At 37.1% G+C, this 63002-nt stretch overlaps 5 protein-coding genes and 2 long non-coding RNA genes across 7 annotated transcripts in view; 1 reads left to right on the plus strand and 6 right to left on the minus strand.

Annotated features, from left to right (window-relative positions):
- Positions 1-2156: 2156 nt before the first annotated feature.
- LOC144554452 (uncharacterized) lies at positions 2157-4464 on the minus strand. The gene is made up of 4 exons (XM_078302770.1): positions 4206-4464; positions 2900-3807; positions 2600-2858; positions 2157-2479 (listed from the first exon to the last, which is right to left on the minus strand). Exons 1-4 carry the CDS (start codon positions 4462-4464, stop codon positions 2157-2159), a joined length of 1749 nt encoding a protein of 582 aa, XP_078158896.1.
- Positions 4465-15580: 11116 nt separating this feature from the next.
- Positions 15581-16503, minus strand: LOC144554454 (uncharacterized). The gene is made up of 2 exons (XM_078302772.1): positions 15751-16503; positions 15581-15697 (listed from the first exon to the last, which is right to left on the minus strand). Exons 1-2 carry the CDS (start codon positions 16501-16503, stop codon positions 15581-15583), a joined length of 870 nt encoding a protein of 289 aa, XP_078158898.1.
- A 5042-nt stretch (positions 16504-21545) lies between these two features.
- LOC144554700 (uncharacterized) lies at positions 21546-22836 on the minus strand. Its single transcript, XR_013511711.1, has 3 exons — positions 22772-22836; positions 22600-22665; positions 21546-22194 (listed from the first exon to the last, which is right to left on the minus strand). It is a non-coding gene; the product is annotated as an uncharacterized LOC144554700 (long non-coding RNA).
- Positions 22837-28262: 5426 nt separating this feature from the next.
- LOC144554456 (uncharacterized) lies at positions 28263-29081 on the minus strand. The gene has a single exon (XM_078302773.1). The coding sequence runs from the start codon at positions 29079-29081 to the stop codon at positions 28263-28265; it is 819 nt and encodes a 272-aa protein (XP_078158899.1).
- A 10146-nt stretch (positions 29082-39227) lies between these two features.
- LOC144554048 (uncharacterized) lies at positions 39228-39783 on the minus strand. Its single transcript, XR_013511523.1, has 3 exons — positions 39709-39783; positions 39522-39620; positions 39228-39350 (listed from the first exon to the last, which is right to left on the minus strand). It is a non-coding gene; the product is annotated as an uncharacterized LOC144554048 (long non-coding RNA).
- A 4950-nt stretch (positions 39784-44733) lies between these two features.
- LOC144554457 (protein ACCELERATED CELL DEATH 6-like) lies at positions 44734-48890 on the plus strand. Its single transcript, XM_078302775.1, has 3 exons — positions 44734-45226; positions 46650-47221; positions 48105-48890. Exons 1-3 carry the CDS (start codon positions 44734-44736, stop codon positions 48888-48890), a joined length of 1851 nt encoding a protein of 616 aa, XP_078158901.1.
- A 13334-nt stretch (positions 48891-62224) lies between these two features.
- Positions 62225-63002, minus strand: part of LOC144554458 (protein FAR1-RELATED SEQUENCE 5-like) — a 2164-nt gene continuing 1386 nt past the window's right edge. The window contains exons 2-5 of the mRNA XM_078302776.1: positions 62837-63002; positions 62482-62576; positions 62324-62399; positions 62225-62253 (exon numbers count right to left, since the gene is read on the minus strand). The exon at positions 62837-63002 is cut by the window's right edge and continues 677 nt beyond it. Of these exons, the coding sequence (XP_078158902.1) occupies positions 62225-62253; positions 62324-62399; positions 62482-62576; positions 62837-63002 (366 nt within the window). The remainder of the gene's footprint in view (positions 62254-62323; positions 62400-62481; positions 62577-62836) is intronic.

A 63002-nucleotide genomic window follows, 5' to 3' on the forward strand; every position in this document is an offset into this window, starting at 1 on the left:
AAACTGCTAGCTGACCTTGACGTCGCACCGGCACAGATCCTGGCCACGGCGTGGACCTCGAGATCTGTCAAGTGGAACAAATTCGATGACTGGAATCATGCTTAGGTTTACCTAGAGAACCCGGATGACTTCGACTGCTGGAGGGGAATCCGAAAGGAATGAAGGTGTTTAAAGAAACCCCCTCCACTTTCCAGGAAAGCGAAGAAGGATGCGATGGATTTGGTGTATTCCTTATCCTCTACTGACAGGATCCGAATGGACCTCGTCGTTGCCTTTGTCGAATGTTAGTGCTCCGACAACCATAACCCCTTGTCTTGTATTATGTGCCTATGTTTTTTGTAGTTTCGCGTCATTTACTACTATTTTTCTAATGTGTTTTAACCTTTTGTTTGTAGCATTTGGAAGCATGCGCCCAGCCTTTCAATTCACTTCAGCACGCCCTCTGCCCTTGGATCCAGCAAATAAGGTGTTTGCGGGAGCCGTAATGGATCCATGCCGGACGGCACCTAAGACCCCGTCGTTGCCTCTGAGTGCTATGACTTCAGGGTCCAAGGACAGGCAGGATCCAGTTTCCGGGGTTCCTACCCCAAGACCAAGCGCTGTGGACAAAAAGAAGGGGGCCGCCACAGTATCTTCCAATAAGAGGAAGTCCTCGGTCGTGTCCCAGACATACTCGGAGGACTCTGCCAACAAGAAGACCTTGTTGAACCCTTCTGCCCCCGTCATCCTCCCTTCCTCCCAGAAGATTATCTCATGGAACTGCCCGGGGAACTTGGGGAGGAATTTCGCAAGCAGCTTAAGGAGGTTATCCCTGATTCGGAGAAAGGAATAGGGACGGTGTGGAAAACTCACCTCCCAAAGGAATATCCTGACAGTCTAGGGGTCTATTTCCTGGGGGTATACCAACATGCAGAGGAACCTCACTCCCTCCGATGAGGAATGCATGAAGTATGCTCGGGAGGCTTTTCGCGTGACCTCGACTGTGGAGGAGCGGAAGTTGATCGAGGTTGATTCCTGTGATGCTTTGGGTCTGGCGATGCATTACCAACACCATTCTGGAGTTATCTTGGGGTCTTTATGGGATAAGTTTGAAAAGGAGGCTCTTCGGCTCGAGGCCCCTACCCCTGGCATTCCACAATCTACCTCTGCCATCATTGAGAGGGACTTTTATAAGGATCAAATTCTCAGCCGAAACCGCCTTGCCAACATCAGGTTGGAGGAAATTCGGGCTGTCAAAAAGGAGACCCTTTTGAGACAGTAAGCCGCGCTAACACAAAATGAGGATGAGTTAGCGAGGGCTTGCGCCAGGGTTGCCGAGATGGAGAGGGAGTTGGCTGTTCGTTACGAGGAGTTGAGCAAGATGAGGGAAGATGCCAAGTGTCAGGAGGAAGAGGTGTCCCATCAGACCTTGGATGAATTTTTGAATAGTATGGCTTTCACTGATGCCGCCAGAATAGCCACAGGCAATTTGACGAAGGTGGGCTATTTATAAAGAATTGAAGAAGTTGAGTAAGATTTATCCCTTCGATCCCCGGCGTTGTGGATTCGTTCACATCAAAAAGGAAGATAGATGTGCAGCGGTTCTTCCCGGGTTTACCTGGGACAGAAAAAAGGATAAGATGCGGAATGACAAAGGGCAGCTGGTGAGGCCTTGGGAACATTTCGCAAGTATTGAATCTGGGGATATTGCCTGTCCATGGAAAGACGTCTTTCAATGGCCCATGGATGTTAATGACTCTAGCGCCGGATGGATCACGGAGGAGAGGATGGAAGAGGGGGAGGATGCGGAATGCCAGGAGGGCCAACGAGACGAGGACCTTGGTGGGAAGGATCTTCGTGAACTCGTTGATTCCCCCAACCCACCAAATGAGGAGGACCCTATCCTACGAGAAGAGAATCCCGAGGTGCAGGTGGGGGGGTAATCTCGTTGTGCCTCCCGAAGGCATGACCACGGCGCCGATCATTGATGTCGTGGGGACTGCCGGGGGAGACACCTCTCCCAATCGTTCTCCCGTTCTTTGATTTAACTAGGTGAGATGTTTCTATGAATTTCATTTGTACCTGTGCAAAGTGTTGTCGTGTTCTAATCTCGTCTTGTTATGGTTATGCAGGATTGCTGGGGACTCTTTGCTAATCATGAGGTGGGAGCGGAAGCTTTATGTATTTGGTGCTTTTCTATCGAATGCACGTTTGATGCGCTTTTGGTATTCTTCCGTGCGAACCCTTGCTTGTTCCCGAGCTTCTGTCACAAATTCCAAGTCGGTGGCGCGAGCGTCCTCATTGTCATGTGATGTATAGGACGTGACTTGAAGGGATAGTTGAACGAGCTCTATCGGAGTGACAGACTCCATCCCGTATATCAGGGAGTAAGGGCTCTGCTGGGTCGCTTCTCTGGGTGTGGTGCAGTATATCCATAACACTTGGTCAAGCATGTCGGGCCAATTCTTCCAGTTGGCCGCCACCTTCTTTTTTAAGCCGTCTAATATCGTGCGATTGGTTACCTCAGTGAGCCCATTGCTAGCGGGGTGGCTGACACTCGCGAAGTTATTATGTATGCTGAGGTTGACGAGGAATTCCATGGTGATCGCCGCATTGAATTATGTCCCGTTGTCTGAGATAATGGCATAAGGGATGCCAAACCGGCAAATAATATTCCGCAAAATGAAGTTTTTTGCTACCACTGCCATGATCTCAGATAGGGCTTCGGTTTCTACCCATTTGGTAAAATACTCTACCGCCACTATTATACATCTCTTGTTTAACGTCGCCTTCGGAAAAGGTCCGACGATGTCAATCCCCCAAAGGTCGGAAAAGGCCATGCCCCCGAGATAGAGATCTGGTTGTATAGAGGGATGTTGCTAAGTTTACAATGGAATTGACATTTATCGCACTTTCTGACCAGATTCACTGCGTCTTGCTGCATCGTCGGCCAGTAAAATCCTGCTCGGATAGCGCGCTTGGCTAGGGTCTTGGCGCCTTGGTGGCTTCCGCAGAATCCCTCATGAATGTCCAGCAAGATCCGCTTTGCATCGTCTTCGGGTATGCACTTTAGCCATGGCCTGACATACCCTCGTTTGTATAGGTAATTGTTAAAAATGGAATATAGGGGCGCTATCTTCTTCATGCGTCTGGCTGCTAGTGGATCTTCAGGTAGCGTGCCCGAGGTAAGGAATGATAACATCGGAGTCATCCAGGTCTCCCTAATCTCGGCCACTAATATTTCGTGGCCACTATTCGTTATGCTTGAAGTGGGGATGTCCATCACGATTACCGGTCTATCTTTGTCTAGGTTTCTCGCGGCCCCTAGTTTGGATAAGGCATCCACCTGATTATTCTGGGTGCGTAGGACATGCTGTATCTTGATCTCGTCAAATTGGCCTTTCAAAGTTTGGAAGTGATCATAATACTTGCGCAGGTTCTCATCAATTGTCCGGCATTCTTCATTTAACTGTCTCACAGCCAGCTCGGAGTCGCTATGCAGGTGGACTTTGCGGGCCCCGACCTCCTTTGCTAACCGTAATCCCACGATTAGCGCTTCATATTCGGCAGTGTTGTTAGTGATCGGGAACTGAAAATGCAGCGTGTAGTTTAACATTTCTCCCTGTGGCCTGAGTAAGGATACTCCAGCCCCGGCACCTTGTAGCGAGGAAGCTCCATTTACATACACTTTCCATCTTCCTCCCAACTCCACGGGTGTGCCAGAATACTTGGCTATAAAATCGGTGAATATCTGTGACTTGAGCAAGTTCTGAGGGTGAAAAGTGATGTCGAACTTGGATAACTCCAGCGCCCAAGCCAACATGCGTCCTGAGGATTCAAAATTTGCAAATGCTTTTTTCAAGGGTACTCCCGTGTACACTTTGATCGGATGGAATTGAAAATATGGTCTTAATTTCCGAGCTGCCTTTACAAGGGCATAGACAGCTTTCTCGACTTGGGCATATCGTGTCTCCGCATCACGCAGGACATGGGAAACAAAGTAAATCGGTTTCTGCTCTCTACCCTCTTCTTGTACCAACGCGGCACTTACGCGTGGCCTGTTGTCGCGAGATAGAGTACCAGTGATTCTCCCAACGAGGGTCGACTGACGCACGGGGGGTTAGTGAGGTATTCCTTGATCTTCTAAAAGGCTGCTGCACATTCGTCCGTCCATTCGAACCTTGCTAACTTTCGCATTGCTTTGAAAAATGGGAAACATACATCACCTGATCTGGTTATAAACCTATTAAGTGCTGCTAACCTGCCAGTCAAGGTTTGAAGTTCTTTTAGGTTCTTGGGGGCTTTCATGTCCAGTATTGCTTGAGACTTGGAAGGGTGAATCTCGATACCTCGCATGGATACCATGAATCCCAAGAACTTTCCTCCTGTGAGGTCGAAGAAACTCTTCTTAGGATTGAGCATCATGTCGGCCCCATTTAATGTCTCGAACGCCTCCCGGAGGTCTTCAAATACCTTATTCACCATCCTCTGGAATGTAGGTCATCCACATAGGCCTCCATGTTGCGCCCAATCTGTTTATCAAATACCTTATTCACCATCCTCTGGAATGTAGCACCAGCATTGCGCAAGCCAAAGGGAACTATCATGTAGCAGTAGAGCCCTGAGTGCGTCGTGAACGTAGTTTTTCTTCATCTTCCTTACACATTCGGATCTGGTTGTATCCCGAGAAGGCATCCATGAAGCTTAGGAAAGCATGACCTGAGGTGGAATCCATCAATTGATCAATTTTGGGTAGCGGGAAAGGATCCATGGGGCATGCTTTGTTCAGGTCCGTGTAGTCGATGCACATCTGCCAATCGCCATTAGACTTCTTGACTAATACAAGGTTGGCCGTTCATTCCGGACAATCAACATTTTGGATAACTCCTGCCTCTAGTAGCTTCTTCACCTCTCTTTTAATCGCCATTTGTCTCTCCTCATCCATGTTACGCTTTTTCTGTCTTACTGGCTTTGCTCCTGGTTTTATATGAAGCCTATGCTCAGCTATATGTCGCGGAATTCCGGGCATGTTGGCAGTGGTCCAAGCGAAAACAGCTTGATTCTCTCGGAGGATTTAACCAATTCCTTTCTTGCTTCACCCTGGACTGCCTTTCCGATGTTCAACAATTTCCCCGCTTCTAATTCGAACTGTTCTATCTAGTCTATAGGCTCTATCTGAGTTTTGGACTCGGTGATGTTCGTGGGGTCTAGTGAAAGCTCTGTACCAGGTGGCATAAAATCCGCACTGGGTTTTACTCGTGGGTCGCACTGCGATGTTTTTACAGCTGACCTCTTATCTACCTGGTGCACTGACCCCTCATGTTTGGAAAGGGAGGTTAAGTAGCATTCTCGGGCTAGTTTCTACTGCCCACATTCTTCTTCGATTCCATGATTTGTGTGAAACTTAATCTTCAGATGGGGAGAAGATACAATTGCGCAAATATGGTTTAGAGTTCCGCGACCGAGTACCGCGTTATACGCTGAGGGAATGTCCACTACTAAGAAGTCTACCATTGCCTCCGCAACCTTAGGCGGGGTATCGAAAGCGACCTTGAGTTGCACCATGCCTTTCGGTCATAACGTATCTCCCGTGAACCCAATCAGTGGTGCCAAGACCTTCTGGAGCATTTCCGGTTTCAAATTCATTTCCTTGAAGGCGGGCATATATAGAATATCTATTGAACTTCCGGTGTCAATAATGACTCGCTTAACCTGGTGTGTTCCGATTTTCAAATTTAGGACGATCGGGTCGTCATGCGGGCCGATTATATCTCCTTGGTCTTTCTCTGAGAAAGAGATTACTGTTGGATTTTCGGCGGTGCTGTAACCAAAACCCGTTTAGGCTTAAGGTGCGGAATGACCGTAGAACAAAAATTTCTACAGCCAACTTAAGCTCAGGATTAAACGGGGTATGTCAGGAAACTTTCCAAGACGGTCCACCTTCAGTATTCCTTTGGCATCAAAACCCAATTTAATCCTTTTACAGATCTACTCCATGATTGATTTCTAAAACTTTAATCTACTTACCAATTAAATAGATTAATATAACATATTTATACCTTGTTTCCAAATCACAGTTGGAATGCAGACCGAGCGAGTAGAGCCTCACCAGGGAAGGAATCGACTCGGAGTATTACACGTGTGATACCTCTATCGGTTATCCACCAGGACTAACCAGAGAGCGGTTTATTTCTTTTGCCAGAAATACTATAAACCGCGGAATTTCTGCAAAAACACTATTCACGGGGAAAAAGACGAGAACCCGTAAACACGAATTTTCGGTTACTCAGTTTCATCAAATGAGCAAAACTGACATACCGCGAAATTTGGTAAAACACTATTCATCGATCCCGTAAATATTCTCCACAACAACCCGCAAGATTATACGTCAACTACGTATAACTTTCTTTTCTCAACCGAAACACTATTTGGGAGAGAAACCGAGAAAGAGAGAAAATACCGATTCGATTCTGCACGAAACGATACAAGTGAATTAGTGGTTTTTCTCTCTACATGCACCCCTCTATTTATAGGCTTTTGAGGAGGTTCGCAAAAGACCGAAATACCCCTCAACATATGCCTATTTACAAGATATGCCATCGAATGGATAAGGATGATGACATGTGGATAAGATCGATGACGTGTCATCTGGATAGGATCGATGACACATCATGCGGATAAGCATGAATCTGAAAACACCCGAATGCCCTCGGCCCGAACACAAATAATGTTTGTATAATTATTCTGAACAATTATATATATTTTTCTTGCGCTTGTTGTTTCGGTAATTTATACAACGTGTCCTGCACATTTATAAATTAACCGGTTAACTTTTATACAACGTGTCACACACGTTTATAAATTAACCAATGTTTTTGCTTGTTATTTTTACATAACATTTATAATTTAATTATAACCATCTTACTATTGATCATAACCAATTTATAATCAATCACAATAAGATTCTCCGATTAACTCCTATATGGTGTGACCCAATAGGATCTGTGTTATGTTGGTAAATAGAGTTAAAACTGTTTTAACTTCTATAATCATGAGCGGCATCTGGCAACACATTATGACCATCCAATTACACAGATGATGCTGTACAGTACAATATCACGATCCAGTAAACAATTTACTTGTGTCAGTTCTTTTGTCACATAGCTATCAGATTAGTTTCAAGGTAGGTGTGTGTCATCCTTGTAAACTTAATCTTTTCTTGATCTTGAGCAGATTATCAAATATGATTACTCTTGTAATCATACCGCGCGCTGATAATCTTACTCTATCAAGGGGCCCAATGATGCTATAGCTCGTATAGAGATACGAGGGACAATAGTACTTTTGGTAAACCATCATTACCTCAGCTAAGCCATGTATACCGAAGAGCTACCGTTATAACTGCATTTTACCGACAGTGTTTGATAACAATCACACATATACATTTCTTCGTAGGAAAGATGAATACCTCATACTTTAGAACTTAACACTGAATGAATGACACGAACACAATTCCGTATAATGTTTCATTCGGGGTCTGTCAGATATCATGTTCCTGGAACATATATCTATGTGATTAAAATGACAACTCTTTGTCTATGGTCTGTAAAACTTGACCATCATTTAATCCATATACTAACCTTACAGCGGTAATTAGTGTTCCTGCTAATTACCTTGGTCAGTGACCTTTTAAGAGTATATATCATCTATATTATGGAGTTTCACAATTTCAGTCATGAACTCGAAATGATCCATAAATACAATAATACTCAAGGCAACAAAATGATATTAATCATCCAATTCATGAACAAAGCTTTATGATAAATTATCGTATTATTGACTTCTAGATTATTACACTAACAATCTCCCACTTAAGCTAGGAGCCAATCATCGTAGGCCCTACTTATATACAAAACTCTATATTCTCTAAGATCTCGCAGATCCTGAGAAAATCACACAGCCAATCTTCTATGTGTTCCAGACTCATAGAAGCATTAAGCATCTCGTGCTTGGCTTGAGGAAGAGATTTTGTGAGTGGATCAGCTGTGTTGCTGTTTGTGTCAATTTTTTTTTTCAAACCTTTACATCACCTTTATATTAATTATATCTTTTATAATTAATTATAAACATCTTATTATGTTTACGATCTCTCGTATTAGGTGATAACGTTGTAGACGAGAAACATATCCTTAGTTCTCCTCAAGAACTTAAGGATATTCTTTACTGCATTCCAGTGCTTTATGCCTGGATCAGCCTGATATTTACTCATCACACTCAAAGCGTACGAGTCATCAGGGCGAGTGCACAACATGGCGTATATGATAGAGCCAATAACCGAAGCATATGGTACTCTACTCATAGTGCTTTGCTCATCAGTTGTCGAAAGACACTGAGTCTTGCTAAGCTGTGTACCATGATTCATTGGCAGGAATTCTCTCTTAGAATCCTGCATGCTGAACCGATTCAGCACTTTGTCAATGTATGTGCTTTGACTTAATCCTATAAGTCTCTTTGATCTACCTCGGTAGATCTTTATGCCTAGTATATAGACATCCTCGCCCAAGTCCTTCATTGAAAAGACTTTCTTCAATGAAGACTTGGCTTGTTGCAAAAGAGGAATATCATTTTCCATTAAGAGTATGTTATCTACATATAAGATTAAGAAAGGCGATGGCACTCCCACTAGTTTTTCTGTACACATAAGATTCTCCTTCACATCTGACGAAGTCAAGCTTTTGACTTCTTCGCCAAATCGAAGATTCCAACTCCGTGATGCATGCTTCAATCCATAAATGGATTCAAGAAGCTTGCATACCTTCCCAGCATTCTCTGGATCTTCAAAACCCGTAGGCTGTGTCATGTACACATCCTCTTCTTAAATTTCCATTTAAGAAGGTGGTTTTGACATCCATTTGCCATATTTCATCTTCATGAAATGCGGCAATTGCTAGGAGTATTCGAATTGACTTAAACATAGCCACGGGTGAAAGAGTTTCATCAATTCCCAGAATTTGTTTGAAACCTTTTCGCTACTAGCCGTGCTTTGTAAATAGTCATATTGTCATCCATGTCTGTTTCCTTTGAAAACCCACTTGTTAGCTATGGGCTTCACCCCATCAAGTGGTACAACTATGTTCCAAACCGTGTTGTCATACATGGACTGTATTTCGGATCTCATGGCCTCCAGCCATTTATCAGAGTCAGGCCTATCCATTGCTTCCGCATAGGTCAGAGGATCTTCAGTGTCAAAAACTGAGACCTCGTGCAGTCCTAAGTACCTCTCGGGTGCATGGACTGTTCTCATTGACCTACGTAGCACTTGTTCTTCAGGCTGTCGAACTTGATCCACAACTGTCTGCGGATCCAGTTCTACTTCAACTTGCGTTGAAGCACTTGAGCTCGAGACTAGAACCTCATCCACAACTTCTTGTGGACTTGGTACTTCCAGATGCTCATCAGCCAAAAAATCAAGAGGTGGGTTAATCTGATCTAGTTCAGATATTGTATTGTGTGATGTATCTTGAATTTCTTAATGTATTACATTACTCCCACTACTTCCTTTTGCAAGAAACTCGTTCTCCAAAAGTATACCATGACAAGCAACAACTAATTTGTTCTCGGACTGGTAATAGAAGTAATATCCTTTCGTTTCCTTAGGATACTCTACGAAAAAGCACTTGTCAGATTTGGGACCAAGTTTGTCAGACGTCAGGCGTTTGACAAATACTTCGCAACCCCATTTTTAAGATAAGACATATTTGGGATTTCCCAAACCATAACTCGTATGGAGTCTTTTCAACTGACTTGGATGGAACCATATTTATCGTTAGTGCAGCAGTATCTAGTGCGTGTCCCCAAAATGATTTTGGGAAGGGTGGCGTTACTCATCATGGAACGAATCATGTCCAGCATGGTTTGTTTCATTTTCTTGGCAACACCGTAACATTGCGGTGTCCCTAGAGGTGTGAGTTGTGAGACTATCTCACATTCCTTTAAGTACATTTTGAAAACCATAACTCAAGTATTCGCCTCCACGGTCCTACCGTAATGCCTTAATACTTTTGTTCAGTTGATTTTCTACTTTAGTCTTAAATTCCTTGAACTCGTCAAAGGATTCAGACTTATGTCTCATGTAAGTCAATACTTTCATGAAACGTTTTGAGTCTTTTGTTATTGATGTTAAACATGGGATTTTCCATTTCTAGCATATAAAGACCATTTAACAAGTAAGATGATCCATAATATGTCTCATTTTTATAAATAGAACATCTATTGTCCTTTATAACAAACGAGAAATCATTCATCTCTAAACACGAGATTGATATGATATTTCTAGAAATGGTAGGAACAAAATAGACATTTTCTAGTTCCAGAATAAAACCGCTAGGCAAGTACAATTCTATCCTACCGACTGTAACGGCTGCAACATGTGCTCCGTTTCCAACTCGGAGTTGTACTTCCTTATTGCGTAACTTCCTCTTAGTGGTTGCATATTCGCGCAAATATGAGCACATGATCCGGTATCCAGTACCCAATCATTAAGAGAGGTCGCAATATTAATTTCAATAACATAAATACTTGAGACTGAGACTTTTGAGACATTCTCAAACTTCATATCTCCAAGATACTCCGGGCAGTTTCTCTTTCAGTGACCTTTGCTATTGCTAAAATAGCAGTCAGAGTTAGCAGAAATATTTATCTTGGGAGAGTTCGTTCCCGGAACCAACTTCCCTTTGCCTTTGTACTTAATCGCCGTTTTTCCCTTTTGCTTTCTTGATCTTCCTCCCACCTTCTTGGATCATGAGGACATGAGAGCTATTTTCAATGTCTTTATCAGTGATCCTCAGCATCCCTTGGAGCTCCTGCAAGCTCTTATCCAACTCTTGCTTATGGGAGTTCACAATGAACTCCGAATAGCTGGGAGGAAATGAGTTTAGGATAACTTCCGTGGCCAACTCGTGGCTCAACGGACAGTTAAGCTTCTCCAGTTTGTCATCATCACTTGTCATATGAAGCGTGTGAGTACTGACAGAGCTGCTCTCTACTATTTAAGCAGGGACCGGTGTATTTAGGATATATTCCTTTTTCTCACGTATGTCTACCTTTTCGAGTAGGTAGCGTAAAGAGAAAAGACATTTCTTTAGTCATATTTCTACAACGTTTAAAGTAAAGATTTTTAGCTTTGTTCATGTAATGTTTTATTCAATAATAAAACTCCCACTGCAAATTTGTTCTATTCCCATTTGCAGTAGGACCAAGATCCATATTTTCACCAATAACCAAGGCAGTGTATGCATATCATGGCTATCAGTTATCTTAGGTAAGCAAACTTGCTAATCACAACTCTTTGTGATTCTTAGTTTCGTTAAAACATCACGTGTATTTAACGAAGACTTTGCCCCGAGCCTAAAACTCTTTTAGAAATCATCGGTAAGTAACCTCACTCTATTTTGTTTTGTTATGTCTCACATAACCCTCGACCACCAAAGGTAAAAGGCGATGCCTACTGAGTAGGTTTCAATCATACAACCAATGAACAATGATGTGAGGAGGATAGAGTGGGAAGGGCATACTACTTAATATTTAATGGGTTGGTGTTTATGCTTAACAGTGCTAGCAATATCCAAAGGGGTATGTCAGAAAGAACGACTAATGTGATTCTATTCGTATATTTATAGCGACCTCTTTCATATGCTTCATTAAGCAGTTGTGGAAAGGAAGTCTTGAATACCGAATGTGATCCCCATTTCTTTTCTTTAACTTATGTCAGAAAGAATGACTAATGTGATTCTATTCGTATTTTTATAGCGACCTCTTTCATATGCTTCATGAAGCAGTCGTGGAAAGGAAGTCAAAAATATCGAATGTGATCCTCATTACTTTCTTTTCACAGCATATGTTAGAAAGAATGACTAAATGTGATTCTATTCGTATCTTTATAGCGACCTCTTTCATATGCTTCATTAAGCAGTCGTGGAAAGGAAGTCTTGAATACGAAATGTGATCTCCATTAGTTTCTGTTCTTATCAGTACCTCTTTGATACGCTTAGTTTTGTTTAAGCAGTCAGTTCTTGTAACTGACTTTAGCTACCGTCTATCTTGTAGAGGTAGTTTATATGGTTTCTTATAAAAACGGTAAATCTAATCTATACGTTTTTATATGATAGCAGTAAATCTGATTTACCTATATATGTGACCGAGTTACGTATATTTCTTTCATTTCGTAATGTTGACCTTGGTCAGCGTTACAGACACGTGAAAGTTGCTTGTCAGAAAAATACCTATTGTGATCCAATTCCTATCTTCCTCAAAGACCTCTTTCATATGCTTCAGTAAGCAGTCGTGGAAAGGAAGTCAGAAAGAAAACAATGCCAAATGTGATCCTACATTCGTATTTTTCTTCAAAGAAAATTTTCTTTCACGGTTCCTTGGAAAGACGGTAAATCTAGTTTTACCCATTTTCATTTTAAAGCATTAAATCTAATTTACTCTAAGCTGTAAATCTAATTTACTTATATACAGGACCAAGTCGGGTATATAATCTATCAGTTACCAATTCTTTATTTTGCAGCTATGCTCAGTTCTTATTTATACCAATTAAAGCACATAAACAATTTATATGTTTTAAAATAGATATTCTTTTCGGTCCATAAAGCAATTTGGTAACGTGACAAAGTTCCTTTTGGGCCAGCCATTAGGACACGTGAAAGGGGCTCCCAGGAAATATTGGGGTCACGAGGACCGCTTAGACTCAATCTTTCCTAGACAGAACCATCTCTTTCTTGTGTGGAAATGACAGCTCTTACTCAGGTACTTTATTGCTTCATCACATTCTTCGATGAACTTTACTTATCCGAAGGTTTTCGAAAAGGCGAAAAACTTACACTAAATTTTGCCATTTCAAAAGCATAGAGTAATTTGGTAACGTGACAAAGTCCCCTTTGGGCCAGCTATCAGGACGCGTAAACGAGGGTTAGACGAAAAGTAGAGACTTTTCTTGTCATTAACCTTGTCATTAACCTTGTCATTGCTTCATCACATTCTTAGATATACTCAAACGCAGTTGAAAGTTTTGCACACGAAAACATAAAGAAAGCATAAAATCCTATTATATCTTTCTCGGTCGGAAAACCGATCCAAGAAATGTAAAAGTTTACATTTCATAAGAAAGCATAAAGAAAGCTTAAATCTAATTTAACTTTCTTAGTCGGTAGAACCGATCCAAGAAAATCTTATTTCTAATCGGTTTTGGACTTCAGCTGCAAATGTAAGAATTAAACTGATATGCGGTATATGCACCTAATTTGCATAAGTTATAACTTTTAGAAAATCAATCAGCGGGAGAGCCTTGTGCTCTGATACCACTGTTGGGTTTTCGGCGGTGCTGTAACCAAAACCCGTTTAGGCTTAAGGTGCGGAATGACCGTAGAACAAAAATTTCTACAGCCAACTTAAGCTCAGGATTAAACGGGGTATGTCAGGAAACTTTCCAAGACGGTCCACCTTCAGTATTCCTTTGGCATCAAAACCCAATTTAATCATTTTACAGATCTACTCCATGATTGATTTCTAAAACTTTAATCTACTTACCAATTAAATAGATTAATATAACATATTTATACCTTGTTTCCAAATCACAGTTGGAATGCAGACCGAGCGAGTAGAGCCTCACCAGGGAAGGAATCGACTCGGAGTATTACACGTGTGATACCTCTATCGGTTATCCACCAGGACTAACCAGAGAGCGGTTTATTTCTTTTGCCAGAAATACTATAAACCGTGGAATTTCTGCAAAAACACTATTCACGGGGAAAAAGACGAAAACCCGTAAACACGAATTTTCGGTTACTCAGTTTCATCAAATGAGCAAAACTGACATACCGCGAAATTCGGTAAAACACTATTCATCGATCCCGTAAATATTCTCCACAACAACCCGCAAGATTATACGTCAACTACGTATAACTTTCTTTTCTCAACCGAAACACTATTTGGATAAGAAACCGAGAAAGAGAGAAAATACCGATTCGATTCTGCACGAAACGATACAAGTGAATTAGTGGTTTTTCTCTCTACATGCACCCCTCTATTTATAGGCTTTTGAGGAGGTTCGCAAAAGACCGAAATACCCCTCAACATATGCCTATTTACAAGATATGCCATCGAATGGATAAGGATGATGACATGTGGATAAGATCGATGACGTGTCATCTGGATAGGATCGATGACACGTCATGCGGATAAGCACGAATCTGAAAAGACCCGAATGCCCTCGGCCCGAACACAAATAATGTTTGTATAATTATTCTGAACAATTATATATATTTTTCTTGCGGTTATTGTTTCGGTAATTTATACAACGTATCCTGCACATTTATAAATTAACCGGTTAACTTTTATATAACGTGTCACACACGTTTATAAATTAACCAATGTTTTTGCTTGTTATTTTTACATAACATTTATAATTTAATTATAACACGTATAATTAATTATAACCATCTTACTATTGATCATAACCAATTTATAATCAATCACAATAAGATTCTCCGATTAACTCCTATATGGTGTGACCCAATAGGATCTGTGTTATGTTGGTAAATAGAGTTAAAACTGTTTTAACTTCTATAATCATGAGCGGCATCTGGCAACACATTATGACCATCCAATTACACAGATGATGCTGTACAGTACAATATCACGATCCAGTAAACAATTTACTTGTGTCAGTTCTTTTGTCACATAGCTATCAGATTAGTTTCAAGGTAGGTGTGTGTCATCCTTGTAAACTTAATCTTTTCTTGATCTTGAGCAGATTATCAAATATGATTACTCTTGTAATCATACCGCGCGCTGATAATCTTACTCTATCAAGGGGCCCAGTGATGCTATAGCTCGTATAGAGATACGAGGGACAATAGTACTTTTGGTAAACCATCACTACCTCAGCTAAGCCATGTATACCGAAGAGCTACCGTTATAACTGCATTTTACCGACAGTGTTTGATAACAATCACACATATACATTTCTTCGTAGGAAAGATGAATACCTCATACTTTAGAACTTAACACTGAATGAAAGCATTAATGACACGAACACAATTCCGTATAATGTTTCATTCGGGGTCTGTCAGATATCATGTTCCTGGAATATATATCTATGTGATTAAAATGACAACTCTTTGTCTATGTTCTGTAAAACTTGACCATCATTTAATCCACATACTAACCTTACAGCGGAAATTAGTGTTCCTGCTAATTACCTTGGTCAGTGACCTTTTAAGAGTATATCATCTATATTATGGAGTTTCACAATTTCAGTCATGAACTCGAAATGATCCATAAATACAATAATACTCAAGGAAACAAAATGATATTAATCATCCAATTCATGAACAAAGCTTTATGATAAATTATCGTATTATTGACTTCTAGATTATTACACTAACAATTACCTCCTCCGACCGAGATCTTTTTCTTTCGGGAGCTGCGTCAGAGACCAATATGGTCGGGTATGGCTTGACCTTTCTCCGGGGTAGTTGATTACGCAACACATGCACGCTTCCCCCAGTTATCATATTAATCACAGGGCTTGGCGGTCTCACCGGCTGACGAGAGTCATTCGTACCATCGCCTCGATTATCCCGCTCGGGCCGTCTGTTATCGACTTTCCTTCGGTTGGTATCTTTCTCTTGAAATCTTTTGCTCGACCGTGATACTGCCACATGTACTTCTTGTAAAAGTCAGGGTTGATAAACTCGGTCAACTTGCCTTCTCGCGCCAACTTCTCCAACACATCCTTGAGCTGGAGGCAGTCGCCGTGGAGTGGCCGTCCGAGTTATGGTATAGGTATCGTTTGTTGATGTCTTGTACTTCGAAGAGGTCCTTAGGTAACGGTGGAGGGAACTCGAACCTTTCCCTAACGATATGGAACATTTCGTTCCTCTTTCTAACAAAGAGGGCATAACGAGTGAAGTGTGGGCGATACCTCTCTTCACCCAGATCTTGCCTGCCTTCGTCTCGCGCCTGCGGTAATCTTCGAGGGAGATCCTGGCCCCGTGGTTTTTCCCTCCGAGGTCTAGTGTTCGCGACTTGCCCTCGAGGCGATCGAGACCTTGGCCGTTTAAAGTCGCCATCATCTTCCTCCGCCCTAATATATCCTTCCGCAAAGCCTACAAGTTCTCTGAGGGTTATAACATTTTTACGACATGCGTCGTATCTCAGGGTACCGGGGTCGCCTTTACGGAGTCCTTTCTTGATGGCGGCTAGTGTGAATTCTTCATTCAGGTTTTGGATCTTCCGTGACTTTTGGATGAAACGGTTAACAAACGCCCTGGTCCTTTCTTCGGGATCCTGTACAATGTCGAGCAGCATCTCGCACGTAATCTGAGGAGGTCTGATGACGGTATATCTTTCTAAGAATGCTTTTGCGAGGTGTTTGAATTTTCTGATGGAGCTGCGAGGCAATCCCATATACCAGTCCCATGCATCTCCTGATAGGCACGTGGTGAAAATTCGGCACATGATTAGGTCAGTGGCTCCCAAAAGGTGGAGCCTCTCTTGGAAACTATGTACGAAATTATAGGGATCCTGCGTATCCCCACTGCCTCGGAAATTTCCGGGCTACTCCCTTCTTTACTAAATCCCGGATCACCGTCATGTCGACAGTCGCCGATCTTGCTTGGGGCGAAGTGGGCTGACGGTGATTCTTGTGAATGGAGATGGAAGGCCCTCTGTCAGTACGTCAGGTGCGAGCTGGGCTTTCCTTGGATGTCGTGCTACCTGTATCCAAAGTATCTGATTCGGTGGTGTAACTTTCCTCTTCGCTTTTTTCGGAGCTGTCTCCGCTCCAATCTCCATCTCCATCATCGTCATCCCTGTCACCATCTCCTCTCCCATCCCCCCCTGTTGCCCGGACCTCATGCTTTTCTGCATTCTCGGATCGTTCCTGATCAAAGTCACACAGAAGGTTGCGCCCCGTCTTTTCCTATCCTGATCGAGGTGGCTTATTATTCTTTGGGACTTCGTGCGGGGTGTCTCCCGCGTGGCAACATGAGTGAATAGGTTGCTTCGAGGCAGAGGGATAGGAGATCGCTTGTGGACTTGCCTGCGGGTGAAATGAGGGGGGGGGGAGTTGTTTAAGGATAGTGGTAGGGAGATGGGTACCAACACGGGTAGGGGTGAGGAGGAAACCAAGGTGGCATGCTTTCCGAGGGTGTGGCGATCGGCATGGGTGTTTTGGGTTTTACTTTCACCCCCCTCGAGCGACGAGTAGAGTCTGCCTCCTTTAGATTAATCGCGGGATCAGTTGTGCCATCTTCTGTTAACCTACCCATGTTCGGGTGGGGAGCGACGACTCCTGACCCGAGCTGACCCATGGGCAGGATGGTTGGATCCTTGTCGTTTGCCGGTTTGTCGGTGCCTCTCAAAGGGGAAGCAACGTCGCCCTTGGACCCAGGCATCTTCGAAATGAGGCCGAAAAGCCGAGTTAAATCCTCAACGTTAGTGAGTGATTTGCGCGGGTTTGTCATCATCGTGCTCTTCGGTACGACGGTAGGGCCCCACGGTAGTTAATAAGGGCTATGTGAGGTAGTAGGCCGTACAGACCGAGAAATGAACAACTCAAGGAGATCAAGAGATGATCTCGGATCCTAAATCTCGGAAGTCGATAGATTACCTCGGAGAGAAGGGAATGAGCCTCAGAGATATCGTACTATTTCCTGTCTGATATCTCAAAGAGTGTGTGTATGTGTGTGTGTAAGAGGGTAAGCGTCTATATCTCTTGGTTCGCCCTTTTCTTGTGAAAAGAAGGGCCTTATACAGTAGACCTATGTACCGTCTTCCCCCTGCCAGGGTGAGCCGGAACGTGGGTTAGTTATAAATTCATGTGGTCATGGCCACGTACAATCATGTAAACGAGGTCGGTAACCGGCATAGTTGCCAGTTACGAGCGGTTATCGACTCGGAGACAACTTTGGGCTTCATAACCCTATATGTAAGCTGTCTAGGCCGTAGTCGGGCCGGCTTATCTTGGGCCTTAATCATGGACTCTGCATTATGTCCCGGGTTGGCCTCGCAGAACGAGGTCCTAATCTCGGCCTTGTTCTTAGTCCAGATTGAGGCTATATGGGCCTTAGAACATGGCCCTATCAGACTTTATTAGGGATTCGTGAGGTAGCCATAAAATAGATCGGGAGTGTTTGGAGCACCGCCTTGATTAGTACCACCCTTCCTGCTTGTGACAATAACTTACTCTTCCACATCTGCAACTTGGATGATACCCTTTCAATTAGGAACTCATATGCCGCTGCATTAGTTTCAACTGGTGCTCCCAGGTATGATTTAGCAATCGGGTTTTGGGGAATTTGGAAAATTTGTTCAATCTCTTGTTTGACTATGCGGTCTGTATGCACACTGAACCAAATGAAACTTTTGGCAGGTCCCACCCTTTGACTTGAAATCGAAGAGAAGACTTGGAGAGTGTCTGTGTATGCGATTGTTTCCTGTGCAGATGCTTCTCCAAAGAGGAGTAAGTCATCTGCGTAGAGACAGTTTGTGAGAGTAGGTGCTATGGGGGCCACACGAATTCCTATGATTTGCCCTCTCTCTACCTGAAACTGTAACAATCTTGACAACAGATCCATTCCTATGATAAATAAGTAGGGCGATAGTGAGCAGCCCTGCCTTAAACCACAGGAAGGTCTGAAGAATCTATCTCCTCGGCCATTCAGAATGATTGAAAACTGGGCAGATGTCACACACGCTAAGATCCAGGCGGTCAATCTCTGTGGAAAACCATACAAAGGTAGCAATTCCTCCAAATAGGACCAATTCATTCTGTCAAAGGCCTTTGACAGATCCGCTTTTAGACAGAACTGTCTCTTCTTATAGCCCCTTGTTTTGAAACAGTGGAGAATTTCTCTCAACAAAACCATGTTTTCTGCTATGTCTCTTCCCGGGACAAAGGCAGACTGGGCATGTGAGATGCAGGACGAGATGAAAGGTCTCAATCTTGCAGCAATGATCTTTGAAATGATCTTGTAGGCAATGATCTTTGAAATGATCTTGCAGCAATGATCTTTATTATTAGAAATTAAGAGAAGCATTTGTCTACTGGATGATATAAAGCCTTCATGGAACTCTGATAGGTCGAACTGAAATGTGGTGTCCTGCCATTTTTTCAATTGGAGAACAACTGGACCATCTTCCCCCTCACCCTCACAAGAAATAGACATATTTACAAAAGCTATAGTACCCCTACAAGAAGAAGAATATAACTTAAGGGACATCAAAGAGAAAATTGTTGATAAAACGAAACTGTACAGTCTAGTAAGTCTAAGTAGGACCTTAATCTTAAACTTAGGACCTTAAAGTGAAGAAATCAGTAGTCTATTGCGGGTATCAGGATCCAATTATTGGGAGATTTTACAACGCTTGAATGGGGGGCTTGGGGCGGGATGAAGCATCAGCTGGCTGATTCCTTCGATCCACCATATCCAGCCGAGTTACGCCGATTCTTCCTTCCCCTTCTCTCTCCATCTCTCTCTAGTCGTACAGTGCATCAGAGATCTGTAGTTTCTCCGATTAGGATTTCTTTTTCTTTCTCCGATTAGGTTTCCTTTTTCTTTGGGAAGAAAGGGTCGGGGGGAGGGGACGGCTCGTTGGGAGAAATTTTTTTTTTACGGATCAGCGAAAAAATTTGCGTATCTATGCGACAATATATATGACAATACGTCTGACGGGTATAATTTTCACTAAATTTAGACTTCTACATAGAGAAAGAATGTATTTAATCAAAAGAAGACAGATTCTTTGTTTAGATGGCTCAGATTCAATTTGAATTTAGATTAATAAATCTCAGCCACACAACTTTCTGTCATCCATTTCAATTTAAGATACATAATATAGAGGAGGGATATACATATATTCAGTGCGCCACTGAATTAAATAAAACCAAAAATAAAATTTAATTTGGTGTGCATCCCCAGCTAATGCATGAAAAAAATTGATGCGGGCTCTAGAGGTGCGTTAGTGGTAAGAATTGAATGAGTGGTGGTGGTGGTTTAATTTTAATTAATTGCGGTGGTAACTAAATTTTTTTGCCTAGCAAGTTAGCGAAATGTTTCCTCCACAAATAATTATAGAAATGGCGGGGCTAATTAGTGCCTCATTGCCTAAGGACTTCACTTGGAAAAAAAAAATAGTGCCTCATTACATCTTCAGACTCTTGATTATTAGATAGGAATAGATCAAGATGATTGTTGAAACCACGTAGTTGACTTCATATTTTCATAAGTACATTAATATATACATGGTATTGCAACTTGCAAAAAGAAAAATCTTTTGACAACTTTCACATAACGAGGGAGCATTGATTAAGATCATTAATGAGATAGACTAAAATTTTTTATGTGTTAAATCATGTGTTTCGAGACATACCACCTAAGGGGAAGTTTGCAACATGTGCATGTGTTTTGATGCAGCATAGTGCCTCATTACATCTTCAGACTCTGATTATTAGATAGGAATAGATCAAGATGATTGTTGAAATAACCACGTAGTTGACTTCATATTTTCACAAGTACATTAATATATACATGGTATTGCAACTTGCAAAAAGAAAAATCTTTTGACAACTTTCACATAACGAGCTAGGGAGCATTGATTAAGATCATTAGTGAGATAGACTAAATTTTTTTATGTGTTAAATCATGTGTTTCGAGACACATACCACCTAAGGGGAAGTTTGCAACATGTCATGTGTTTTGATGCAACTATGGAAGTTTGCAACATGTTTTGACTTAGGAGTGGGCAGAAATTGGGTTCAGGTATTTTTGCTGAACGGGTTCTGATTTGAATCCCCACCATAATTCTCTTCCTGCGTTCGCCCGCCTATCAAATTGCATCTCTACCAATTGAATAAGTTGTAATTTTTAATAAATTACTAATTGATATCAAAACTACTAAAATAATTGGTATTAATTGAGCGGAGGGGAATCGCTACTCCGAATTGAACATAGATTTAAAAATTTCTTTCTTTTCTAATTAGATTAAACGACTCACAAACCATCTCTGAAGTATGAACTAACAATTGCTACTCTGAATTGAATTCAGAGATAGGCAGAATCAAATTCAGGAGTAGGTAAGATCCATCGAAAAATCTAGTCAAAAGAAAAAAAAAATTCCAGAGATATGTAGTTGCCTGCCCCTGCAGCACTGTGGCTGCGCCACTACTAGAATTCTAACTTATTGCATGCCCTGAAAAATAGCTTGTTGCAAGGAGATACCCTTGCAACAAGCCCGAAAACACTTGTTGCATGTGTTTACCCTTGCAACTATACCCTTGTAACAACTTTCCTCACAACTGCTAAGTAGTTGCAAGGACTCCCTTGCAATAGACTTGTTGCAAGCCTATACCCTTGCAACAAGGGCACATGCAACTACTTCCAGAGTTGACCCCGTTTTTAGTATTTGCAAGGGGAGGCAGTATGGGTCCCACCTGACTATATGCATGGCTAACAATCATGGGTCCTACTGGACTATATGCAAGGCTAACACCCGTGGGTCCCACCTGACTATATGCAAGGCAAGGGAATATGGGTCCCACCTGACTATTAGCATGGGAAGATTATTAGCTTATTGCATGGGTGATTATTGACATGTTTTGAATGCAGTTCATACTATTTGCATGGACATACCAACGTATATAATAACAGGAAATAGCTGGAAATTAGCATGCTCCAATTCTACAATCCTTCCTCTCTGTACCAATCTGGTACCAGCCCAGTAATTTTTTACAATTCTCAGTTTCCCATTCATCAACATTCACATAAAACACATCGAAACATAAATATAAAGCAACTAATAATCATTGACCAACATAGTATAGTCATCTTACATTGAACCAAAATTTAAAAAGAAGTAAAACAACATCATTGATTATAAAAGAGTTAGCTTCTAAATATACCCAAAATGTGCCCACCTATCAAGCATTAACAAAATAAACTCACCCCCCTATGAGTTAACAAAATATACCCACCATATAACCAAAATACTTTACCCTAAATATCGACAACCCTACTAGACATCCCTGGTTCATGTCGAAGTTGGATTTGCCCACCAATTGGACATTGCGGCATCATTACTTGCAATTTCTTGTCCGTCTTGAGAAGTCAGTAGTGCTTGGAATGACACTTCTGGATTTGGTTGTTGGTTCTGTAAACCAAATTGTGATGTTAGAGCATATTCTTTTATAAAAATTAATTATGTTGTACAAGCCTGTCAGAAGTAACTTATTATTGATAATTATTAGTATACACTGTTCTTTGAGCTGGTTTTGGTACATTTAAGGAGTATATATAGAAGGGTCCCTTGTCAGTTCAATTTTGATACCAATGGCAGTACTGGGTCGGTACCAACAAAACAGCACCAAACTAGGCACCTTAAAAATCGATCGCCAGCATCTTACATCTTACCATTATCTTTAAAAATACTCAATGGTACCATTACCCATTAATGTGGTACCCATTAGTGTGGAACATCTAATTCTTTCAATTTGCAGCCTTAGATGTTATTTTCATAAGAATTGTAATATTCAACCAACATTGTAAATGTACTAACCGTAATGAATTCCATTTGCAGATTTGAAGGTAGTTCCTGAGATGGTTGAGAGGGGGTACCTTGAACCTAAGAATTATAAGTGGAAGTGCAATGTTAGAATATGAAGAGCACAACATGGCTGGTTCAGACTTGTAACAGCTACATCCCATAGATTTTTATCTTAAAATGTTACCTGTAAAGAACCCATATTCCCTGTTGTACCGTCTTGTGGTAGTTCAGCACTGCTAGCTGGTTCCTAAGAAAAAAATGTATATGTGAGAATTCATGAACACAAGAACCCTATTATTTTAAAAGCCTAAAATAACCCAAATTTTGCTCAATCTAACCTGTGTAATAGGCACCTGTAACCCCTGCATTTTGTAAATTTGGAGAACATGTACTGATTTTGGGCTTGATCTCTTAACCTTTCAGTGCGTTCCTCAATGATACGACAATCACGTTCATGCACCATGGCTTCTACTTCTGCCCTAGTGAAGATCTCCTGTACCCCAGTATTTGTCAACCCAGATGCATAAGATGTTGCATGGTTCTGCCTTTCTCGGGTGGTTGCTGTTTTCACCGTTTGTTCTAGCAAGCTTCCAAATCCTAAGACACGACCATGGCTTGGTCCACCAAGGGCTGTCAGAAATAAGGTGTTGTCGTCCAATCCTCCATTGGCCTGATCAGCCCTCATTGCCTTAACCTTCCTCTATTAGAATATGGAAAAGTTGAGAAATATCCATTAAAGCGAAAAATGAGAATTGAATTGGAAAAATGAGAAATATGGCCCTCATATAGGGTTACCAGTAGCATATAGGGTTATATTAGCACTTGATATACACATGCAGTCTATATATGTCTTAATAATTTTTGACAAAACTTTATTGAATATATACTAGATAGAACCCAGCCAGTAATTAATGTACATTGGTCTAAGACATGCACTTTCTTTTATGATGCACTTCTTTGCAACATAATTATTTTTTATTCTATACCACATTGGGACAGTATATATGCAGAAAATGAACTTCTAATATCAAATCCAGAAGCCTTAAAAAAATGAAACAAAAAGAAGTAATACTAGAGTTATTAGAGTTATTCACTTATTCATGAATATTTTCTTTATATTTCAACTTCATGTCCAATCTCAGATGCAAAGTCAGTACACATGGGTTTAACCTGTTTTAGGTACCAGTAATGGGTCTATCCAAATTTTGGTTGGTACTCATTGCCAACTACATAAATTCGTGCCTTAAATGGTATTCAATTGAAACAATTATGGCAAAACTTAAGCCCAAAATTAATAAACTACACAGTGCTTGAAAAATAGTGCTAAATCTCTAGAATTATGAAAAAAAAATACAAACATCAATTCCATTTATGTCAAAAAAATTGCCCATATAATAGATCTCAGTTCCAAAATAGCAAGAATTGACCTTCGAGAATGAGCGCAAGGTCATGCACACGAAAAGCATTTGCGGCGGCGTGAAAGGCATCATGCCCCGGCATGGCCGTCTCCACCAGCTTCTCTGCGCTTCTCACCACCTTGCTTCAGTAATCAAACCTATGGGGAATTGTAGCCCCACCTTGCTCTCTCGTGTTTCCTTTTCCTGCCATTATAGATCTAGGATTTCTTTTAAGAGAGAGCCGCTGAAGAGAGCGCGAGAAATGAAAAAAAATAGAAGGGAAGTAAATTTCCCATTTAAGTAGAAAAAAATAAGGTGAAACACGAAAAAATAGGAGGGAAGTTGAAAAAATTGGGGGAAGGTGAAACTCTCCTGGGAGGGAAGATGAAAAACCCTAGATCTAAAATGAAAAGTTTGGCGGCTGCGTACAAAGAGAAGGGAAAGGGAGAAATGAAAAGTTAGATGTAAATATAGAATTCATTTATCCTGATGTAACATAATATTTGTGTTTAGATCAGACGATGGGATCATCTTTACGCACCAATATCAAAGGATCATGTGCGTTATCTACTGCTGGATATAAACAACAGTATTATGTTACCTTATTGTATTGAGCCTCTTTTCTCACAGTTATTCAAAATGAATAAATCTAGACCATTCTTCACTTATCAGACGGCAAAGAATTTTGATATATACTAATAAGCTAATGTATGTACAGCAGTACATATAAAAAAATTTCAAAATTTTTATTTTTATTTTTTTTACATCTTATATGATCAAATAATACTTATACATGATATTTTTTTATAGACTTTTATCATTACATGCACCTTCAAATTAAAAAAATATTTCTGGACCGTTCATTTTCATGCAGAAAATCAACGGTCGATCTACAATGAAATAATTCCAAATATGTTTTAAAATGATCAAATAAGAACATTGAACATAACCAACATAAAAGATCAAACGTTTTATTATGTATGAGTTTCGATCCAATACGAACTATTTATGGCCATATGATACTTCAATTTTCGATCAACTGGATGGATGGGTAAATAAAAACAAAATTTCATCAAACTTGGGTGAAAAACAATAAATGCAGTGCTCCTTAATTTAAACGGTTCCGATTGACCAATGGATGACATATTTCCATGCATCTTCATCAACTCATGAAACAAGAGTTTATGTCTTATGTTTATGAATAGAAGATGTGAGTCATATATGCAACATGCATGTAATGCTATATAATTTAAATGTGTCAAAATTATTTAATTAAACAATAAACATGTTATAACACTAATGATTGCATAAATTTTATTAATATAATTTCTATAGCAAAATATATTTTAAATTAAAGTAGAATTTTGATTTTAATTGACTAAATATTTTCACTTCTATTGACACATGTTGAATTTCTTATAATTATAACTATGATTTGGTCATATAAAGTATAAACCGTTAAAAATTTGTATTTTTTTAATTGTTTTTATATTATTTGTTGTATATGTTTTATCGAAGTACAAATGCAAATTATAAAATTTATTTTGTTAACTTTTAATTTTATTCTGACTTTAACAATTTGACCTTATAAAAGGCCACTCAACTTAACTTATTTTACAATAAATTTTCATTTTGTTGTCATTTATTTAATTATCTTCAATATATAAATGAAAAAATATATAATTTACAAATTTAACCGTGAATAGTTTACTAATTTTTTTTTTCTAAAATACAAGTTATAATTGTAAATAGTTCACTTGTATTTCGATTTACCTGTACACATGTAATTCATAAAAATTCGATTTTTCCAAAAAATACTCGAATAATATTCACTCGTAATTTTATTTTGACTTTATAAAATTCGATTTTGACCATGTTGAAGGGACAAATAATGATGAAATTCTATAAATTTGATAATTGTAAGAATGATTTGGCCATAGAAAACGTAAAAAAATAATGATTTTCTTTTTAAAATTTTTTTTCATATTATTTGCAATGCATGCATTAATTAATTTTCACATATATAAATCTGAGCCGTCCGATAAAAAAATGTGCTGTCATGATTACAATGGATACCTCCATTTAATGATCATCAATTTTATATATTAAAGAGATGTCTCTATTACAACTAGGTCCCACTTGTCAACTCCTGCTTTTTCATCTTTTTTTCCCGTGTTTCTTCTCTGGAAAGTTCGCAACTTCTCATCTCTGTCTCTCTGCGTATCCTCTCCAAATTTTTTTGGAAATCCAAACCACCTCCCATACAAATCACTCAATTTAATTCCCTCCCAAAATTTGACAATTTCCCTCCTAATTTTCATCAATTGGACCCTGCTACTTCATTTCCCTCCTAATTTTTATCAACAAATTAGTTAAGCGTGGATTGCTAACTCATCTCTCCCTCCCACTGTTTATTTTTACTTTAGTCCTCTCCTAATTTTTCCCTCTTGCCGCCAGAAGAGTCATTTCTGCCATCTAAGTGTTTGTTACTTTGCCTCAGAGAAGAAAAACAACCCATGTTAATTACTTTGACACAATTTGTTTGTGGCTTCCTTTCTTAGGTTACAAAATTATGTGAGATATGGGCTTAAGAGATGGTGTATGTGTGCAGTACAATGGACAAGGGAGGGATCCTACCCTGCCATTGGTACAGGTCGTGGGGAAGGACAGGTACAGTAACACATGTATAACCAATTTTAACCATTGAACACCATCTATTTGTTGAAATTCCCAACTGAATGGTAATCTAAAATTGCAATTTAGGAGTTTATATTCAGGTATAATTGCTGGTTGAGGGACCTAAATGGTAATTTTAAGAGGCCAAATTCATGTAATTAAAAGGATATGTGTGTACATTACTTTATGCATTGCAATTAGGAGAAAAGCATATATATGTGTACAGTTGATGGTCGATAAGAAGCATTTCTTTTGTTTGTAGTGTCATTTAATTTACTGCTTTTAGGGAAATGTTGTTATTGGTAGGGTTCATCTTGTATCCTAACACTGTCTCCAGCCACTTGATTGCAAATTACAAGTACTGAACACTCAAATCTCCAGTCACTTGTTTTCCCTGGTACTGAATACTCAAATCTCCAACCACTTGTTTGCAAATCATAGTAAATCATGAATCTATTTTGAGCACTGACATGAATCTGTTTTGAATACTGATATGAGTATGTATTTGTTTCAAATTCCTCAAGTTGAAATATAGTGGATCACTAAATGATTGTTCTACTTGCTCCAGCCTGTAATTGAGGCCTTGTTTCTTCAATAAAATATAATATAAACAATGGCGTAAACTAGTTGCATGGGCATGGGGTTAAGAAGTTGCATGGACCTTTAATAAAACATAGTATCTTCCATGTAATTAAGTAGTTGCAAGGCAATGATTTTGAGTTGTTGCATGGACCTCCAATAAATTATAATATCTTACCTTAAAAATGTAGTTGCAAGGGGAGATATAAAACAGTTGCATGGTTGCATATTATACATTTGCATGCGATACATGTTGCATGAGACTACCCTTGCAACAAGTTTCAGGAATGGTCAAACGTCATTTCTGTTGCAAGGACTGTCTCTACCATGCAACAAACAGGTGCTATAAGTTACGATTCTAGTAGTGTTGTGTGAAACTTAATCTTCAGATGGGGAGAAGATACAATTGTGCCAATTCGGTTTAGGGTTCCGCGACCGAGTACCGCGTTATATTCTGAGGGAATGTCCACTACTAAGAAGTCTACCATTGCCTCTGCAACCTTAGGCGGGGTACCGAAAGCGACCTTGAGTCGCACCATGCCTTTCCGTCATAACGTATCTCCCGTGAACCCAATCAGTGGTGCCACGACCTTCTGGAGCATTTCCGGTTTCAAATTCATTTCCTTGAAGGCATATATAGAATATCTATTGAACTTCCGGTGTCAATAATGACTCGCTTAACCTGGTGTGTTCCGATTTTCAAATTTAGGACGATCGGGTCGTCATGCGGGCCGATTATATCTCCTTGGTCTTTCTCTGAGAAAGAGATTACCTCCTCCGACCGAGATCTTTTTCTTTCGGGAGCTGCGTCAGAGACCAATATGGTTGGGTATGGCTTGACCTTTCTCCGGGGTAGTTGATTACGCAACACATGCACGCTTCCCCCACTTATCATATTAATCACAGGGCTTGGCGGTCTCACCGGCTGATGAGAGTCATTCGTACCATCGCCTCGATTATCCCGCTCGGGCCGTCTATTATCGACTTCCCTTCGGTAGGTATCTTTCTCTTGAAATCTCTTGCTCAAGCGTGATACTGCCACATGTACTTCTTGTAAAAGTCAGGGTTGATAAACTCGGTCAACTTGCCTTCTCGCGCCAACTTCTCCAACACATCCTTGAGCTGGAGGCAGTCGCCCGTGGAGTGGCCGTCCGAGTTATGGTATAGGTATCGTTTGTTGATGTCTTGTACTTCGAAGAGGTCCTTAGGTAACGGTGGAGGCAACTCGAACCTTTCCCTAACGATATGGAACATTTCGTTCCTCTTTCTAACAAAGAGGGCATAACGAGTGAAGTGTGGGCGATACCTCTCTTCACCCAGATCTTGCATGCCTTCGTCTCGCGCCTGCGGTAATCTTCGAGGGAGATCCTGGCCCCGTGGCTTTTCCCTCCGAGGTCTAGTGTTCACGACTTGCCCTCGAGGCGATCGAGACCTTGGCCGTTTAAAGTCGCCATCATCTTCCTCCGCCCTGATATATCCTTCCGCAAAGCCTACAAGTTCTCTGAGGGTTATAACATTTTTACGACATGCGTCGTATCTCAGGGTACCGGGGTCGCCTTTACGAAGTCCTTTCTTGATGGCGGCTACTGTGAATTCTTCATTCAGGTTTTGGATCTTCCGTGACTTTTGGATGAAACGGTTAACAAACGTCCTGGTCCTTTCTTCGGGATCCTGTACAACGTCGAGCAGCATCTCGCACGTAATCTGAGGAGGTCTGATGACGGTATATCTTTCTAAGAATGCTTTTGCGAGGTGTTTGAATTTTCTGATGGAGCTGCGAGGCAATCCCATATACCAGTCCCATGCATCTCCTGATAGGCACGTGGTGAAAATTCGACACATGATTGGGTCAGTGGCTCCCAAAAGGTGGAGCCTCTCTTGGAAACTATGTACGAAATTATAGGGATCTTGCGTATCCCCACTGCCTCGGAAATTTCCGGGCTACTCCCTTCTTCACTAAATCCCGGATCACCGCCATGTCAACAGTCGTCGATCTTGCTTGGGGCGAAGTGGGCTGACGGTGATTCTTGTGAACGGAGATGGAAGGCCCTCTGTCAGTACGTCAGGTGCAAGCTGGGCCTTCCTTGGATGCCGTGCTACCGGTATCCAAAGTATCTGCTTCGGTGGTGTAACTTTCCTCTTCGCTTTTTTCGGAGTTGTCTTCGCTCCAATCTCCATCTCCATCATCGTCATCCCTGTCACCATCTCCACTCCCATCCCCCCCTATGGCCCGGACCTCATGCTTTTCTGCATTCTCGGATCGTTCCTGATCAAAGTCACACAGAAGGTTGCGCCCCGTCTTTTCCTGTCCTGATCGAGGTGGTTTATTATGCTTTGGGACTTCGTGCGGGGTGTCTGCCGCGTGGCGACATGAGTGAATAGGTTGCTTCGAGGCAGAGGGATAGGAGATCGCTTGTGGACTTGCCTGCGGGTGAAATGAGCGAGGGGAGTTGTGTAAGGATAGTGGTAGGGAGATGGGTACCAAGACGGGTAGGGGTGAGGAGGAAACCAAGGTGGCATGCTTTCCGAGGGTGTGGCGATCGGCTTGGGTGTTTTGGGTTTTACCTTCACCCTCCTCAAGCGACGAGTAGAGTCTGCCTCCTTTAGATTAATCGCAGGATCAGTTGTGCCATCTTCTGTTAACCTACCCATGTTCGGGTGGGGAGCGACGACTCCTGACCCGAGCTGACCCATGGGCGGGATGGTTGGATCCTTGTCGTTTGCCGGTTTGTCGGTGCCTCTCAAAGGGGAAGCAACGTCGCCCTTGGACCCAGGCATCTTCGAAATGAGGCCGAAAAGCCGAGTTAAATCCTCAACGTTAGTGAGTGATTTGCGCGGGTTTGTCGTCATCGTGCTCTTCGGTACGGCGGTAGGGCCCCACGGTAGTTAATACGGGCTATGTGAGGTAGTAGGTCGTACAGACCGAGAAATGAACAACTCAAGGAGATCAAGAGATGATCTCGGATCCCAAATCTCGGAAGTCGACAGATTACTTCGGAGAGAAGGGAATGAGCCTCAGAGATATCGTACTATTTCCTGTCTGATATCTCGGAGAGTGTGTGTATGTGTGTGTGTAAGAGGGTAAGCGTCTATATCTCTTGGTTCGCCTTCTTTACTTGTGAAAAGAAGGGGCTTATACAGTAGACCTATGTACCGTCTTCCCCCTGTCAGGGTGAGCCAGAACATGGGTTAGTTATAAATTCATGTGGTCATGGCCACGTACAATCATGTAAACGAGGTCGGTAACCGGCATGGTTGCCAGTTACGAGCGGTTATCGACTCGGAGACAACTTTGGGCTTCATAACCCTATATGTAAGCTGTCTAGGCCGTAGTTGGGCCGGCTTATCTTGGGCCTTAATCATGGACTCTGCATTATGTCCCGGGTTGGCCTCGCAGAACGAGGTCCTAATCTCGGCCTTGTTCTTAGTCCAGATTGAGGCTATATGGGCCTTAGAACATGGCCCTATCAGACTTTATTAGGGATTCCTGAGGTAGCCATAAAATAGATCGGGAGTGTTTGGAGCACCGCCTTGATTAGTACCACCCTTCCTGCTTGTGACAATAACTTACTCTTCCACATCTGCAACTTGGATGATACCCTTTCAATTAGGAACTCATATGCCGCTGCATTAGTTTCAACTGGTGCTCCCAGGTATGATTTAGCAATCGGGTTTTGGGGAATTCAGAAAATTTGTTCAATCTCTTGTTTGACTATGCGGTCTGTATGCACACTGAACCAAATGAAACTTTTGGCAGGTCCCACCCTTTGACTTGAAATTGAAGTGAAGACTTGGAGAGTGTCTGTGTATGCGATTGTTTCCTGTGCAGATGCTTCTCCAAAGAGGAGTAAGTCATCTGTGTAGAGACAGTTTGTGAGAGTAGGTGCTATGGGGGCCACACGAATTCCTATGATTTGCCCTCTCTCTACCTGAAACTGTAACAATCTTGACAACAGATCCATTCCTATGATAAATAAGTAGGGCGATAGTGAGCAGCCCTGCCTTAAACCACAGGAAGGTCTGAAGAATCTATCTCCTCGGCCGTTCAGAATGATTGAAAACTGGGCAGATGTCACACACGCTAAGATCCAGGCGGTCAATCTCTGTGGGAAGCCATACAAAGGTAGCAATTCCTCCAAATAGAACCAATTCATTCTGTCAAAGGCCTTTGACAGATCCGCTTTTAGACAGAACTGTCTCTTCTTATAGCCCCTTGTTTTGAAACAGTGGAGAATTTCTCTCAACAAAACCATGTTTTCTGCTATGTCTCTTCCCGGGACAAAGGCAGACTGGGCATGTGAGATGCAGGACGAGATGAAAGGTCTCAATCTTGCAGCAATGATCTTTGAAATGATCTTGTAGGCAATGATCTTTGAAATGATCTTGTAGGCAATGATCTTTGAAATGATCTTGCAGCAATGATCTTTATTATTAGAAATTAAGAGAAGCATTTGTCTACTGGGTGATATAAAGCCTTCATGGAACTCTGATAGGTCGAACTGAAATGTGGTGTCCTGCCATTTTTTCAACTGGAGAACAACTGGACCATCTTCCCCCTCACCCTCACAAGAAATAGACATATTTACAAAAGCTATAGTACCCCTACAAGAAGAAGAATATAACTTAAGGGACATCAAAGAGAAAATTGTTGATAAAACGAAACTGTACAGTCTAGTAAGTCTAAATAGGACCTTAATCTTAAACTTAGGACCTTAAAGTGAAGAAATCAGTAGTCTATTGCTGGTATCAGGATCCAATTATTGGGAGATTTTACAACGCTTGAATGGGGGGCTTGGGGCGGGATGAAGCATCAGCTGGCTGATTCCTTCGATCCACCGTATCCAGCCGAGTTACACCGATTCTTCCTTCCCCTTCTCTCTCCATCTCTCTCTAGTCGTACAGTGCATCAGAGATCTGTAGTTTCTCCGATTAGGATTTCTTTTTCTTTCTCCGATTAGGTTTCCTTTTTCTTTGGGAAGAAAGGGTCGGGGGGAGGGGACGGCTCGTTGGGAGAAATTTTTTTTTTACGGATCAGTGAAAAAATTTGCGTATCTATGCGACAATATATATGACAATACGTCTGACGGGTATAATTTTCACTAAATTTAGACTTCTACATAGAGAAAGAATGTATTTAATCAAAAGAAGACAGATTCTTTGTTTAGATGACTCAGATTCAATTTGAATTTAGATTAATAAATCTCAGCCACACAACTTTCTGTCATCCATTTCAATTTAAGATACATAATATAGAGGAGGGATATACATATATTCAGTGCGCCACTGAATTAAATAAAACCAAAAATAAAATTTAATTTGGTGTGCATCCCCAGCTAATGCATGAAAAAAATTGATGCGGGCTCTAGAGGTGTCTTAGTGGTAAGAATTGAATGAGTGGTGGTGGTGGTTTAATTTTAATTAATTGCGGTGGTAACTAAATTTTTTGGAAGCGTCTAATTGTCCACAGCCTTTTGTCCACCATTTGTCCACAGCTTTGACTTGTGCGAATACTGTAAAATTACTTCTACATACTGTATAATTATACAATATATCACATAAAATATATCAGTTAATCACAAAACATCCAGCAACTATTTGAAGTGGTCCATAATAGTTAGAAAAAGATTGCAACTTGCACAACAGGACAAAATAAATGTACTTTCAAATTGTACTTTCAGAAATTACAATTATAGGAAGTTATTGGCAGTTAGAGTTAGTTATTAGCGGCTATTGGCAGTTAGAGTTAATTATTAGCTTCTGCACTGGATTGAATCTTGTATACTGTAAAATTGAATCTTGTATACTGTAAAATTGAATCTTGTATACAATAAAATTTTCAATTGAATCTTACATACTGTAAAATTGAATCTTGTATACTGTAAAATTGAATCATCTACACAGTAAAATTTACAATTGAATCTTGTATACTGTAAAATTGAATCAGCAGAACTATAAAAATGAATATTGTATACAGTAGAATTTTCAATTGAATCTTGTATACTGTAAAATTGAATCTTGTATACAGTAGAATTTTCAATTGAATCTTGTATATTGTAAAATTACAAGATGGATACTGTAAAATTACAAGATGAAAACTGTAAAATTAACAGATCAATACTACATATCACCTCTTTATCATCTCTTTCCTTCAGATTTCTACAAGATGAATACTGTAAAATTACAAGATGAATACTATAAAATTAACAAGGGAAAAACTGTAAAATTAACAGATCAATACTCCATATCGCCTCTCTATCATCTCTTTCCTCCAGATTTTCACAAGATGAATACTGTAAAATTAACGGGGCAATACTATAACATTAATAGATCAATACTCCATATCGCCTATCTATCATCTCTTTCTTTCAGATTTCCACAAGATAAATATTGTAAAATGACAAGATGAATACTGTAAAATTAATGGGACAATACTGTAAAATTAACAGATCAATACTCCATATCGCCTATCTATCATCTCTTTCTTCCAGATTTTCACAAGATGAATACTGTAAAATGACAAGATGAATACTGTAAAATTAACGAGGCAATACTATAACATTAACAGATCAATACTCCATATTGCCTCTCTATCATCTCTTTCCTCCAAATTTCATTTAAAATGCTAGATCTGTTACTGCATACAACGAAAAACAACAAATTCAACAGAAATAACTTACTAGATTCAATATTATAAAAATGGATTAGATCTTGTGATTGAGCAAAAAAAAGTTCTAGATCTGAGTAAATCTTCGAAGAAATGAAAACATTAAAAAAGAACAAGGGTCGGATGAGGAGAGGATATCGATCTGATGAAGAGAGAAATTGGAGTAGAAAACACTGACCTTTAAAACCTCCTTGGTTCCTGCGACTGAGACATGCGAACGAAAATATAAAAAAAGCAATTCGATTGAACCGGATTTGAGGTGTTGGCCAGAAGTCTATTTGGTGAGCTGGATCCTAATGAGAAACAAAAAGAAAGAAAAGTATTCTAATAGGCAAAGTATCCTAATGAGAAACAAAAAGAAAAGTATCCTATTTGGCGATTTCTTCTATTAGTGAATATCTCCTCGGTTCTGCGACTGAGACACGCGAACGAAACAAAAATGAGATTTGCGATCGGGAATTTCATTTGGATTTGAATAGGCGATTCGCGAACGAAACAAAAAGCTCCTCGACTTAACTTTTTTGAATTTCATTTGGGTTATCAACTAGCTCCGTAGAAATCGCGATCGGGAAGGTTTAAATAGGCAAAGGATTTGAATATCCGTTGAAGGTGGGGACCATCCCTGTTAAAGGCAAGTGGATAAAACTTGTGGACAAATGATGGACAAAACTCAGTGGACAGAAACCTTTTCTCAAATTTTTTTGCCTAGCAAGTTAGCGAAAAGTTTCCTCCACAAATAATTATAGAAATGACAGGGCTAATTAGTGCCTCATTGCCTACGGACTTCACTTGGAAAAAAAAAATAGTGCCTCATTACATCTTTTCACTCTTGATTATTAGATAGGAATAGATCAAGATGATTGTTGAAACCACGTAGTTGACTTCATATTTTCATAAGTACATTAATATATACATGGTATTGCAACTTGCAAAAAGAAAAATCTTTTGACAACTTTCACATAAGGAGGGAGCATTGATTAAGATCATTAATGAGATAGACTAAATTTTTTTATGTGTTAAATCATGTGTTTCGAGACATACCACCTAAGGGGAAGTTTGCAACATGTGCATGTGTTTTGATGCAGCATAGTGCCTCATTACATCTTCAGACTCTGATTATTAGATAGGAATAGATCAAGATGATTGTTGAAATAACCACGTAGTTGACTTCATATTTTCAGAAGTACATTAATATATACATGGTATTGCAACTTGCAAAAAGAAAAATCTTTTGACAACTTTCACATAACGAGCTAGGGAGCATTGATTAAGATCATTAGTGAGATAGACTAAATTTTTTTATGTGTTAAATCATGTGTTTCGAGACACATACCACCTAAGGGGAAGTTTGCAACATGTCATGTGTTTTGATGCAACTATGGAAGTTTGCAACATGTTTTGACTTAGGGGTGGGCAGAAATTGGGTTCAGGTATTTTTGCTGAACGGGTACTGATTTGAATCCCCACCATAATTCTCTTCCTGTGTCCGCCCACCTATCAAATTGCATCTCTACCAATTGAATAAGTTGTAATTTTTAATAAATTACTAATTGATATCAAAACTACTAAAATAATTGGTATTAATTGAGCGGAGGGAAATCTCTACTCCGAATTGAACATAGATTTAAAAATTTCTTTCTTTTCTAATTAGATTAAACGACTCACAAACCATCGATCTTTGAAGTCTGAACTAACAATTGCTACTCCGAATTGAATTCAGAGATAGACAGAATCAAATTCAGGAGTAGGTAAGATCCATCGAAAAATCTAGTCAAAAGAAAAAAAAAAAATTCCAGAGATATGTAGTTGTCTACCCCTGCAGCACTGTGGCTGCGCCACTGGTTAATTATATATGGGCACAAAAACAACTATTTCAACTGATCGGTGCTCGCTGGCTAGTACTTAGCTGGCTTGTTTTATTTTATCTTCATAATTGATCCCGGCATCCATCGGCTATTTGACCAAGTAAATAATAATAAAAAAAAGACATGGCAGTACATTATGTACGACGTTTTTGCATTTCATAATTATATAAGAGAGATTTCTGTCCCCGTCTCTCGTATCAATCAAACACTAGAGGGATTAAGATACATAATTAATGGCAAGCGAGATAGCAAGTTCTTCTGGAACTCAGACTGAGCCTAATAATCGCCCGCTGATGCCAAAGAACCTCCTGAAGGCTGCTATTGAAGGCAACGAGACAGATTTGAAGCAGCTTCTGGGATTGCCAGAAGAGTATTTTCCTAATTGCCCAACAGAGCTCTCTGAGTCTGACCCCATCCGAAGTGTAGCAGGTAATATATTTTGTCAAAACAATAGTAACATTGAGTACCAAGCTTGGTATACCTTAGTCTTTGCTCGTCGTTGCTGACATGTGGGCTAATCTGATCCATTAATTAAGATCTGTGAGTAGTGAATTAGCCCCGCGTGCCGTGTCGGGCATGCATCCAGATGTCTATATGACAAATACCATGTCATGCAGGCACGTGATATAGGTAGCAAATATTTTGCCGTGCCATGCCAAAGAGTGCGAAAATCGGGCGTGGTAATAACACGGCATGTCCCTACAAGTGTTTTTTATTTTTATTTATTTATTTTTTAAATCTGGATAAATTTATTAAAAAAATTAGTAATAAAACTGAAAAAAATATAAATAAAAGGCCACATACACAGTAAAAAAAAGGCAAATAAACCAATGACATAATTAATAAATGTGAACTTGAAAATAATATTTCGTAAATTTTCAAGTTTTTGCCCTTTCTTTTCCAGGCATGAGACCGGCTACCTTTGAAACGTAAGCAAAACTAAAAAAATTGACAATCTGGTAGTATAGTGTTCATAAATTTTTTAAGAATTAAAATTTAATTAAGAATTAAATCATGCATATCTTTTTCTTGGCTCGAGTCAATATAAAAATTTACAATATTTATTTTCCACGATATATTGAATCACCCTATCCATAAACCATAATCATCATCATTGGCATGAATCGTATCTTTGACTGTACCTTCATTCGTAGTTGGGTCGTCATGGTCTTGATGCGAATTTCCTTGTGCAAATGTGGCGTACTCGATACTTCGGTACATTTTTCGAAGTGGTCCTGGACTCTTTTGCTCGGCATCCTACCAGTTTTTTTACGCAAACAAGGATTTAAATTTTTTTATTTCCTAAGCAATTGTGAGCATTAGTCAAATCTCTATTACATGGACTTAAAACAAACTCAGAAGCTACCATTAATGCGAGTATTAACAATATGCAGCCGGGTTAAAATTTCTCATATCTTTCATGTCTTATTCGTATCTCATATTCTTATATTAATTTATAAAATTAAAATAATCAATAGGAAACTACTCAACATGATCTCTATAATAAATATACTTGGAGACCAAATTTTATATTAATTGAAAATGATTTACTAATTTTTAGTTAGACGCCAAATCACTATTTCTGAATGTTCCAGAATTTGTGAAAAACATTGATTCTGTATCTATCTAAAATAAAAGTAAAACATTTTTTGAAAAATATTAAATTTGTTCTCGAAATCTATATTTTAATATGAAAATTGTGTTGAATGGTTCGAATTGTTGATTGTTTGAATTTAAACACAAAGATAAAAATATAAGGTACAAATGAGGCATGAAAAATGAGTCATTTAAAAATATAAGGATTGAGAGAGGGAAGATGAAGGGAAATGAGATGGATGAGAGAGAGAAAGACAAGGTGAGATATTTAAATGGAGGCTCTCATATTAATTGTGAAATTACCATCTTGTCTGACAAATCAATGCATGAGATTGATCTCATGTGGACATATTGGTAATAAGACAATATGTTGGTCCAATGGACCAACACTCCATCTAAACAGCTCACAAAATATCAACAAACCAAGTAGATCAAACCCCTTCTCCAAGGCAACTCCTCACTTCAATGGATGTCCGTTTCCGTAGTTGACTTTCGTTGACCGATGTCAAGTCAAACTTATTTTGGCCATAAAACTCAAACTGTAAGTTCGTTTCGCACGTTCCACATATTCACACGATAATTAAATCAAGCTCTATCCATTGGCATAATCAAATTGACCAAATGAATAAGTTCTATCAATGTCTTTCTTTTGTTCAATCACATTAAACAGTTCCTCAATTAATTTGTACATCACATGTACCAAATTAACTCGACCTTTGATCCACACTTACATATGTTGATTGAATTTTATATGTAATGTCCCACATCACATGATACATTCTAGGATTTGACTTAGTGTTATCTCATAATATCATTAAGTATCATATCACTATATGATATCTTAATATGTACCTTGTAGAATGTGACCGCTTTGGATCTGTATTTATATTGGCAATAAAATCACATTTCATTAATGATAAGTTGCCACTACTACAGAATAAGTGATTATATACGGACATAAACAAGCGAGCTGCACGGATTTCCCGCCGCGTGGGCTGTCACGGTTTAGAAATCCTTGTATATATACACACGGATATTTACCGCGTACAATTACTGAATAGCTACACGGATTATTACATACACAGCCGTTTACAAATCCTTGACATAGCGCTCTTCATAACTGAGCTTCACGGATTATTACATAAAAAGCCGTGTACAATTAGATTTCTACACGGTTATTTATCTAAATATCCGTGTAGCTCTCTTATTTTTTAATTTTATTTAATATTGAAATATCTTTCTACACGGATGTATAATTAAATATCCGTGTAGCTCTCTTATTTTTTAATATTTTTTTAATATATAATTTTATGTATTAATTTTCTTCTTTATTTTTTTAATGTGGAAAAACCTTTCTACACGGATATATAAATAAATATCCGTGTAGCTCTCTTATTTTTTAATATTTTTTTAATATTGAAAGATCTTTCTACACGGATGTATAATTAAATATCCGTGTAGCTCTCTTATTTTTTAATATTTTTTTAATATATAATTTTATGTATTAATTTTCTTCTTTATTTTTTTAATTTGGAAAAACCTTTCTACACGGATATATAATTAAATATCCGTGTAGCTCTCTTATTTTTTAATATTTAATTTTATGTATTAATTTTCTTCTTTATTTTTTTAATGTGGAAAAACCTTTCTACACGGATAATTTTTAAAATGTCCGTGTATAATTGAACTACTGTTTTTTTTTTATTTTTTTGCTTTTTTTTGTCTAGCCTCCAGTTTTGCCAGCCATTTAAAATCAGATCAATTCCAGAACAGAGAATTTCCAAAATAAGAATACCAAAACCCCTAAATTTTGGAAATTTCCAAATTATATCAAAAATTAATACAAAATTCATGTACACTGAATTATACAAAGATCATACAAATCCATATTCTGGTTTACAAAATTGTTTTATAAAAAAAATCTGCCCACATACATCTAAAGTGATCTAACTGCTCCTTGGAGTAACTCTTTGACTCTGATGAATACTACAAAAAAATTCAAAACATGCAAGTTACAAAAATATGGCAACTACATCTCTGTTTTGCTTTATAGAAATAAATAATTGCAATTATAACAATGCAACTAATAAAACAAGTTTAGAGGAAATCAATATTAATTGTATGGACAAGTCAAGGCAAAACATATGAATTACATACCGGATATGCTGGCCATTTGAATTGTATGCTCTCAACAAAGTGAAACATAAAAATCATCGTGTAATAACCGCATTCCCAACCGCCAATCTGTTGCGGGCACTGAAATTTACATTCAGCAGCCTATGTCAGAATGACAATAAATTTTTGAACCCAAAAATATGAAATTATAAAATTATAGTGTGCTCACCTCCTTCCAAAGCCCATTCATTTTATTTCTGCTCTTACCCGTGCTTTGCACTCCACCCTCTTTAAGATATTGCCGAAAAACCCTTACAAAATTGAGTGACTGTAATTAGCAATTCCACAATTATAAAAAAAAATCAAACCAAGTGATATTTAGATAACTTACTTAATTATAACAGGCATGAATCTTTTAGACTGCTGAGTGGTGATGGATTTGTCGGGCCGGCTTGAATCCATGACATAAATCGTATTTTCAAGTGGCACAATCACCAACAAACACCAGTGGGAGCTGTGGGGGGAGAAGAATTGTAGTACTTTAGCATAAAATTAGTGACATATATATTTCAGCATGTAATAGTGACTCAAGTGTTTGCTACGGTTCATTGTGTAATTCTTTAACTGAAAATATAAACAATTAATAAGGGTTACAAGTAACCTACCTTTGGTGGTATGGCAGGAGAAGAAATTTCTTTTGATCCCCATGAGCATGATGCATCGCTTTACGCAAGTAGTTGACACAATCATCCTCATACCATTCCAACATCATTCCATTAATTCTGCCGGGGTCCAAAAGTGCACACAAGTTCACCTTACCTTTCGATGCGGTCTCACGGCATTTCTGGACTAGGAACCTGAAATTGATCCTTGTTGCGGCATTTCAAAGATCTCAGCTCCGGTCTCGATCCTTGTTGCGCAGAAATAGACCAACCTTTCAATTACACAGAGAGAGAGAGAGAGAGAGTAATTGATCAAAACGGCGCTGGAAGAAGCCTTTCTGTAACCCTAAACCTTTCTACACGGACATTTATCTATAAATCCGTGTAGAAAGCCTTGATAGAGCTACACGGACTTTTATATAAACAGCCGTGTAGAATTGTTTTTTAACACTTTTAATTAAAAGAAAAAACCTTCTTTTTATTCTACCTTTCTACACGGCTGTTTATATAAAAGTCCGTGTAGCATTGTTTTTTTTTTTTAAATGTTTTTTAGCAAAATTTGAGCAAAACAAACAATTTTCAAAACAGAGGAAGACATTTAAAATCCAGAATTCCAACATATATAGCAATTTGAACAAAAAATTCATGTACACTAATTTATACAAAAAATAAAAATTCTTATTGAGAATTAATTACAAAAGTTAAATCCATATAAACTAAAAAATTCTATTAAGGACTGGAAGAGCTGGATATATGATGGACCCTCAGAATCGGATGGAGAGTTGGATGAAGTGTCGGACGATCTCGTCCGACTAGATCTTCATCCGGCTCTGAAATTATCCTCCAAAAACACTTTAGCGCACAAATCAGACCGGCTCTTCATCCGGTTTGAAGGTCCTTCTCCAACTCTTCATCCGGCTCTTCATCGGGCCGGCTCTGAAATTATCCAGTGGATTCTTTTCTTTCGGATGAAGATACATATTTTAATAAAGAAATAGCTAGCTAAAACCAAAAAGTTGGATGAACCTTCAAAAAAAAGGGAAAGAGATGGATGAAGAACATTTAGAGTCGGATTAAGAGTCGTCCGACTCTTCATCCGCTATGGAGGTCCTTCATCTCACCTCTTCCTCTTATTTGAAAATCTTCATCCGACTCTTTATTCGATCAGCTCTTTCTTTATTAAAATATGATCTTCATCCGCTTCCGAAAGTCCGAAGTGACAGATCACAGAGAGAGAGAGAGAATTGATCAAATCGGCGCTGGAAGGAGAAGGCCTTTTATATAACCAACTTGGTGATGGAAAAGGCGCGCCCTTTACCAAAACCCTAAAATAACATTTCTACACGGCCTTTTTTATTAAACGTCCGTGTAGCTCTCTAACAGCTATCCACACTATTAATTAAAAAAAAACCGTGTATAATTGACACCTTTCTACACGGCGTTTTATGAAACGGCCGTGTAGCTCTCACAAGCTTTCTACACTTTAATTTAAACAAACATCCGTGTACAATGCCAACCTTTCTTTACGGGTCTTTAATTAAATATCCGTGGAGCTCTCTCAAGGCTTTCTACACTGTTATTTAAATAATAATCCGTGTACATTTCCTGATAAACGTCCGTGTAGCTCTCTCACGGCTTTCTACACTGATTCTTTAGTAAACATCCGTGTAGAGATCCCACACATATTTCAGACTTCCAAAAAATTAGAATTTCTCCACGGTTTTTAGGTAAAATTATCAAATCCGTGTAGAATGTGCAGTGTACAATGACCATTTCTGTAGTAGTGCGCCTCTAGTATAAATTAATATGATTATCCAATTAATACATATGATATGCTCTCCAGCAATATCATGATCCAATATGGACAGTATTATATACTGCATGTGTAATATCAAATATCACATGATATCTATAATGATAAATGCAAATCAGAAATATGTCATCTTGCTTATTCATTATGTTACTTAACTCAAGAGATCGATTATATTTACAATCAACAATTGATTGTAATACGCATATATAATCGTGCTTAATCAAGGGGCCCAACAAATATCATTACTCATAACAATATTACATATTGTAACAATATTACATATTGTTATGAGGGATATTCATCTTGTCGATTCTTCACGAACTTCTCCAAGTGAGATATGTACATAGTAATCTCTTATGCATAACACCACATTGGAATGGCATCACATGCACAACTCTCAAGTGAGATAACTGAATTATCTCAGACTTTAGACATATACACCATGCGAACATTAATGACATATATACACAGACTTCTTGTATAATGTTCAGCATAAAGTCACTTCCAATGCCATGTACTTTTATATGCATCTGTGATATTAAACTGATCTCCATCACTTGATTCGTGAAACTCAATCAACATTTAAACATCACACTTATCTTATATGTAATTAGCGTTCCTTACTAATTACAATGATTAGGAAAATCTAGAGTTTATTACTTATTACGAGATAGTATCCCACAATGTGAATCTTATTCATATACTACAAGTAATGTCAAACTCAAGGAACAAGTTGATCATATCAACCAATATATGAACAAATAAGCAATACCATTAATTTGCTCTAGGACATTAACTTCATCAGTTTTCACCCAAACTTTTAATCTAGTTCACTAACTCAATCACCTTAGAATGTAATATAATATTTGTTAAAATATGATATTAGTTTAAGCTAATATTTTTAATACTAATTTATTATTTTATTTAATACTCATATAATATGATATTATATTTTAATATTAATCTAATATTTTATTTCATAATAATATAATATTTAAACAAAAATTATGTTATATTTAGTCTAATATTTAAACTAATATTATATTACATTTAATATTTAAATTAATGTTATATTATATTTAATATTTAAACTAGTATTATATTATATTAATCTAGTATTTTATTTAATATTAATCAAATGTTTAAAGAAATATTATATTAAATTTAATATTTAAACTAATATTATGTTTTATTGTTTTATACTAATCTAATATTATATTATATTTATTTAATACTATTATAATATTTTATTTGTTACTAATTTAATATTTCACTAAATCTAATTGATAGGAATGAAAAAAGATGTACAAACCCAAGGTTAGCTCTATTATATTTAATTTAACATTTTATTTAATATTAATCTTTTGATATTATACTTATTTATTACTAATCTAATATCTAGATGAATATTATATTACTTGTAATATTTAAACAAATATTTTATTTAATACCAACTTCATATTAAACTATATTTATTTAATACTAATCCAGTATTTCATTTATTACTAAATTAATGTTTAAACTAACTATAATTGATAGGAATGAAATTGATGTACAAACTCAAGATAAGCTCTATTCTAATTTGTGTTTGGATCACTACATTTTGGGTGCGTTTGGATGAAGGAAGAATAGCACTATTCCAAGAATAACACTATTCTTTTGAGCTATTTGATGTTTGGATGGAGCAAGAATAGCACTAACTCACTATTCTTTGTTTGTCTTATATGGATAGCTCACTATTTTACTAACCCAATCAAAAGTTGAGTTAGCTACTATCCTCAAACTTGAAATTAGCTCTACTCTTGCCCAACCCAATGCACCCTTAGAGAAATCTCACTTGAAATCTCACTCAACCAAAGCTCTGATACCACTTATGTTGGCCATACAAGGCCTATGTTTTTTTGTTTTATATTTTATATTTAGTGGAACAGAGAAAGAAGAAGGAGAAGAAGAAGAAGCGTAACATACATTATCATACTTCATGGTGCTTCAGATATCCTAGAACATAAATGTCGTTTAGCACACAAATATTAACTGCAAGAATTGCACATCCCAACATGACTCTAAAAAATTCTAAACATGCATTGAATCTATCTAGAAAATCTCAACTGAATTTACCATCAACGTTTGACTAATTGATCAAAGAAAAAAAAATTAATTTCAACATAGAAAAACTGAAATATTAATTTTAACAAGAACACTAATAATCTTGTGGACTAACATAGGGATTAATTGATGATAATGTTTTACGGATCATAAATGTGATATATATACCAAGATGAATGTACATGAATACATGTTGGTGAACATAATCTTGAACAGACCCGCAGAGTGACACTTTCATTGATTTCATGCAATAGCTATATTTCATCATTTTGATCTGAGATCGATCATCTTGATTTCCTACGTGAGGAATATACGTTTTGATGCTTCATTTGAACCTAATGGTTTGGCTGTAGTGATCGACCCCTATATATAATTGATATGTTATTTAGCCAGTATATCAAATAAAAAGAATTAATCCGACTGACCTGGAAGTTAATTACACCCTATTTTGACCTTTATATTTAGCTTTTTTACCAAAGTATAAACTCAATTGATCTAAAGAGTAAATCCAACATATCTAACTACTTACGGCTTACCTGTCCGACTCGGTCCCAATTTGATTGACCTATTAATTCGAAGTCATAAGACATGACCTATATGGCACGAAATTAGAAAACTAATCTGTGTTTGCTCATGCCGGCCAAAATCACAATTGAAACTTCCTTTTACAGGTATGGGGAACACCATTCTTCACATACTGATCTCTGACAATAGAACCAATCTAGTGCCTGAAATCTTAATGAAAGATATATCATTGCTGAAGGCACTCAATGCAAGAAATGAGACACCCTTCCACCATGCTGCAAGATCTGCATGTGATTTCTCCATTATTGGTATTATGGTCACGCATGCCAAGTCGATATTTGGTGAGGCTGGGATGAAAGAGATTCTTAGACAAAAGAACTGCCTCGGGGAAACAGCTTTACACGAAGCTGCCAGACAAGGCCATGAAAGTTTTGTTCGTGTTCTGATGAATGCAGACTGGGAGTTGGCGGGCCTGGTCAATGATGATTTTGCATCTCCCTTGTACCTGGCTACAGCAATGGGATCGCTCTGTAAGGTACAAACAATGATGCAAAAATTGTCTCGTCGTGAAATTACACGAGAGTTTTACTTGGGGCCGAAAAAACAGACAGCTTTGCATGCTGCAGTGCTCAAAGACTCAGGTATATAACAATATCGATTGATATTATTTTGTTCAACTTGCGACAGAAGTCCATGCTAAGGTTGTTCAGATGGTCCTGTTTCTTTAATTTCACCAATGAATATTATTTTGGTTAAAGCAGTTCGGTTGTCTTGCTCAATTTGTTTAGTATGTAGGATTTTGATAGTTGGATACCAAATTAAAAAGAAGAAATTAAGAAAACCAAATATATAAGTTAAGAGAAGGGTTCAAATGCCTCCACCATGCCTCCATTTTTAAAAACTTTAATAATTTAAAATTTAAACTTAAAAGTCGAAATAAAACCGTTGAATATGATCTACGTCATTTTATCTATGCATTTATTTTAGTTGTCATCAAGAGCTTGTAAAAAAACGTGCTAATGTGGATAATTTCTAGATGTTGATTTTTTAATTTACTGATTCACATAAAAACAAAATTGAAATGTGATAATTTTTTATGAGCACATAGAGAAAATAACATAGATCACATATAATAGTTTTATTTTGACTTTTAAGTTTTAAATTTTGAGTTATTAAAGTTCTAAAAAATGGAGGCTTTTGAACCCTCCTCACAAGTTAATATTGTAATATTACACATATTATACATAATTAGATACTTAATAATTTTTGAGTAAAAGTTGGAGGTTAAGGCACCTAACTATTTAATATATAGAAGGAATTTTCTTATCTGGGTTTTGAACGTGCAACCTCTCATATGGAGGACATTCCCTTTGCCACCATACCAAGGGCTGGTTTTCAATTAGCTACCTAATATTCATATTAACAGTTATAAATTTATTTTTCATAATAATTAGTGTAATCTAATTAAACTTCAGTTTTGGTTCAATTTTTTTTTTTTTTAGTCAGGTTTTGGTTCAATTTCTAATTCAGTTGATTGGTTTATTTAGTCAACCAATTTATATTTTTGTCAATGGAAAATAATTTGGTTGAATTATTTTTATTCAGTTTGCATCAAATTAATCCATCAGAAAAAGACCCCTAAATAGCCTTTGCTATCTAATCGTCTTTGTACGTACTCTGGTGGTCCTGCACAAGGGAACACCCACTAGTCGAAAATATGGAATCAATTAGATTTTATATATAACTGAAATTATTGGAATACAACCGATCCTGATGAAGATGATACTGATACTACACTAATCTGGATCGGTTAAATAACTGAAGTCTCACTTTGTAATCACCATATCCCCTATAAGATTAACTAATTATCTACTGTAAACAGATGCTTTCAAATAAATGTAGCACATTCGCATATATTATGCAAAAATTGTTTGGTGACTAGTTTCAAAAGTAGATGCAAAATCCATTATGTCAGCTGTTTCTCATTTCAGTAAGGAATTATTGCTTACTAAAACTGAACTAGGCTTGCCTAATAATTGAACTTCTGTGCTATCTTACTGACAGAACTCACCAAAGAACTACTAAAATTGAATTCGGGACAACTTGGTAAGGAAGCAGATGAAACAGGAAGAACTCCTCTCCACTTCATAGCATCAACTGGAAACCATACCATGGCCAAACTCCTATTGGATAAAGATCCATCATTAGCATATATCCAAGATTCAGAAGGATCATTTCCTGTGCATACTGCAGCACGAATGGGCCATGTCAAAATTATGGTCCTTCTCTCACAAGTGTGCCTTGATTCAGGTGACCTACTAGATGGTAATGGAAGAAACTTCCTGCACATTGCCATAGAAGCGAACGAGTCAGATGTTATCTTAAAGTGGCTAGAAGATTCAAAAAACAATCTCCCTATCTCCCATTGGAACAAAATTTTCACTAGAATGTTAAACACTATGGATAACAAAGGAAACACACCATTACATCTTGCGGCAAAACATGGAAGATTTCTTATGCTTTCTCGTTTAAATAGAAATGCATCGCAATTGAAACGGACTTTACAAAACAAGGAAGGTCTAACAGCATTAGACATTTCAATGATTCAACTAAGGAAATCTGCAGGGAAATCTAAGGTTAAGCTGCTTACTATTTCTTATCATCCTTGAATTAATTCCATTCTCTTATTATTATTTTTTAAATAATACTAAGCTACGTACGTACAGTAGGACTTGATTAATTGTGTCAACGCAAGATTTGATAAATTTGATGTCTTCAGTACTTCTCTGCACCTTTTCCAAAGCATGTTGGTTATTTATATATATGATGATGCATGTGCTTATGCACGGAAGTGTGTGCCAAACCATCCACCTTATAGCCATGACATACTTAACTGTTGCATGCATGCATACGTGCATGAAAGAGAGAACCAGTGAGAGATCAGAAACAAATAAAAAAGAAATAGGAAAACTTTATTAGAAAATGAATGCTAGTTGTTGATGATAGTTGCTCGAAAAATCAAATTAATGACCTGTCTAATTCTGTCTTTGAAATAAAAGAAAGAAAAGAAAGAAAAGGCACAAAATATACGAGTAAAACTAATATACACTTAAGTGTACCGTACACTTAACCCTAGGACCGTCAGATTTCTTTAAAAGTCGTGTAGATTCTTTAAAAGTCATGGCAGCACGAATCTCAAAGCTAATCGTACGGTCCTAGGGTTAAGTGTACGGTTCACTTGGTATACTTAAGTGTATATTATGTTTACTCCAAAATATACATGTGCATTTGCAATATATATTTTATTTTTTGCTTTCACAAAAAAAAGAAAAAGGACGCAGCCTTCCATCACTGCCAATGGGCATCACTGTCCTTCTAAATGAAGTGGTCTCTTGTAGGGCTTAACTATAAATATATATCTTAAACATATAATTGTGTTATTTTTTATTTTATTTTGAACTTCCAACTTATAATATTCCTTTTCCTTTTCTAAGAAGATACTTTTTTGGTGCATCGCAGAGCAGAGATATTTTTGAGGAATTTTACAATCAGAAAAGAGATGGATTGACTACAGGTTGGTTTCAGTACTACACTGAAGACAAAATGTCAAAATCGGAGAGTATTGGCATTATGGAACTAGCAAAGAAGATAATAAAAGGCACCATTCAGGACCCTATTTGGACAATGGACACAACAGGTGCTAAAAAGAGCTCAGACAGTGTGATAGCCAAAGCCCAATTAGTGGGCCTGGGCTCTGTACTTATTACAACAGTATCCTTTGCTGCAGCTTTTACTCTTCCAGGAGGTACAAATGGAAATACTGGCACACCAATTCTAGAAAGGAAATATCCTTTGAAGGCATTTGCCTTAGCAAACTACTCTGCATTTTTCCTGTCCTTTTTGTCTACTATGCTGCTTATATACAGTTCGAGTTATGAAAATTCTGATAGGATGGAAATTCACGTTGCTACGTCCTTGAGTTTATTTTCTATTGCTGCAAAATGTATGGTCCTGGCGCTGACATTTGGTCTGGATGTGGTGCTAGCGCCTGTTAGCAATACTACTGCGACAGTGGTTAAGTTGCTTTCTTCTTTTTTGTTACTAATCGAAAATCCAAATGGTATCTGGCGATATTATAGGATGTACAACTTCAGAATGGTTCTACTGAAGCACATTCCAGATGGAGCTAGTCGTGTAAAGTCCAAGTTCTTTGGAATAAACAAAGAAATGCTCTACATCCTCTATCGAATGTATGCGCCCACTTTAGTCCCGTTATTATTGATATTAGTGATTGCAATATTTTAGAGTTTAGATCATTGAACTGTTTAAAATTACGAGGACTCGGTTTGTGCTGAATTATTGAGAGAATCCTGTAAAGCACTGAAGAAGTTCTTATGCTGCATCATTAATTTAAGTTTCACTTGGCTTTTTGTTATTTTACACGAATATTATTTGTTTTCATATATGAGTAAAGCTAGCGTGTGACATGCTCATCAAGAAAGTTTGATGAGCATAACTCCAAAAGTATATCGGATCGACGTCAAATGTCAAATCCAAACCGTTGAAATCCATGTACTTCATGAGTGATGAATATACATGCAAAATTTTGAAAGTTTCGAGTTTATTTGCTACACGGTCAAGTGGTCAAAGAAATGAACATTTTATTATAAGTTATTTTATATATTCAATTTTTATTATTTCTTTGACCACTTGACCGTGTAGCAAATAAACTCGAAACTTTCAAAATTTTGCATGTATATTCATCACTCATGAAGTACATGGATTTCAACGGTTTGGATTTGACATTTGACGTCGATCCGATATACTTTTGGAGTTATGCTCACCAAACTTTCTTGGTGAGCATGTCACACGCTAGCTTTACTCTTCATATATATATATATCTATGATATATTTGCTTTTCTTGTAGCGTGCTTACAATTTCCGTTATTAAAAATAGTTAACCCATTTGTAGTGGCGGCCAGGGAAAGATTAAAAAAAATATATAGTTTACGCCATCTGCAGTGGTGGCCAGGAAAATCTGTCACACCCTGATCGACAACTCGCCGCGCTGCCAGCGCAAGGCGATTCAATCATCATACACAATCAAATATATAAATTACCAATGACATAGACAAGAGCCACATTGCATGAATAACTTTAAATTTAATAAACCAATTGACAACAAACCTATGTACGTACTACTGTATAAAATATGCAAATACTAGTACAAAAAACATTTTCACTGACTGTTCAATTACCCCTACACCGACTGTTATAGCGGCGTCAGTAAAGCCAGCGCCAGTGAAGATTATCTTTTACTGACTCTTTAAAAACAGTCAGTATTAAGCACCAACACCGACTGTTTTTCAAAAGAGTCAGTGTTGAGCACCAACACCGACTATTTTTAATGTTTTTAAAAGCAGTCAGTGTTGATATTAAAAACGTCAGTATATATATTAAAAACAGTCAGTGTTTGCTTTATAACCGTCAGTGTTGATATAAAAATTTCGGCATGGTTCTGTTTATATTTGAGTTAGCCTCCATATTTTTGCTAGCCATATATTAGTATTTAACATTTATTGATGTTAAACAAAGTATCATACAAATAATTTAGACAACATAATATATTCATTCACCATTCACCAAAAAAACACAACATAATAGATTTATTCACCAAAAAACACACTATAACAAAATTTACATGACAAATATGAAACATATGCAACTAAAATATGAACAAAATATGCAAATATAGGAAAAATAAATAGAACAATCAGCTACAGGGACCAAATGAATTCCCCTTGCATAGTTTCATACTAGTCCTTGAGAGAAAAATGGATTCATAACTAGAATAACAACACCTTATCCCATCATTCTTAATCTCGCACTTCAGCCACCTCAGCTACATATTTGAGCTTCTGGAGATTCAACTTATTATTGTATCAGAAAACAGCCTCGTATCCTCTTCGCTGTTCCAAACATCCAAACATCAAATAAACTAAAGGTACAAACTAATACACCTAATAAATCAATTAGAAAAAAGAAAGTTAATATAAACTAAAGGTACAAACATCCAATAAGTCCACCTCCTAAAACAATCATCATAAATTTTTTTAAGAAATGAACACATAAAAAAGTCCATCTCCTTAACAGTAAGATCAGTATGAAGAGAGTAGGTCAGATGAAGCTTAGATGCAATGTCCTGTAAGAGTTGCCGCATAATGAACTTCCAATTTGATTTGCGATTTGTAGACTGAGGGCACGAAGGTCCAATTAAGGATAGAAGCTGTGGCAGTAAATGAAGAAACAGATCCATTACACTATACAATCATGTACCTTAAATCGAAAAATGCTATAATTTCATGTTGAAATGATCATCATGCAGAAGCTATCACTGAACTTAGTACCATTCAGAAGCTATCACTGAACTTAGTACCATTCAGAAAAGTTATCACAAGAACATGTACCAGAGGCTTACTGTTTTAGTACCATTCAGAAGCTATCTTTTTCTCAAAGGGTTGTTTGATACTCACTAGATACCTACTGTACATTTGACACCCAATCACACTGCTTGCCAAATGGAAGATGTTTCTTCAGAGATACAAGTTCCCACTCTCGCATCTTGTGGGAATATTGATGTTATACCAATCTGAGTTGTAGAATGTGAAATATCAAATAAGATCGAGATAGTCTAGTGATAATAAAAATTGGTGTTGTTCTTCTTTACAGGTTTTGTAAAGCTTGAAATCAAGATTGTTCACCAATTTATCATTGGGTGTCAATTTTATTTAATATGTGGGATTACCTATTTACAATTAACCAAGCAATTTCATAATCATGCATTTTACCAAGCAATTAACCAAGCCAGATTTCGGAAGACCATCTTTGATTCAACAAGAAGAATTACAGCGCAGCGCCAAGGCCGTGAAGAATTTCTAGCGTCCGAACCTTCCCGTCAATTTTTCAGTTTTGAACCTCTGACATTGTAGTATAACAAAAATTCAAAAACAAATACTCATATTTTGACATAATTAAGAAGAAAGGTTCAAACAACACACATACACACAATTAATTCATACCAGAAGCAAATCAGAAAAGGGGGTACCAGTACCAGCATGACTCAAGTCCGATACTTTTAAGAAGTCCTAAAACAACAAAGAGCTCCCAAATTAAGAAGGGATTATCGAACCACTTACATCAGAGACCAGTGGCAGTGGAAGGAAGGAGTCGGAGGCAGAGAAACTGGCGGCAGTGGCAGCATCAGAGGCGGAGGCAGAGAAACCGGTGCCGATCTGATGCGTCTGTGCTGGTGAGACATCGAGAGAGGGATGGTGCCGATCTGATACGAGAGAGCGAGAGACCGAGAGAGAGATGGTTAGGGATGGTGCGGAGTGGGTTTAGTGCTGGGCGAAAAGGGTGAGGTCTGGCGGCTAGAAGGTTTTGTAAGAGAGCGAGAGAGACGGGGAGGGTTTATCGCAGAGGGAAATGAAGTTCTTCGCTGCTAAAATCAAAATATATAACCCGGGAACGAAAATTTCAGCAGCATATAAAAGAAAAATCACTGACGGTTTTTAAAAAAACAGTCAGTGTTGGCGTTCAACACTGATGGTTTTTTTAAAAACCGTCAGTGTTGAATACTAACACTGACTGTTTTTTAAAAACCGTCAGTGATTTTTTTTGGTAGAGAGTTAACAAATTTACAGGGAATAGAAATAAAAAAGTTTGCAAAATAATTTGTATATATATAATTATATTATATAAATTGAATTTTATTTAAGAGATATATTTTTTGCAAAAGTTTATGAGATAAAAAAATATTAAACATAACTAAAATAAAATTTCCGAAAGTTCGATCATGTTTAAGCTTCAATCCAACGTGAAGTGTTTACAATGCTTCGATGTTTCAATATTTCATCCTCTTGATTGATAGATAAATGAAAATAAAATAAAATTTCATTGCAAATTGATCGTTGATTGATTACATAAAAATTAACCATGAAATTATTGGCTCAATTTCAAGAGACAAATAACGATAAATATATAAAATTAACATGTTATTGCAGTATCTTTTCTATATTAATTTTATAATTTAAATAGTTAATATTTATTTTATATGCAAGAAATTCTTGATCTTAGTTTGCATTATTTTTTATGCATGAATATTTGTTGTTGGGTATTAAGCCCTTAATTAACGGATCCAAGTTTGCATGAGCATGTGTTACACAATGTTTTTGTAATATCCCGAAAATTTTGAATTTTTACTATTTATGCTTAAACATTATTTTTATAATATTAAATATATTATATATACATCTCTGTTAAAAAAAATAAGGTTTCTTTTAAACAAAATTAATAAAATAATGATAACTGTAAAAAATTATATAATCAAATTTATTTCTATTTTTATTCATAAACTAATGGTATTTCCTTCCAAGTGGCTATTCGTGACAATTGTGAAAACCATCTCATTTTTAATGCCTTGTTTTCTGGTTGATTTAATTCGATTATGGAGAACAAAATTAATAAAATTAATGCCTCGCACGGACGCACCCTTTAATTTTTAAATATATATTATATATCATTTAGACAGGTCATCCTAAATTTACAGTGAATTCTGAATTTAATTGATCATTTATAGAAGAAAAATTAAAAGTCATTATTTATTAAAATATGTATAATTTGACTTTTAAGTACGAACGATATTTTGCAATGATCATTGCATTTGTTTACATTTAATCAAGGATAGTTTTTGCTTACATCTAACAGTTGTCACACCCCAAATCCACCGGGTCTGACAGCCTGCCGTGTGTATCTATCTAGTGTCACATATACACACAAGGCAGTGGATCTTTTTATATGCATTACCAATATCCTCATTTGCTGCGTCCGTGTAATGAACCTGAAAATAATCGGGGAGAGGGGGTGAGAATAAATTCTCAGTGCGAAATTTGCCACAGTTTAGATTATTGGACTTGCAATCAAACTCTATATTCAAAAAAGAAACCCAAACAATAACAATGCAAACAGATATATACATAATCATAAATAACAGAATGTCAATGCTCGACAACAATTTATTAACCTGAAACACAGTTTACGGAATTTCCAAGATGAATTTCAAAACACAACATATATTTTGGCTTAACTCATTTCATTATGACTGGTAGCAACCACAGATGTTCTTTCGAGCTGAACCGTTATCAAACCCACATCTGTAGGGTTACAGACGCCTACAGATGGCCAACCAAGCTGGACCCTTTATCAGACACCCATCTGCAATTGCTGTTTGGCTTAACCATTTCCTAAGGTCCGGTTACAAGTCACCAATACAGGTCAACTTGACAAATGCAATCACATGGAATCAAAGTTACCTATACAGGTCAACTTTGCTAAATCTCAAGCAAATATATCAAAGCCACACATACAGGTCAGTCTCGCAAAAATCATAACAGGTCAACGCATAAGTCAGCAGCGTCACCTTATCCAGCCACCTAAACAGGTCGGTCTGGCAAATTCTAACAGGTCAAACGCATAAGTCAGCAGCGTCACCCTATCCAGCCACCTAAACAGGTCGGTCTGGCAAATTCTAACAGGTCAACGCATAAGTCAGCAGCATCACCTTAATCCAGCCACCTAAACAGGTCGGTCTGGCAAATTCATAAACACAGGTCAACGGATAGGTCACCGTTACCTTATCCAGCCACCTAAACAGGTCGGCCTGGCAGATTCATTCACATCAAGAACAATTAATAGAACTAATCAAATAATAACCATACCAACATGCCAATTAACCTTAACCGAACAATTCAATCATTCTCATTTATGCAAGAATCAATATGCAGCATGAATTCCAAAATATGCAACAATTAATCATTCAACATGACAAACGAATAAACAGTTTAATTCCTGAAAATAAAGTATCAAACAAGTCCAAGAATCCCGCACCTTATTATGACGAGCGTACCGCTTAATTTATGGTTCAGGCGTCTCGAAATGCCTCGCAACGTCTTGCTCGACCGAGCCTACACCTATATTACACGTATACTTAATTTAAATCATTGTTCGACAATTTATCTGCGTACTTGAGTGATATTATTTTCTTTATACTTTCCTTATCATAATCTTATTTCAAAAGCCAAATCAAATTTCAGTTTCTTTTACATTCTAGCATTGGACCCAAGTATGCACATATATATATATATATATATATATATCATGTCGTTTATCAAACCAATTCAAAGGCCAAGTTATTTAAACTATTTCATTTTAATTCAAGTATAGCCCAACAGCAAAGTCACGGCCATCATTCCATATAAATTCACATCTTTTTCATATTGGTCCTCAATTAATATAATTCCACACATTGGTGTCTACTTTGCAATTCAACCCTTTTTATTCCTCTTTATTACTTAACATTTATCCAATCTCACATAAATACATACATGTGGTCATAACGAGCTATTCCAAAGCCTATACCAACCTTTCAATTTAAGGCCTCTTTACAATTATTTAAATTCACATATGGCCGACCATGTATATAAATTTCACCAATTTACTCTTTGTCTCATTTGACGTATCAATTATTTTATTCCAATTTAATTTAATTAAGGACCCATAATTTAGTAAAGGTTTAAGCCTCCTATTTAAAATTTACAATTCATTTTAGGTTCATTTATAACATTTCTAATGCATAGGTCGGCCATTAATTCAAAACCTCACATTTTCACATAAGAGCCTACAATTTACCAATTCATACCCCTAATAATTTTATTTGCAGTTTTGGTCCATGTCAAGTGTCTGGTAAATCAATTCAGAGCCATACTGGTATCTACACTGGACTGGTACACTGGTACCAGCACCACGCAAGTCATCACAGAAATCAAACGCCCAGTCACAATAACAGCCAATACCATTATGTTACACAAACAAAGATCGACAAGCACCAGACAGGGGAGATAGCAAGCTCAAGGCAAAACAACCAATTCAAAGGGCATGGCAACACAGCCAACAAAACCCGAACCAGTAAGTCAGCAAACAGGACAGACAGACCAGAACAAAGGCATGCCAAACAACAAGCAAGGCATCAAGTCAGAGACAAACAGAACCAGAATAGAGCAGAGAACGCAGCCAAAGCACAGGTCAGATCAGGAAGCACGGCAACAGCCAAGTCACAGAACCGAAACCCTAACTTCTAGGGTTTCATGAGAGAGGAGGGGAGGCAGAAAAGGGAGAGAGGGGGAGGGCGGGTCTGGCGGGTCGGACCGAGAAGGAAAGAGAGGAGGGCGTAGGGCGGCGGCGGCGGCGCTGCTGGCCGTGGCAGCGGCGGAAGGGGAGGGGGCGGAGACCCCCTTGGCTTGGCGTAGAAGAGAAAACAGAGAGAGGGGGGGACTGTCTCACGGGTAGAGAGGGAGAGGAGAGAAAGAGAGAAGGGAGAGGGTGGGATATTAAATGGGTTGCTTTAAGATTCGTGCTGGGTGGGATGGGTGGTTAATAAAATTCCAACACTTAATTTACATCATTTAAGATCCGTGTTGAAATAAATCTAAGGGTTCACAAAATTCTGAAATTCAAGTATAGTCTCATTTAATTGATTTATGGTCCGTTTCTTTTATAAATTCAAGTCGAAGTTTCATAATATTTTTTGGTAACTATATTTGTACATATAATTCGTATATTTATCTCTCAATTTAAGATTCGAATAATTCGATCTGTTTTTATATAATTATATATATTCCATTAGTTCTCTAAAAATTCTAAATGAACGAGAATTATAATTTATATAATTTATTTGTACGAATAATTTCGTATAATTATATTTTTATTTGGAATTCAATTACTTATTTATTCACACGAATCTAATTAAATTAATTTCTTCTTTCCTAAAAATTCAAAGGAATTGTAACGGATTTTCTAAGTTTCTAATTTACCGAATAATTATAATTTTATTCCTAGTGCTATATTTTATTTTATTTCTAAATATCTAAATTTTATTATACATAATTTCATACAATATTTATATCTCGAAATTTTAGTTTCGTTTTAGTCGGTCAGAAAATTTCCGAATGATCGTTAAGATAATTAAACTTTTTATTTAAGCCAAATGATCAATTTAGAAATTTTAATCAAGTTTTAAAACTTCGAAATGTAACAACAGTTATGATATATTTCTCACAAAAATGACAAGTCAATCGTTTAAAAATGTTATTCGAAAAAAAGTTATTTTTTTTTACTAATTGAGCTAAATTTGGTACGTGTCATATTTATTCAATAAAAATGGATAAATTGAACTTTTTAATTAGAGCAATAATTTTTAAGATACCAATGAATTTTCATTCTCCACAAACATTTTTTTATTGACTGACCAAAATTATCACAAGCTAAAGAATGGTTATATCTAATTGCTAGCTAGAATTTTATTTTTAGAAAAAAATAGAGTCTGGTCTTCAAAACTCCATTATTTATTAAGATTTCACATCCAATATTTAAATTGATGACCTTTCACACAAAAAGATGTTGTATTTTACACTAACTCAAAATTTGATTCTTACAATATTGCTATTTTGATAGATAAACAATGAATCTCATACTTTAAACTGAATTCTTACACTAAATTATCAGCACTGACGGTTTTTTAGAAAACAGTCAGTGTTGGTACTCAACACTGACTCTTTTAAAAAACAATCAGTGTTGATTACCAACACTGACTCTTTTAAAAAACAGTCAGTGCTGAACACCAACACTGACTGTTTTTCAAGCGTCAGTGTTGAACTGCAACGCTGACTGTTATTTAATAAAAGAGTCAGTGTAATATGATCAACACTGATGCTTTGCTTAAAACAGTCAGTGGCTAAGGGTCGGTGAAGGGGTTTTTGTACTAGTGAAACGAAATACCATAGCAGATTTATTTGAAGCAAAAAATTTACTATGTGGCAAATCTCGCATATCTTCAAGTTCTAAAACTTGTTCCCGAATATCACGTTTTGTACTTGGAACCCACAAAGTGGAACGGTGAGAGATTGAAAATCTCCCAGTGTGGTATTCAATTCCAGTCGAGTTATCCCTAGATCCGACAAATTGAAACCAAAACAGTACCGAGCAAAACAATATAGAGTACAACAATAATCAAAGAGTCAAAGAATCTAAGTTATAAACTATAATCGTTTAAGTAACATAAACCAAAGTTCACCTTAAGAATGCTCAAATAGCGCAAAAGAAAATCAGCAAGCTAGAGAAACAATTGATAGCTATAACAATCAAGCATAATGAATATTATAATATGCAATGCTCATGTGCAATAGACTTAAAAGTTCAATCCAATTTAGTTGTGCAATCATATTGTATAATAATGCTTTGTTCAAAACTATTTATGATAGAATAAAATATCATTATTTGGTAACCATTTTGGTATTACAATATCTCGGTCATGCGCTACAAGTACAGCGCTTACATAACCGAGTCATGCGCTACCACGCATATGGTGCATATGCAATTTCTGTTATACGTTACAAGTTTAGCGCCTACATAATAGAAATTACACGCTTACCCCGAATAGAGCACCTACATGATCGTCAAGTTTTAGACATCTGGTTCTTTAACACAGTTCACAGTATCATGTTACAAATCATTCTTTTCCAAATCATGTCATGTTTTTAGTTTCAAAATATGCTTCATAAAAATATGCTCATGCATGCATCCTTTTGACCCAACTAACAAATACAATGCATAATATAATTCAACTCTAACTTATGTTTCAGACCAAGTACTTCAATCAAGTCATTCTTAGTTTCAAATAATAAAATATGCCTCACATGCAAATTTATGCATTCATGTCATGCATTTGTGAAAATTACTATGCATCAATATGATGCTAAGGTTCATTTAAATCAAACTCATGCTTTAGCATTTCAAGCAGTCATAGCATGCAATTTGAAAACTATAATAATTACCTCACTGTGCAATTTGAAAATCATAATAATTATGCATGCCTTGCAAACATGAACCATTACCTGATAATTGATCAATACTTACTCTACAACAATCAAGAAACCTAATTCAACCATTATAAGCAAGCAATAAAAAATCAAGCAACCCAAATCAACAATTATAAGGAAGCAATTGACAATCAAGTAAACTAAATCAACAATTATAATCTAGCAATCAACAATCAACAATCAACAAAATTAGTTGGAAGGTGCTAGGAATAATTTGAAATCTGCACTTGTTAATGTTGGGCACGATAGAGGTCAAAGTTGGTTCACTGTTCAGAATCAGGCCGATTGAGTCACTCGAGGGCAGCCCCAGAAACACAATATATCAACCAAGCAAGTTTCCATCTCCATCTTTCTCGTGTCTCGGCCACCTTCGAACTTCCGATGTCTCTTCTTTCTCCTCTCTATTTCCTTCTTTTCTTTTTATTTTTGTTTTCCGATTAAGCTTGGTGAAATAATAGTGGCAATGAGTGTTAATTAGTGGAGTTAGGTGGTAGAAGAATGGTTGGACACGTGTACACCACATGCAAATTATTTTATATAAAATACATTCACTTATCTTTATTCTCACCTAATAATAAACTAATTTACACTAAACTCCTTATAACTTTAGATATAAAACTTGGCATCTAAATATTAAGTTTCAAAATGTAAAATGTTAACAAATTTTAAATATACCAAAATGAAAAAAAACATATATAATTACTTATGTGATATTATAATTATGATTTTCTTGATTAATTGAATATAAATAATTATTTCTATGTATGTATAACTATATTAATTCTACTTTCCTATAATTAAATTTATTATTATTTTTTTACACATTTATTTTCAAGTCAAATAAATTATTCATATTTTTAAAAATTGCAATGTTACAAAATCCTGAACAACCTCCTCATAAACATATTTAAACAAACCAATCAGTAAACACCTTAGAACAGCTTTACAAAGCATACTCAACATCCCCAGGCACATCCATCGCTCCCCACCAAAAAAAAAAGTGACAACAATGTCTTCTTCGTCCTCTGGAGGTTCCAGCGGCTGAAAGTCTGTCAAGAATAATAAGAGGCTTATCATTTCAAATTTAATATTTTAAGCAAGTGTCAGATCGAAAATTATAGAGTAAAAAAGGATGATCAACATAAAAGTACAAATGCAAATATGGTTTTAATTATCCTGGAGCAACAAAATTAAAGAATATAGAGGCAATAACATATTCACTATTCCACTTACAGGGAATGCAGTAATCATGTTGTTCCACGAGCTCAGTTTCCAAAATAATGTTGGATTTAGAGACATCTAATTATAATAATTAAGTTGGACATACGTGCATTATGATTATGATATCAAATACTGTCGCAAGATTACATTTATCTAATGATTAAAATATGCCAAACAATGTGATTAATTAAGTCATGGCATTATACATATTTAAATAAGGTTTTGGTTACGAATATATATAGAATAATGTTAATCAATTATAATTGTTAATGTACCGATTATAGTTGATTAAAATAATAGCAGTGATAAATTTAGGCTAAATAAGGAAATTGGAAACATTTATTTGGTTTCCGATTTAGCCCGGAATTTTCAGGAAAAGGTGTAAACTGATTTGCACACGTTTTCACATCTTTTGGCAAACTTGTTTCACAAGTTTTAACTAGGCAAACTTGTTTAACAAGTTTTGCACTGTTATAAAAGGGCTGGGTCTCCATAACCTTGAACTCATCATCATCATTCTCCACCATCTTGCTCCATAAAAGATCAAATATTCTGCCTTCAATTCGTGAGACAGAAACAAGTAAGAGAGAGTTCAAGAGTTTTGGAAGGACTCACTAGCCAAGTAATTTGTCAGTTGAGCGTGCAAGCAAGTCAATCAAGCCAACTTCATCGATTCCTTTGATATTGCTTGAGAGGCAATAGACGGAAGGCCATAAAGATGGAAAGTAAGTAGTTTCCCCTGTGCTTATTTAATTCTTACATAGATCTAGGTTAAGGTTTTAAGTAAATTAGAAAAACCTGACCAAAGGACTAACAAAGAAAACATAGAAATTAAATGAGATTGCACTGTTGCAGAATCAAAACCATGATGTTCTATTTAAAAGTACCAAATAGCCAATGGACCCTAAACTAATATGCATTTTAAACCATAGAAGAAAAAATTAGAATCAGAATCGGGATCGGTTATTTGATCGTGAAATCGGGAATCGGATGAATCGGTCAGAATCAGCCAAATCAGATCGGAAACTCATATTTTTTTTTGACAAAACCTTGTTTTGTACTAAAAAATAGTAAAAAAAATTATATGTTAAATTAAAATAAACTATTACACAAATAATTTATTTATATATAAATATATAATACTATTATTGCAATTGAAACAAAATCTAAAAAATAACTAGTAAAATTTTGTGTACTATGAATAGGGGTATTGAGAGAAATTTGTAATTAAAAAAAAATGTGTTCCGATGGTGCAATGAGGGGTTAGTCTCAAATGCAAGTATAGCAAAATGTGAAATGTATAGCAAAATGCAAGTATAGTTTCATTTAATAAGTTGGCATATTCTATCTATGTTTTAAACAGTCACCAATTTTATCTTTCTGGGGCCGGCCAGCGGAGAGACTTCATAAGTGTACCTGGTTTGGTCCGAAGTCATTTGGACAAGATTCCTATCCAAAGCCTTCTTAGGCCGCACGATCAGATCTGATTCAAATTGATTGAATTAATGCTAACAGCGTTAGCTTTTCTCCCTGTTAAACCAAAAAAAAAGGAAATGACTCCTTCCCTTCTCTCTCTTGTAATTTGGAATCAAATCCCTAGCACAGCTCCAATGAAAGAACATGCCAATTTAATCTTTCTCTAAAGTTTTTTCTTTTGTCGTTAATTATTGATGCTTAACATATTTCTTCCAGCATATGGTGAATTTAATTTTTTTATTTTGTCTACCAAATAATTTTTGCTTTGTGCAAATGTTTCTTCAACATCAATTTGTACTTACAAATTCTCATAATACCTTTTTTATTTTTCACAAATTTCCATAACACTCTTTTGTTAATTTACTATTAAAATTTCAAAATGATTGTTAGATTTACTGGTAATTAGTACCAGTTTGTGTAACGGTAAAATTATGGATGGTCAAGCAGGACCTTTATGGAAGATAGTACAAAATGATGGATAGTTTTAATTAAGAAGTGAATAGCTAGATTCTTTTTAAATAAATTTCTTATATAAATATAATTGTTTGCCATACTTTGTAATTTTTTACCAGTATACCGAGAGCCATACCAATTTTTACCAGAAGCAATGCCATAAAATAGTATTTATGATTAGGAACAAAATTTGTCAAACTTTACACATCTAAGTAATAAAATTGCTTTGATAATTGAAACTTTGCTGCTGGTACAGATACACACAAAATTCAATATATTGAATTATCATTGAACTTTGCTAAAAAGCATCACTTAAATAGAAATCGTATAACAACACAATCAATTCCTCTTTTATATCAATGTATCAAGTGCGATTGGCACGACATAAATTTGAAATATCATTAAGCTATGAATGGATACACATAAACTCCAACATCATTATTGAATCAAATATTTGTGTTAATAAGCTATTTAAGTCCATGAAGCCATTTCATCTTCTCATGTATCTCCACCTCTAATAGCTGTGCCTACAAAAAGTAGCATTTAGTTCAATTGAGTACTATGAAATCTGATACATTAGTATAAGAAGTATTTTACCTAGTGTAGCATTCCCACCAGACATAACATTCATGGCATTGAGTAATTCTGATGCAGATCCATAAATAGGTGGTGCCTACATAAATTTTACAGTGAATCAATAATATACACTAGATTTAAGAACACTAGTTCAAAGTAAAAAGTAAATATACTATTACCATAAAATATAAAGGAGGTGTTACTGTTGGGCTACCATTCGATGCAGACTCCAATGATGCATGTTTTAATGTATTTTCAACAACTATATTTTTCTCTGAATTTTTTTTTTGACAAAATAATAAATATTAGTTTAATCAAATTTTAATATAGAAAATCATATAAATAGAAAATATAATAGTTTTATATTCTTACCTTTATCTTTTTTGTTATTTTTTTCTAATCCACCTTTGAATCTTTTGCGCCCTCGACCTCCATTTTTTTTTATAATGCCTTTTGGTGCTTTCAATGAAACCTTTGATTTGGCAGTGTGAGGCAAAGCTTTCTCTCATTGTCCTTCCTCTTCAATACTTGTACCAGTATTCAAAATCTGATCTTCCCCCTCTTCTAACAAAATTTCTTCAACATTAAGCATAAACTCCTTTGCTAATTGAAGAGCGTACTTGTACGCCCCATGTCTTTGTGAAGCCCTAGAAAGAAGTGAGGTATATGTTCTTATTAAGGAACTGAACCAATTTGCCAT

This window comes from Carex rostrata, chromosome 5 (assembly GCF_964058835.1).
Source record: "Carex rostrata chromosome 5, lpCarRost1.2, whole genome shotgun sequence".
Classification (NCBI taxonomy): domain Eukaryota; kingdom Viridiplantae; phylum Streptophyta; class Magnoliopsida; order Poales; family Cyperaceae; genus Carex; species Carex rostrata.

Excerpts from the sequence above, each read along its gene's own strand:
- LOC144554452 (XM_078302770.1), bottom strand. The coding sequence starts at position 4,464 with ATGGTGAATAAGGTATTTGAAGACCTCCGGGAGGCGTTCGAGACATTA. Across the intron at positions 3,808-4,205 it reads TAGGTTTATAACCAGATCAG|GACGCATGTTGGCTTGGGCG; the intron begins GTGATGTATGTT and ends TTGAATCCTCAG. Across the intron at positions 2,480-2,599 it reads TATCTCAGACAACGGGACAT|ACGGCTTAAAAAAGAAGGTG; the intron begins AATTCAATGCGG and ends GCACGATATTAG.
- LOC144554454 (XM_078302772.1), bottom strand. The coding sequence starts at position 16,503 with ATGTGCCGAATTTTCACCACGTGCCTATCAGGAGATGCATGGGACTGG. Across the intron at positions 15,698-15,750 it reads GGAGAAGTTGGCGCGAGAAG|TATCACGGTCGAGCAAAAGA; the intron begins GCAAGTTGACCG and ends TACATGTGGCAG.
- LOC144554456 (XM_078302773.1), bottom strand. The coding sequence starts at position 29,081 with ATGTGTCGAATTTTCACCACGTGCCTATCAGGAGATGCATGGGACTGG.
- LOC144554457 (XM_078302775.1), top strand. The coding sequence starts at position 44,734 with ATGGGGAACACCATTCTTCACATACTGATCTCTGACAATAGAACCAAT. Across the intron at positions 45,227-46,649 it reads TGCAGTGCTCAAAGACTCAG|AACTCACCAAAGAACTACTA; the intron begins GTATATAACAAT and ends TCTTACTGACAG. Across the intron at positions 47,222-48,104 it reads AATCTGCAGGGAAATCTAAG|AGCAGAGATATTTTTGAGGA; the intron begins GTTAAGCTGCTT and ends GGTGCATCGCAG.